The 71,472-nt window shown below is 45.8% G+C and overlaps 2 protein-coding genes and 1 pseudogene across 2 annotated transcripts; all 3 read left to right on the top strand.

The window, feature by feature from the left end:
- Positions 1-13,175: 13,175 nt before the first annotated feature.
- On the top strand, positions 13,176-19,095 carry STMN1 (stathmin 1). The gene is made up of 5 exons (XM_003415403.3): positions 13,176-13,238; positions 14,896-14,963; positions 15,431-15,603; positions 17,730-17,921; positions 18,566-19,095. Exons 2-5 carry the CDS (start codon positions 14,951-14,953, stop codon positions 18,635-18,637), a joined length of 450 nt encoding a protein of 149 aa, XP_003415451.1. The 5' UTR covers positions 13,176-13,238; positions 14,896-14,950; the 3' UTR covers positions 18,638-19,095.
- A 16,591-nt stretch (positions 19,096-35,686) lies between these two features.
- On the top strand, positions 35,687-36,826 carry LOC135230539 (actin, cytoplasmic 2-like; annotated as a pseudogene).
- Positions 36,827-50,603: 13,777 nt separating this feature from the next.
- On the top strand, positions 50,604-63,543 carry PAQR7 (progestin and adipoQ receptor family member 7). Its single transcript, XM_003415250.4, has 2 exons — positions 50,604-50,674; positions 61,253-63,543. The coding sequence occupies exon 2, from the start codon at positions 61,275-61,277 to the stop codon at positions 62,319-62,321; it is 1,047 nt and encodes a 348-aa protein (XP_003415298.2). The 5' UTR covers positions 50,604-50,674; positions 61,253-61,274; the 3' UTR covers positions 62,322-63,543.
- Positions 63,544-71,472: the final 7,929 nt, after the last annotated feature.

Here is a 71,472-nt window from a genome sequence, read left to right as displayed (position 1 = left end):
CCTATCACTGATACCATTGTACTTCAGGGTAGATCTTAAAATGTTCTTCTTGACAGTGAATGCAATGCCATTCCTCTTCAATTTGTCATTCCTGTCTTCTCATTTTGAGTAGTGCCACATCAGTAAATGAAGATCCCAGAAGCTTGACTTCATCCACATCATTAAGGTCAACTCTGCTTTGAGGAGGCAGCTCTTCTCCAGTTGTATTTTGAGTGCCTTTCAACCTGAGGCACTCATCTTCCTGCACTATATCAGACAATGTTCCACTGCTATTCATAAGGTTTTTGCTAACCAATTTTTTCAGAAGTACACTGCTAGGTCTTTCTTCCTAGCCTGTCTTAGTCTGGAAGCTCCACTAAAACCTGTCCACCAAGGGTGCCCCTGCTGGTATTTGAAATATCGATGGCAAAGCTTCCAGTATCACAGCAACACGCAAGCCACCATAGTACATTAAACTGACAGACATGTGGTGGTATAACAACCTTAGATGAGGGAAACAAGGAAACAAGGGTTACCAACCATCTGGCTTTGCCTGGGACTGAGGAGTTTTCCAAGACATGAGACTCAAAATGAGAAGAAACAGATGCAAACATCATTATCATGGAAATATGAAATGTACAAAGTATGAATCTAGGAAAATTGAAAGTTGTCAAAAATGAAATGGAACACATAGAAATCAAAATCCTTGGCATTAGTGAGTTGAAATAGACTGGTATAGCCATTTTGAATCAACAAATCATATGGTCTACTATGCCAGTAATGACAAATTGAAGAGTCTGAAATTTGATCGAACATGCAATCAGGATACACTGATAATTACTGGTGATTGGAATGCAAAAGTTGGAAACAAAGAAGAAGGATTGGTAGTTGGAAAATATGACCTTGGTGATAGAAACGATGTCAGAGATCACATGATATAGTTTTGTAAGACCAACCACTTCTTCATTGGAAATACCTTTTTTCAACATAAACGGCGACTTACACACAGACCTCGCCGGACGGAGTATATGGGAATCAAATTGACTACATCTGTGGGAAGAGATGGTAGAAAAGCTCAATATCATCAGTCAGAACAATGCCAGGGGCTGTCTGTGGAACAGACCCTCAGATGCTCATATGCAAGTTCAAGTCGAAGCTGAAGAAAATTAGAACAACTCCATGAGAGCCAAAATTCAACCTTGAGTATATCCCACCTGAATTTAGAGACCATCTCAAGAGTAGATTTGATGTACTGAACGCTATGACCGAAGACCAGATGAGTTGTGGAATGACATGAAGGACATCATACATGAAGAAGGCAAAAACTGAAACCAAACCCACTGCTGTTGAGTCAATTCTGACTCATAGCGACCCTGTAGGTTTCCGAGGAGTCCTTGGCAAATTTGAACTGCTGACCTCTTGGTTAGTAGCTGTAGCACTTAACCACTACGCCAGCAGGGTTTCCTGGAGAAAGCAAGAGGTCATTAAAAAGACAAGAAAGAAAGAAAAAAAGACCAAAATGGATGTCAGGAGAGACTGAAATTTGCTCTTCAATGTAGAGTAGCGAAAACAAAAAGAAGAAATAATAAAGTAAAAAAGTTGAACAGAAGATTTCAAACTGTGGCACAAGAAAACAAAGTAAAGTATTATAATGACATGTGCAATGACCTGGAGTTAGAAAACCAAAAGGGAAGAACATGCTTGGCATTTCTCAAGCTGAAAGAACTGAAGAAAAAATTCAAGCCTCAAGTTGCACTATTGAAGGATTCTATGGGAAAAATATTAAATGACGAAGGAAGCATCAAACGAAGATGAAAGGAATACAGAGTCACTGTACCAAAAAGAATTGATCGACGTTCAGTCATTGCAGGAGGTAGCGTATGATCAAGAACCGATGGTACTGAAAGAAGAGGTCCAAGCTGCACTGAAGGCGTTGTCAAAAAAACAAGCTGAAGGGATTGATGGAATACCAACTGAGATATTTCAAAAAGTGGATGCAGTGCTGGAAGTGCTTACTCGTCTATACCAAGAAATTTGGAAGACAGCTACCTGGCCAACTGAGTGAAAGAGATTCATATTTGTACCCATTCCAAAGAAAGGAAATCCAAAAGCATGCAGGAAGTATGGAACAGTATCTTTAATATCACACACAAGTAAAATTTTGCTGAATATCATTTAAAAGCGGTTACTACAGTACATTGATAGGGAACTGCCAGAAATTCAAGCTGGATTCAGAAGACGTCATGGAACTACGGCTATCCTTGCTGATGTCAGATGGATCCTGCCTGAAAGCAGAGAATACCAGAAAGATGTTTACCTGTGTTTTATTGACTACGCAAAGGCATTCAACTCTGTGGATCATAACAAATTATGGATAACATTGTGAAGAATAGGAATTCCAGAACACTTAATTATGTTCCTGAGGAACCTGTACATAGCTCAAGAGGCAGTCATTCGAACAGAACAAAGGGATACTGCATGGTTTAAAGTCAGGAAAGATGTACATCAGGGTTGTATCCTTTTATCATACTTATTCAACCTGTATGCTGAGCAAATAATCCAAGAAGCTGGACTATATGAAGAAGAACGGGACATTGGGATTAGATGAAGACTCATTAACTACCTGCAATATGCAGGTGACACAACCTTGCTTGCTGAACGTGAAGAGGATTTGAAGCACTTACAGATGAAGATCAAAGACCACAGCCTTCAGTATGGATTGCACCTCTAACTAAAGAAAACAAAAGTCCTCACTACTGGACCAATAAGCATCATCATGATAAACAGAGAAAATATTGAACTTTGTCAAGGATCATTTTGCTTGGGTCCACAATCAATGTCCATGGAAGCAGCAGTCAAAAAATCAGATGACACATTGCATTGGGCAATTCTACTGCAAGAGATCTCTTCAAAGTGTTAAAAAACAAAAATACCACTTTAAGGACTTAGGTGTGCCTGATCCATGCCATGGTGTTTTCAGTGGCCTCATATGGATGCAAAAGCTGGACAATGAGTAAGAAATAACCAAGAAGAATTGACACCTTTGAATTATGGTGTTGGTGAACAATATTGAATGTACCATGGACTGCCAAAAGAATGAACAAATCTATCTTGGAAGAAGTACAGCCAGAATGCTCATTAGAAGCAACTTTGTTTTACATACTTTGCACATGTTATCAGGGGGGACCAGTCCCTGAACAAGGACATAATGCTTGATAGAGCAGAGGGTCAGGGAAAAAGAGAAAGACCCTCAACGAGATGGATCGACACAGTGGCTGGAGCAATGGGCACAAACATAGCAATGATTGTGAGGATAGCACAGGACCGGGCGGTATTTCATTCTGTTGTACATAGGGTCGCTATGAGTAGCAATTGACCCAACAGCACCTGACAGCAGCAACAAGAAGGCCGTTGTAAGGATTAAATGAGTTAATGCATGTGGAGTGTTTATATCAGGGTTTGCCATGTGATAAGCATTCCATAAGTATGTTGGCTATTCTTATTTAAAGAATTCCATTCTACTAGAAAATGCTAAATTTCTATGATTGGAGGCTTCGGGTAAGGGAGAGGAGTTGAATCTGACTGAGGGTTTAAACATGGAGGGTGAGAGAATGGCAAAGTAATTACTTTGAATTACTTGAACAGGGAAACTCAGACATTGGTGAGATGTTAGTTTAGTGTGGATCATACGGGGTTTGAGGGCCTTATGGAGCATCCATGATGAGATGTCCTTTAGGGAGCTGGAAATGTGGACAGGGTTCAAGAGAGGGATGAAGTCCCAAAAGGCAGATGGAGAGTCATCCCAATAAAAGAAATTGTTAGAAGAAGGCACAGACCTGATGAGAGAGACGAGAGTTAGAGCATGTAGTAAGAAGACGGGCCAGGGCAGCAACATCTTGGCCTCATTCCATTTACACATTTGTAATGTGTGCACTTTGCCATATTTCATTGATTCAAAGATGCCATTGATTTTAAGGTGTACCATTATGTACAAGTACAGAAGAAATACTATCAATAATTATGGTATATTATTGACTGTGGAAACTCTGGTGGCTTAGTGGTTACAAGCTACAGCTGCTAACCAAAAGGTCGGCAGTTCAAATCCACCAGGTGCTCCTTGGAAATCCTATGGGGCGGTTCTACTCTGTCCTATAGGGTTGCTATGGTTTTTTGGTTATTGACAGGGAGGCATAATTAATTTCAAAGATACAAAAACTGTGAAAAAAATATGTCTTAGAATTCATGAAAAAGTATACGCCAGGCACTGTGTCAGGCATCATAGGAAGGAAAATGGAATACAGAGATGAAAAAGACCCTGCCTTCGAGAAGTTTCCAATCTCAAGCCAGCACAACTTGTACAAGACAAGGTCATGGAAGCTCCATAGACACGTACAAACTCCCTGAGGGACGAAATTGCTGGGCTGAGGGCTGTGGGTACCATGGTCTCAGGGAACATCAAGTTCAATTGGCATAACAGTTTATAAAGAAATTGTTCTACATTCTACTTTGATGAGCAGCATCTGAAGTCTTAAAAGCCTGTGTGCGGCCATCTAAGATACTCCACTGATCTCACCCCTTCGGGAACAAGGGAGAATGAAGAAAAATGAAGACACAAGGCAAAGGTTAGTCCAAAGGACTAATGGGCCACAACTAGCACAGCTTCCACCAGACTGAGTCCAGTACAATGAGATGGTGCCCGGCTACCACCAATGACTGTTCTGACAGGGATCACAACAGAGGGTTCTAGACAGAGCTGGAGAAAAATGTAGAACAAAACTCTAACTCACACACACACAAAAAAACAAAACAGACTTACTAGTCTGTCAGAGACTGGAGAAACCCGAGAGTCTGGCCCCAGGACACCCTTTTAGCTCAGTAATGAAGTCACTCCTGAGGTTCACCCTTCAGCCAAAGATTAGACAGGCCTATAAAACTAAGCAAGACTGAAGGGGTACAACAACCTAGGGGCAAGGACTAGAACGCAGAAGGGGACAGGAAAGCTGGTAATAGGGAACCAAGGTTGAGAAGGGAGAGTGTTAACATGTCATGGGGTTGTTAACCAATGTCATAAAACAATATGTGTACTAACTGTTTAATGAGAAACTAGTTTGTTCTGTAAACCTTCATCTAAAGTACAATAAAAAAGAAAACAAAGAAGCTTCCCATCTCATAGAGAGATAATACTTACAGATACTTTTACCACAGGACTGATTGAAACAATGCTATGATGCAGGCACCAGAAATGTTCTGAGATCAGCTGGTGTCTGTCAAGTATTTATAGTGGTTATTAATATAGACAGAAATGACAGCCACATCTTACATAGGCTTTCTGGTCCTCCCCCTCTTTTTCCCTGATACCTGATATTTCTAGGAACAAAGCCTTTCAATACCTTTTTTGAATGAATTGAGATAATAAATTAAAACACCACATGGTGAATATAAAATTGGTACAACGTCTATGGAAGGCAATTTGGCAGTATCAAAATTACAAATGCATTTGCTCTTTGAACCTGCAATACCAGTTCTAGGAATATATCTTATAGATACATTCACATATGTGGGAAACACCATATGTACAAGGTTATTCATTACGGCATTGTTTGAAATAGCAAATGATTTGGAATAACCTATGAGCCGTGGATAAGGGACTGGTTAAATAGATTGTGGAACATTCGCACAATGTACTCTACACAGCTGGAAACCAGATCAGTGTATGAAAGGGAAAGTCCCTGACATGTATTGTTAAGTGAAAAAATGCTAAGCACAGAACAGGTACAGTAAGTTGCTAACCAAGAGGTTGGAGGTTCAAACTCATCCAGCGGTTGTGCAGGAGAAAAACCTGGCAATCTGTTTCCATAAAGATTACAGCCTAGAAAACTCTATGGGGCAGTTCTACTCTGTCACATGGGGTAGCTATGAGTTGAATCAACTTGTATTTTAAAAAAAGGTGTGAGGCGAACCAATAAAATAGGAAATAACAAATGTTGGAGAGGCTGCAGGGAGATTGGAACACTTAAGCACGGCTGGTGGGAATGCAAAATGATAAACCATTTTGGAAAACGATATGGCACTTCCTTAGAAAGCTAGAAATAGAAATACCATATGACCCAACAATCCTACTCCTAAGAATATATCCTAGAGAAATAGGAGCCTTCACATGAATAGATATATGCACACCCATGTTCACTGCAGCTTTGTTCACAATAGCAAAAAGATGGAAACAACCTAGATGCCCATCAACAGATAAATGGATAAACAAACTGTGGTACATACACACAATGGAGTATTACATAACCATAAAGAACAACGATGTATCTGTGAAGCATCTCACAACACGGATGAATCTGGAGGGCATTATGCTGAGTGAAACAAGTCAATCACAAAAGGACAAATATTGTATGAGACCCCTACTGTAAAAACTCATGAAAAGGTTTACACACAAAAAGAAACAGCCTTTGATGGTTACGCAGGAGGGGAGTGGTGGGGATGGAAAAACACTAAATAGACAATAGATAAGTGATAACTTTGGTGAAGAGTAAGACAGTTCACAATACTGGGGAAGCCAGCAAAAGTTGTACAAGACAAGGTCATGGAAGCTCCATAGACATGTACAAACTCCCTGAGGGACGGAATTGCTGGGCCGAGGGCTGTGAGGACCATGGTCTCGGGGAACATCTAGCTCAATTGGCATAACGGTTTATAAAGAAATTGTTCTACATTCTACTTTGGCGAGTATTGTCTGGGGTATTAAAAGCCTGTGAGCGGCCATCTAGGATACTCCACTGGTCTCACCCCTTCGGGAGCAAGAAATAATGAAAAAAACTAAAGATACAATGGAAAGATTAGTCCAAAGGACTAATGGACCACATCTACCATGGCCTACACCAGAATGAGTGCAGTACAACTAGATGGTGCCCAGCTACCACCACTGACTGCTCTGACAGGGATCACAGTAGATGGTTTGTTCCAGACAGAGGTGGAGAAAAATGTAGAACAAAATTCTAACTCTAAAAGAAAGACCAGACTTACTGGGCTGACAGAGACTGGGGAAACCCTGAGTGCATGGCCTCCTGACACATTTTCAGCTCTATAATGAAGTCACTCCTGAGGCTCACCCTTCACCCAAAGATTGGACAGGCTCATAAAACAAAACAAGACTAAAGGGACACACCAGCCCAGGGGCAAGGACTAGAAGGCAGGAGGGAACAGGAAAGCTGGTAATAGGGAACCCAAGGTTGAGAAGGGAGAGTGTTGACATGTCATGGGATTGTTAACCACTGTCATAGAACAATACGTGTACTAACTGGTTAATGAGAAACTAGTTTGTTCTGTAAACCTTCATCTAAACTACAATAAAAAAAAATTTTTTTAAAGTGGGGATAAGAATACATATTTATGCATTTGCTTATGTACTCCTGAAGAAACTCTAGAAGGATACACTGGAACCTGGTAACGATGATTACGGTGGGGGTAGGTGGATAGACAACTTGGCAGACGGAGATAGAGAAGGGAGGAGGACTGAGTCAGTAATAATTGACACAAGGCCAGTCCCCAAAATGCAAAGATAATTCACATTCCCACTTTATCACTTCTCCATCTCTGACACCAGCCACTCGTGTGGCATTCTCTCTCTCAATCCCTAACCACCCAGAGTTAGGTCTTTACAAAACAACTGCCTGCATAGCCCTCTCTGTCCACCAGCCACCCAAGGCTGGTTCCTTACAAATTAGGACTCTGTCCATCTAATCAACTGCCAGATAGGCAAACACCAGGCCCACTGAATTTCACTGCCCCCAGTGGGCTTGCTAACTCACTAGAATGAAACAAAATTCATGGAAAGGGTTATACTCACTATAACGTTTTTAATATAACCACAAAAGGACATACCTGAAGAGATGCAGGCAAGATGTGGAAGTTTTCACCACTGAGCTTCTTGTCCCCAGAGATGTGCCAGTCCTCATACGTGTATCAGCAATACAAAAGCTCAAAAGGAAACTCCGAGGCCGGGGGTCCTTTTTAATAGTTATTGGAGTCTATGCTTGACGGTTTATGCATTCCGTTTCATTCTTGACGACTTCCAATTTTCCTAGATTCGTGCTTCGTATAGTCCACATTTTGATTATTAATGGATGTTTGCAGCTGTTTCTTCTCATTTTGAGTTGTGCCACATCAGCAAATGAAGGTCCTGAAAGCTTGACTCCATCCACATCATTAAGGTCAACTCTAGTTTGAGGAGGCACCTCTTCCCCAGTCATCTTTTGAGCGTCTTCCAACCTGAGGGGCTCATCTTCCAGCACTATATCAAGCAATGTTCTGCTGCTAAATACCAGAAAGATGTTTACCGTGTTTTATTGACTGTGCAAAGGCATTTGACTGTGTGGATCATAACAAGTTATGGATAACATTGCAAAGAATGGGAATTCCAGAACACCTAATTGTGCTCATGAGGAACCTGTACATAGCTCAAGAGGCAGTCATTCGAACAGAACAAGGGGATACCGCGTGGTTTAAAGTCAGGAAAGGTGTGTGTCAGGGTTGTATTCTTTCACCATAGCTATTCAATCTGTATGCTGAGCAAATAATCTGAGAAACTGGACTATATGAAGAAGAATGGGGCATCCTGATTGAAAGAAGACTCATTAACAACCTGCGTATGCTGAGGACACCTTGCTTGCTGAAAGTGAAGAGGACTTGAAGCACTTACTGATGAAGATCAAAGACCACAGCCTTCAGTATGGATTACACCTCAACATAAAGAAAACAAAAATCCTCACAACTGGACCAATAAGCAACATCATGATAAACGGAGAAAAGATTGAAGTTGTCAAGGATTTCATTTTACTTGGATCTACGGTCAACACCCATGGAAGCAGCAGTCAAGAAATCGAAAGACGCATTGCATTGAGTAAATCTGCTGCAAAAGACCTCTTTAAAGTGTTGATAAGGAACGATGTCGCCTGGAAGACTAAGGCCTGACCCAAGCCATGGTGTTTTCAATCGCCTTCTATGCACATGAAAGCTGGATAATGAATAAAGAAGACCGAAGAAGAATTGACGCCTTTGAATTGCAATATCGGAGAAGAATATTGAATGTGGACTGCCAAAAGAATGAAAAAATCTGTCTTGGAAGAAGTACAACCAGAACACTTCTTAGAAGCAAAGATGGCGAGACTACATCTCACATACTTTGGACATGTTGTCAGGAGGGATCAGTCCCTGGAAAAGGACATCATGCTTGATAAAGTAGAGGGTCAGCAAAAAAAGAGGACAACCCTCAATGAGATGGACTGGCACAGTGGCTGCAATGATGGGCTTAAGCAGAACATGTATTGTGAGGATGGTGCAGGACCCGGGAGTATTTCGTTCTGTTGTACACAGGGTTGATATGAGTCGGAATTTTTTTCTATGGCACTTAACAACAACAATGCATGACTGAGCCCTTAATGCATAGTCAATAATTGACCAAATCACTGATATGCATAACTGATTCCATCATGCCCCTCCTTTTCATGAAGTCAATTCACCGCATGTGGTCCTTGGGCTCCCACCTTATTCGCCCACATTAAAGTTTTGCTTGACCGTTTTAGAAAAACAAAGACATCTTGAATTGCTGGGGAGTTCCAAAGGCTATTTTCAGAAACCAGAGACCGAAGGCCAAATCAAGTTCTTTGTTCCACAAGGACTCTATTTTTAAACCATGTGAATGTGCTAACTATTCAAAATACTAAATTAATTGAATTATTAAAAATGCCTCACAGGAAGAGTTAACCCAGTGAGTATGATTCCCACCAAGGAGTGAAAATATCCATTCATTCAGTAACCTGTAACAACAGAATAACTAATATAGCAATAATAGTTCATAAGTGTTAAACACTTAGGATGGGCCAGGCATTTTGCTAAGCTCTTTTATGTACATTATCTCATTTACCCTCATCACCCCCATATGGTGCAGGTGTCTAATATCACAGAAGTAGATGAAAGAGGTTTTTCTTGCTTTTTTTTTAAAGTCAGCTGGGAACATCCAGGCCCCACTATGCTGCGCCAGGCCCAATGCAGACACACCCCTACCTGTAGTAGCTAATAGTCTAGTGAGGGAGACAGATGTGCAAAATACCAGATTCACAGACAGGTTTTGAAGAGGGAAGGGAGTGCTAGATCACAGGTGCCTGAGGATTAGGACACAAAGATAACAGACAAGCTGGTGACAAGGAGAAAACCTCTCCCACGACACCCTTTTGCCAAGGACAGGCTCTGTAAGCAGTTGTGGAACTCGGCGGCGCCTATGTGGGAGACAACCCCTGCAGCCTCAGAACCAACAATGAACAAAGGCTGCCTGATGCTTTCTGGGAACACAGCAGATCTGACAACAGCCTGGCCCATTTGATCAGTGTAGACATTCCTCTGGACTTTGAAGCCTAAAGTGCTCCCCTTTAGCTGTCTACACAGATCAAATAAACTGGATGACTGCCATATCTAGACTTCACTTTGTGCTAACCCATGATCACAGCCAGCTCCACAGCAATCCTACCAAACCATCTGAACAGAGGCAAAAATAATTCTCACAGGCAAAGATAGACAGTTCCAAAATGTGAACATTAACTCCTTGCAGGAGGTAGTGATTTTGAAATTAGTTTTAGGAAGCTTCAGAGAAGGGAGTTTCTGCCCTCTTCGAAGTGAAGTGGCGAAACAACTATGTTACCTCCTTACAGTTTAAAACCCTTTGTATTCCAGGGCCGAGATATGAACACCCATAGGAGTTGGCAAGAAATAGCTAATCTAGCTCTCGAAAAAGTAGCCCCACATTGAAGAACGTCCCTGGAGTGCAAATGGTTAAGCGCTCAGCTGCTGCTAACTAAAAGGTGGGAGGTTCAAGTCTACCCAGAGGTGCCTCAGAAGAAGGGCCTGGTGATCTCCTTGTGAAAAGTCAGCCACCGGAAACTCTATGAGGAACAGTTCTACCCTGACACACATGGGGTCGCCAAGAGTCAGAATCAACTTGATGGCAACTGGTTCTTTTTTTTTTTTGGTACCCTGAAGAGAACAGGGATTATTGTACCTCACAAGCAGCTTTTCATTCCTAGGGTCATTCTAGGGGAAATCTTACTCCAGCTCCTTTAGTCCTCAAGGGGCTACATAAACAGCAGTGAGAATGTCCTTGTTATAGACCGGTAGCATCAGGCATCGAACAACAAATCTAAAAGCCAAGTGGCTTCATTAAAAAAGATTAAAAATCTACATGAGTTCTAACATCTACGTTCCTGGCTGTGGTTTCCATGGAAATAGACATGGGCTCTAAGGGGAAAGAGGTGGGGGAAGAAGCAGTGTAAGTGCTTTAAAATAATCAGTGTTTTGAAAGATTTATTTTTTTCTTGTCACAACATTAGTAGTCAGAAATGTGAGATTCTTGTGTGGCAATTTCTTGTATTTTATGTATATATATATGCATCGCATGGGTGGGATCTTCTGCGAACCTCCAGATCAAGTACACTGACTTCAAGATAAAAGACAGGCTCAGGGATAATAGGCCCTTTGACCTTGGGTTCCCTGCTCATTTGTGTGCCTGGCAATCTGTCAGTTTTCAGCCAGGTCTTAATCCCACCCTTCTCCAGCTTTTCTAAGGAATTCTGAGATACGGATCAGAACAGTGACAGATAGAAACACCTGGCCATTTTGTGGCTAAGTTTGGTCTGAGAGGGAGAGGCTTTTCAAGGCTCAGAGTAGGAATTATTCCTGGTCCTGCTCACAAGCTATGGGAAAACCACTTAGATTGGCTCAGGGAGGCCGACCCCATACAAGAGCAGATTGTTGAGAAAAATGCCGCAACAAGCATATTTTAGGCAACAGTGCGTTGTTGATTGTTTTGTGTGGTGTGTCTGCTGTGTGATCCAGTTTTAATTGTCCCAGGCACCTGTTAATTGTATTTTTATCTCTGGTGCATAGCTAGTATGACCTGGACATTGGGAGTCTTTTTTTTAAAATTAGGACTGTTGTTTCTGGAGAGTTGGTCATATTTGCTTCCGGATTTTAGGAGGCAGTGTCCATTGATTAATGCAATGAAGGTGTCCTTTCCCCTAGTCGGGACCATAAAACAGGTGTCCAGGTGTAATAACCACCTTTTTTTTTAGAGGACACAGCCTTGGTCTGGGAACCATGATCTTTTTATTTTTCCTTTGACCTTTTTGTGGGAGGGAGAGAGGCCAGTCATTTTAAGTTGTCCAGGGTCAAACCAATTTCTTTTGTGTTTCCGATCTACCTAGGCCATGGGAAATTGTGACCTTGTGGTTCGTTTTGTTCTGATTCTTAAAAAGAGCCCAGCCCGCTCTGAGGAGCACGTGCTGTAAGAACAAAAGCAACACTTAACTGCAGTCCCTGTAGTCTAGAACTGCTACTGCTATTCTTTTCCTATCGTCAGGCAAAAGCTTGGCAGAACAGATGGAGTCTGCATTTAAGCCGAGTGCCTTTGTTAGATCAGAGATCAAATTCCGGAGCCTCACGCTTTTTTCCCCCACGGGTCCCTGGCCACTAGTTCGGGGACTCTGGGATGGTTTTGAGAAAGTGCGCAGTGGAGAGGGCCACGCCCGCGACATGTTAGGGCTGAATGGGATAGGGATTATGATGATGTCACAATACAGGTGACACGGAGGTGTATGGGGTAAGGCGCTAGAGGCAGGGGGCCATAAAGGGTTGTGGAGTGGCATTGTCCTGTCACAAGGGCTCGGGCGTCTTACGCGGCGGCGAGGGGTGGGGGACCAGAGGGAAGACTGCTGTCAAAGTGCAGCCCTTGGGCGTTGCAGGGCACGTGGCTCGACAGAAGCGGAGTCGAGGCTGCCACCGTCCGAGAGGTAGGGAGGGCCCCCGCCCCCGCCCCCGCCCCCGCCCCCGCCCCCGCCCCCGCCCCGCCCTTTTCCTAGTGATGGGAGAGCCAGTTCGGACTCGGTCCGGGACCACGGCAACGCCCGCTTCCCGAGCGAGACCAACCGCCCCCGGCCTTCGTTCACACCTGGGGAGACACCCCGCAAGCAGCCCCCACCCCTCGCATTGTCCTCCAGCCCCCGAGCCTGAACTACACTTCCCGAGGTGCTCCGGGGTCCCGAGGGGCGGGGCCCCACTTGGGTTGTGGCGGGGCGGGGCCGGCACGTGCCGCCCCTCTCAGCCAATGCGGAGCCCTGCGGGGAGGTCACGTGCCGCTGTTTGGCGCTTTTGTGCGCGCCGGGGTCTGTTGGTGCTCAGAGTGTGGCCAGGCGGCTCGGACCGAGCAGGTGGGTTCAGGCTCTCAGGAGGAGAAAAGGGTGAGGGCAGCAAGAGGGACGGAGCTAGCCGGAGGGGCTGGGCCTTGGCGGCGGCCCCCTGCTGGAGGCCGGCGGGCGGGGCCGGGAGCCCAAGAGGGGCTGGCGGGCGGGGGTCGCTGGCTTTGTGTGTAGTTCGGGCGGAGCGCCGGCTTTGTCCTGGCTCCCTGGGGGGCGCGGCTGTCCTGGGGAAGGGGCGCGGCCAGCCGGCCGAGCTGTGGGCGGCATCCTCGGGGTGCTATCGAGGAGACAATAGGGGGCGTGGGCCCTCGTCGTGTCCCTGTCTTTGCGAGCGCGGCCCCGCCGGGGTCCCCTTTGTCTGAAGGGGCGGGGCGGCCCCTGGGATCAGTGGCCATAGGGCGGGGTTGCGGGCAGCCAGAGCTGGACCCCTTCCCTGTGGTCGCAGTCGCCCTCACGCCGTGACTTAGAGGCCGCACCCGGGGGACTGACGCCCCAAAAGAACGCCCCTGGCCGTGCTGCGGGGTGCGCGGACTGCTTGGGCGTCGACAGTTTGGGGGTGGGGGCGATGGAAGGAGGTATCGAGCCTGCTCCCGGGGATGGGGCGTCCGGGGGTTCGCGCCACCCGCTGAGCTGCAGCGGGGGCGCCCTCGAGGTAATTTTGGCGGGAGTGGGGGGGGCATCAAGGCGGGGGCGAGCCCGGGAAGGGCGGAGTTGCCCGGATAGGACCGTTAGCCCCTCCCATCCCTCCCCTTCCCACGCGCGCGCGCTCCGGGGTGTTGAGAGTTCCGGGAGATTCGAAAAGGCGCGGGGAGGAAGGGGGCGGGGCCAGGCTGCTGAGCTCAGGGCGCGGTCTCATTGGCTGAGGGTGGCTTGCTGCTTCTCCTCGCCTGGACCAGGGCCACGCCCATCCTGGGGCAGGTGCCGCGTCCACTGCTGTGCCCCGGCTTGAAGGTTTAGCTGTCTCTGATTTTAATCTCTAAGGAGTTGGGAATCTATATTCTTACCATTTTGTTACTAGCCTGGGGTCTATAAGAATCATGACCTTAAAAAAATTAACAAGGGATGTAAGGTTTTTTATGACATAAGGTAGCAAACGTAACCTAAAACTCGAAGGTTTATAAAGCTAATTACTGCCCGCTGTTGGGCAAGGAGTTTCAACCCTAGAAACAATAGGAGTTGAACATTACTGATTAGTATTAGCGTGGGCGTTTTGTTTCCCACCGTGGCAGACACAGACAAAGCAGGGGTGGGTATTTCATTTGCACAATGAGTTGTAGACAGTGTTAAGATGGCTCCGGTCTCAGTGCTGTGAGTTGAATCTGGAATATATTCTCACTATTTGGAAAAAATATTTTAGAATTTATTGAAAAAAAATCCAAGCTTGTAGCTTAACCTCGTCTAATTTTAAAGATCCCAGAGTTGTTTTTTGAATGCGTAAGCTCAGTTAACTTGCTTTTCTTCAATGTTATATTCAGCTCGAATTTCCAGATATGCTTCAGTATTTTACAGATACTGATAATTTTCTTTCGTGGTTAATGAGTCTTACTTAATTCCATAGTAGTGATTTTTCTAATACTGATTTGTGTGGATGTGATTTGAGGTCCCTTTATATCGATGGGATATAGAAATACACAGAAATTGATTGCATGCTTTTGAAAATCGTTTTCAGGGTTTTCCTTATCAGTGGATTGCATAGAATACACTGCCAGTCTCTTCTGTTCACCATGGCTTCTTCTGGTAGGTAACCTGTTTGGAAAAGCTGAAATTGTGATGGGCTTAGAGTTTTAGGAGATGGCTCAGGTTTTAAAGCCTTTCGTTCGACACTTGTGTTTTCATTTTATAAAGAAAACCTATTTTGTGAATAGGAGAATAAAGAAAAAAACCAAGACAGATATCACTTGAATGTACTGAGAGCACGTAATTTTTTTCATTGTCAAGACTGTTTGGCTTGGTCCAAAGCAAAACCGGAGTTTTGCATGAGAATTTCTTTTGTCTATGAAAGTGATTGTCAAATATGGATGTTGCAGAGCGATGTTTATTAATCTAAAAATGCTGAGCTTTGTTTTTTGGGGAGGTGGTCTTTTTTCTTACCTGCAAACTCAGCTTCCTCATCAGCCCTAATGCTTTTCGTTAATTTGATTTGGTTTTTAGAAAATTATAAAACAATAGAATAGGAGAAGCCCATTTTTCTGAATGCGTTGCAGATATCCAGGTGAAAGAACTGGAGAAGCGGGCCTCAGGCCAGGCCTTCGAGCTGATACTCAGCCCTCGTTCAAAAGAGGCTGTCCCAGAATTCCCCCTTTCCCCTCCGAAGAAGAAGGACCTTTCCCTGGAGGAAATTCAGAAGAAATTAGAAGCTGCTGAAGAAAGACGCAAGGTAAACATCAGAATTCAGAGAAAACAGGATATTTACTAATGTAATATAACAAGTCAGTTTTATTTCCATACAGGAGGAAAATAGAATTGCAGCTACACCGATTATAATTGAAAATTACACGTGCCCATGCTGGGAGAATTACCAGCTGTCTTTTATTGAGCTTCTGTTATATGCCAGCTCCTTTACTTTTACTTTTCTCCTTTAATACAGTGGCCCTACAAGGTAGATGTTGTCTAAGGTATGGAGATTAGAAAACAGTCTCAGGAATGAATGTTAAGTCGTTTTCCCGAAGCCACCCAACTAGTAAGTGTTGGAGCCAGAATTTAAGCCCAGGTCTGTCTTAAACTAAAGCTCACGCTTCTTGTGATTTCTGTGTAAAAAATAGAGCATTTTTTGGCAGGATGATTTTGTTGGAGGTTTTTTTTTCCCCCTCCTTTTGTTCCCTTGTCCCTTGGTGTTTTTTTGTTTAGTTTAATTTTTTTGAAAGCTATACAATAAAAACATTTTAAATTGCTAGTAATGTGGTTGTGTTGCTTAACTAGCATTGTGGCAGCTTTTTTCTTATCTAAGCGATTCTGTTATAAGCAGACATCTTTAAGAAGAACTAAGAAAAATCAAATATTAATGTGCTGGTTGTAGAAGAATTGGGAAACACAGAAAGTTATAAATAGGACATTAAAAGTATTCATAAACCTACTTCCCAGAAATAACCACTGTTAGTATTTTGGTGTATTTCCTTCTGGTCAACATTATTCTACTGATTAAGGACTTTACATAAATTACCGTTTAGATCCCCTTCCTAACAACCCTGATTGGAGGCTGGGTTTAATTTTAAAGATGAGGAAACTAAGGCAGAAAAAGGTAAAGTAGCGACCTGCCTGAGATCACACAACCAGTGAGATCTGAAGTCTAGTATGCGTAAGTGGGCTCTCACGTGCACACACACAGATGTGTACACATATATAACTAGTTACTGTCAGACTCATGGCAACCACATGTGTATCAGAGCTGTGCTCCCTAGGGATTTCATCGGCTGATTTTCCAGAAGGAGGTCACCGGGCTTTCCTTCTGAAGTGCCCCTAGGTGGACTCCAACCTCTAACCTTTCGGTTAGCCAAGCGTCTTAAGTGTTTGCACCACCCAGGCACTCCACACACATATAGAGGCCCCTTTTTAAGCTGCTATATAGCAAGTGCCTTTCAGTGCCACGTGTTACCTGCACGTGCACTGACTCACGTCAATACTGTAAACCATTTCCCCAGTAAGAGCAGTGTTTGCACTGTGCCTTGTCTCCTGCCTGCTCTCCTATGGAGTTGGTGTTCATAGAGTAAGAGGAAGAGATGGAACCAAAGGCTGGACAGAAGTTTTTTTAGGAATCATCCCTGGCCCTGTTGTCATTAGCCTGTGCTTTACATAGTAACTGGTTAAATATAGTGAAACTCTTATCATTACTGGGATTTTATGGAAGAGAATTAACAGCCAGTGGCAGTTGTAGCAGATGCTCTGTTGTTATCCTGGAAGTACTGCTTCCAAACGCGTCTGCATCTGTTTGGTAACAAGCTATTCTGAGTCTCTGTTGAAGGAGGCACACCGTGGTAACAACTCCAGCAGGATGGAAGTTGGTACATCGTCCGTAGATAAAAACTAACAAGCCTTTCCTTGAAATAAATCTCACTGGCTTAAATAGTAATCTAGAGACTTAGTCTTAAATTTTTATCATTCACATACATTTTTTTAACCAATTATGGTTAATTTTTTTTATAATACCCTGGTTTTCTTTGGGTAGCCTGAAATTCTTTACGTGAAAGCTCCATTCTTAAGTGCCTATCACTCAAATCATCTTGATCCCATTAAGGTGTAAATCTTACCATGATTTTCTTCAGGAATAATTGGGTAAGAGATCCCTGAACAAATACGGGCAGTTTTCTGAAGTAAATACAAACACTAGAAAAGAATATGATTTTCACAGTGTTTTATGGTAGGAATAATTCAGGTCCTGACTTAAGAATTATTTAAACGGACTTTATTTTCTGCCTCTTTTCAGTCCCCCAGTAAGTTTCTGTTGTAATTTTAACTAACGCTAAGTACGTTTCAGAGAGCCTAGCCTGTTACAAACTCTTTTCCCAGTCTCATGAAGCTGAGGTCTTGAAGCAGCTTGCTGAGAAACGAGAGCACGAGAAAGAAGTGCTTCAGAAAGCAATAGAAGAGAACAACAACTTCAGTAAAATGGCGGAAGAGAAACTGACCCACAAAATGGAAGCCAACAAAGAGAACCGAGAGGCACAGATGGCTGCCAAACTGGAGCGTTTGCGAGAAAAGGTTGGCTTCTCATCTTTGCTTTGTAGAGAGGTTAAGAGCTTAAAGTTTGAGGCACCAATGAAGTGGCTTGAACCAATTCCCTTGGTAAAAGGTGTTTGTGTATTTTTGTTACTAGTTGTGCTTAACATGTAAAATGAGAGGTACCTTATTATTTATTTTTCATTGTGCTTTAAGTGAAAGTTTATAAATCAAGTCTCTGGTACAAAATTTATATACACCTTGCTGTGTACGCCTAGTTGCTCTCCCGCAATGAGACAGTGCACTCCTTTCTCCACCTTGTATTCCCTGTGTCCATTCAGCCAGCTTCTGTCCCCCTCTGCCTTCTCATCTCCCCACCAGACGGGAGCTGCCCACGTAGTCTCATGTGTCTACTTGAGCCAAGAAGCTCACTCAAGAGGTACCTTATTTTAAAATGGAATATTCAATAATTTCTAGTGTAATTGTGTGTTCTTTGAAGAGCAGTAGTGGGAAGTTGAGTCATTAGGTTCCACAAGTGACCCAGGAGGTTTGAAGGTGATGTCTTAGAACTCTAATTACCTGATTCCCGACAGGCTCTAATGTCCGTGTACTGAGACTGTGTTGGGCCATTACGTGGCAGGCTTTTTTCTTTGACTGATTGTATTTACGTATTCTTCCATTTACAGGACAAGCACATTGAAGAAGTGCGGAAGAACAAAGAATCCAAAGATCCTGCTGATGAGGCCGAAGCTGACTAATTTGTTCTGAGAACTGACTTTCTCCCCTTCCCCTTCCTAAATATCCAAAGACTGTACTGGCCAGTGTCATTTTTTTTTTTTTCCCTCCTGACAAATATTCTAGAAGCTGATGTAGGACTGTATAGGTAGATCCAGGCTGTATGATGTTGTTTTAGGGGCTCAAGGGGAGAAATGAAAAGTGTTTTACTCTTTTTCTAAAGTGTTGAAGTCTTTCTAATGTAGCTATTTTTCTTGTTGCATCTTTTCTACTTCAGTACACTTGGTGTGCTGGGTTAATGGCTAGTACCGTATTGGCTCCGTGGAAACATGTTTGTGAAAAGAGTATGTAGTGGCTTCTTTCAAAACCGTTAGATACTGAATATCTGTTCACTTTTAAATCCCAGTTCTGTCCCAATTTTACCAGATGCTACTGTACTTGAATGGTTAATAAAACTGCACAGTGCTGTTGGTGGCAGTGATTTCTTTTTGTTCAGGTAATTGTCAAGCTGTAGAGACCCTCTCGTCTATATTTGTTCCAGATAGAACCTCTGGGCTGGTGGGAATACCCAGCGTCACATTATTACTGCGAATTCTCTGCCCTCAGAGTTTCTTGCTGCAGAGTTGTTCACATTGTCTTCTTCCACAATCATCACTTTGTTTTGATGCCTTGGCCCAGATCAGCTGTTAGTATATTCTTTCAGATGTTTATTTGCAAACAAGCATTTTTTTGTTCCTGTGTCCCTGTTAAAAAGCAGATTAAAGGCACAAATGGTATTTCTAGATAACAGTTTAGATGAACTCTTAAAATCCTAGTTACAGATATTAGATGGTTTATTTGCCTTATGTTACATACTGAGAACAGGATTGTGCCCTAATACTTGCCTACCATAGAAGCTATGACTCAGGAATCAAAATATTACTAATAAAGCTTTCTGTGTTGGTGTAGCAACTCCTATACAGTGATTTAAAAGAATCTTATGTGCCACAGTAGCGTTTGACTCGGGTGATTAAAGTTGGCAGTTACTTCATTTTGTACCCAGATGCTATGATACTCACCTCCTCCGGAGTGTTGCCTCTCAGTTCAAGGAAAACCTTTGGCAGGTTTCCTCTGCTCTTTGGGAAATGGCCTTAGTTACATAAGAGCATTTGCTTGTCAGACATCTGTATAAAAGCTCGTCGAAGCTGTGCACTAGGTGCTTGCAGGGTGACTGCCGATAACGCAGTGGGTCTGCACGATGCTGGCGCATGCTCTGCAGCCCTGGCTTTTCCTGGGTTTCTGTTTTATGGAACTTATTTATGAGGATAGTAATAGCCTACCTCGTTGTTAGGATTAAACGAGTTTGGGGTGTGTGTGTAGAGAGAAGAAGCGAGCACTTAGAGCTGTGCCTACTGTGTACTTAGCACTAAATATAAATAGTGATTACTCTTTTCAGCAGAGGCTGGTGAGTGATCTGTTTATGTTCTTGAATCGGAAATGGTTATGCAGCTTTTGTGTGACTTGAATTGACTTCTGAATTTACTTAGACCAAGATGACCAACTGTAGGAGTTCTGAAAACGCTGAATTAAAAAAGTTAGGGCCATGTAGGTCAAATAGAAACAAGATGAAATGTAGTTGAGTGTAAACAATAGGTGTAGACACTACACAGATGGGAGGAGGTGAGGCTCGTGTGCAGGGACCCAGCATTATTCACCCTTGGACCCTCAGTCTATGGCACATCGAAAAACCAAAACCAAACCCGTGGCTGCGGAGTCAATAGGACAGAGCAGGACTGCTCCCTAGGGTTTCCAAGGAGCACCTGGTGGATTTGAACTGACTTTTTTGGTTAGCAGCCATAGCTTTTAATTGCTACGCCACCAGGGTTTCCCTCTGGTACGTAGTAGATGTTAGAGAAATATTTGCATGGTGAGATGGTACCTACTGGTAATCTTTAACAACACCAGTTCTGAGTAAAAACCAATCCTGTTGCCATCAGGTCAATTCCAGGTCAGGGACACTGAGGTCAGTTCTGGGTAGATGGGAATAGAAAGCCTTAAGATAGAAATTTGTGGTAATGATATTAGGTAGCCTACAGGTGGCAGTAAACTTTTACATAGGACACGTAGGGAAGGGAACAAAGAACCCTGGTGTAATGGTTAAGCAGCTAACCGAAAGGTTGGTGGTTTGAACCTGCTGAGTGGCTCCTTGGAAGAAAGGCTTGGTGATCTTCCAAAAGGTTACAGCCTTGAAAGCCTTATGGAGTGCAGTTCTGTTCTGCACATAGGGGGTTGCTGTGAGTCAGAATTGACATCAACTGGTTTGATTTGGGAGGGGGGGGGCGTGTCTTGGTTGTCTGGTGCTGCTGTAACAGAAATACTACAAACGGATGGCTTTAACAAAGAGAAGTTTATTTTTTCACAGTAAGTAGGCTAAAAGTCCAAATTCAGGGTGTCAGCTTCAGGGGAAGGCTTTCTCTCTTTCGGCCTTCTCATCCATCATCCCTGGGTCTACACAGAAAACACAGAAACCCCAGGTCCAAAGGATGCACTGTGCTCCTGGCGCTGCTTTCTTGGTGCTATGAGGTCCCCGTGTTTCTCTGCTAGCTTCTTTCTTATATAACTCAAGAGATCGCGTGAAGACACAATCCAATCTTGTAGATTGAGTCCTGTCACTAACACAACTGCTGCCCATCCTTCCTCGTTAACATCACAGAGGCTGGATTTACAACATACAAGAAAATCACACAATACCGGGCAGGAATCATGGCCCAGTGAAATTGATACACGCACTTTTTGGGGGATATAATTCAATCCATGATGGGGAGCTAGGGAAGGGAATAGAACAGGAAAAAGCAGGAAAGGGTCAAAATGGGCGGGAGAAAGGATTCCCCAGTTGGAACCAATGCTGTGAAGGGGATGCATCTTCACCCACAAAATCAGAAGCCCTGGCTTTCTGTCTCACCTCGACCTTTGGAGAAGCACTTGGTGCTGGGGCTCAGTTTTTTCAGATAAAATGAGAAAGTTGGGCTAGGTCAGTTAAGTAACTTCCAAACTTTTTGCATACAACTTGGAGGGATGGTGGGTAGCCATGAGCTTCTGGGGAGCGTCTCATCTGCGTGCTTCCCCAGGCCTAGGTATTCTGGCCTTAGGAGTGTGCCTCTGTCCTAGCAGAGCCATCTTCCTGGTGGTGCTTCTGTCATAGGTTAGTCTTGAAAGGCCAGAGTGGTTTGACTGCAGCCTGGGGACTCACCAAGGAGCAGAACTCCATTCCCTTTGGCTTGAGTGGAAATGAGGCTTGCCCCTTCTTTCTGAGGCTTTTGTACTTGGACCTCCACAATTGGTTGACCTCATTAGAAAAAAGGTTTGCGGGTGTAAAGGAGCCCCTTAAATCAACATTTGACAGGTTTCTTGAATGTGCTCACAATGAGCTATATGCTAGGGAAGAAAAGACCATGAAATGGGGTCCCAGCATATCATGTGCTTACTCATGAAGGGGTGAGGAGTTAGAGAACCTCCGCCTGAGAATGATGTCCTCAGGCACTTAATATGCGTGGGATTGCCGCATGCATGGAGAACCGGCCATCATTACTGGCTCAAGGCAGGCTCTCAGTCAAAGTCCCCTCCCTTTGTTTCCTTTATCCTAAGCAGTAGAGACCCTTAGAAGGCTTTTGAACAGGGGGTAGTAGTGATTGGTGAATGAAGCCATTTTAAGGAAGAGGAAATGGAGGCAGTCGCATGGTTAATTACCAGGAAAAATGCTATAGAGACCACAGTGGAAGATGGAACCAACAGGGTTGAGGCAATGAGGGCCTGAACCAGAGAAGGGTGATGTGCTCTGGAGGGACGGATGTGACAGTCACTGCCCCAGAGAACTAAAATTTCCTGCTGACCATGGGAAATGGGAGAAGAAATAAACCATTCCACAGTTGACTGGGAAAGTGGGGTCAGCAATAAGAACTACTCTTTATGGAGCACTTCCAGGTCCTCAGGACTAACCATGAGGTAGGTGGGATTATCATCTCTCCTGTTAGAACAGGTTTAGGGAGGTTATGTAACTCACCCAAAGTCCTAAGCTACTAAGAGTCTAACCCTGGCAGTCTTAACTCCAGGCCCTGCACAGGGAGGGGCACTGCCCTGGCAGTTCAGCGTCTCCTCTATTATCCTAAACAATTCCCCTACATCCTAAACCTGCACACCAGCAAACAAATTGAAGCCCTGAATTCAGCCAATGCCACCTTCTTAAAAAGGCAATTAGTGACCATTTCTCCTGGCATGCTCTTGGGTAGAGGTCTCATTCCCCTACCCACTTCATAAAGGTGTTCCCTCCTACTAGGTTTATTATTTTCCCAGAGGGGAGTTTTGATTTCCAGTGATGTTTTAGCACGCCACATAAATCTGTGGTCCCAGACAACCATAACAAGCCTTATGTTAGTCCAGCTGGCGTAATCACTGTTAAATTTTGCTCCCCAATTCTGCATTCCCACAGGATGACATGACGGCCAGGTTCTTTAGAGGAGCTTACCCCTTTGGGTAAGAGGTTGGGTTAGGTACCCTGGAAGTCCCCTTCCTATATCCAAGACCAAGACCCTGTAATTCTAGGTCTTCTCTACCTGCTTAGATTGCAGACTCTTTGAGATCAATGACTATGTCTTGGACACTGAAGATTTTCTCACTAAGCTAAACTTCAGGACCCCAGAAACACTGCTGGTGAGCCAAGTCCTCAGTCCCTTGCCATCTGCCTCCTCCCTCTTCACCCAGGTCAAACAGTAGCTACCAAAGTGATCCTGTGGCTGAGGCCTCTGCTAGAGGTATTCTGCGTGTAAAAAGCACAAAGGCGGCTTTCTGACTTCAGCTTCCATTGTAGGGGTCTGTCTTAGTTATCTAGTGCAGCTATAACAGAAATACCACAAGTGGATGGCTTTAACAAAGAAAAATTCATTCTCTCAGTGTCTGGGAGGCTATTAGTCCAAATTCAGGATGGCAGCTCCAGGGGAAGGCTTTCTCTGTCAGCTCTGGGGCAAGGTTCTTGTCATCAATCTTCCTCTGGTCTAGGAACTTCTCAGCGCAGGGACCCCGGGTCCAAAGGACGCACTTCCCTCCTGGTTCTTCATTCTTGATGGTAGAATGTACCCCTGTCTCTCTGCTGTCTTTTCTATTTTATATCTCAAAAGAGATTGACTCAAAATACAACCTCGTCTTGTAGCTTGAGTCCTGCCTCATTAACATAACTGCCTCTAATCCTGCCTCATTAACATCGTAGAGGTAGAATTTACAACACATAGGAAAATCACATCAGATCACAAAATGGTGGACAATCACACAATACTGGGACTTATGGCCTAACCAAGTTGATACACGTTTTGGGGGAGACACAATTCAATCCATAACAAGGTCCATGAGACCCAAAATGTCTCAGCCCCAGTGGAGTGGCTCTGTCTGGTAGCTGGAAAGGCCTTCCTTTTTCCCAGCATGGTCAAGTGCAAGGGGTGGTAGTGGTTGGTCAACAAAGCCATTTTAAGGAAAAGGAAGTGGAGGCAGAGGTGGGATGAATTGACTGGCAAGAGGATCCTTTAGAGTATTCCCTTCCCCTGGGCACCAGATCTTACTGGGGGTAGATGAGAAGACCCCACCAGGCCTGATTGCTGAAACAGATAAAGGAAGAAACAAGAGGGAGATTGGCCAGCCACCCCATCACTGCCATCTCAGGAGAATGGTGACTGAAGGAAGGTCAGAGCCTCTGCAACTGCAGGCAGCTTCTGGGCCTGGGGCTTCTGATCCCTGAGGCCTCTTGCTCCCCTGACTGCCAAAGAACCCCAGGATTCACTGAGATGGGGAAAGCAGAGGCTTGGTGGGAGCTCCCCAGCTAAGCCCAGGTGCCCCTCTTACAGATCTCAGAGCTTTCTGTACTTAAAAACACACCCGTTGTGGTCGAGTCGATTCTGGCTCATGGCAATCCTGTGTGTGCAGATTAGAACTACACTCCACAGGGTTTTCTTGGCTGTAATCTTTACAGAAGCAGATCACCAGGCCTTTCTTCTGTGGTACTGCTGGGTGAGTTTGAACCATCAACATTTAGTGGTTGAGCACAAACTGTTCGTGCCACCAGGGATCTTCCCTGTACTTAACAGCAGCACCTAACATTTATTTGCATTATCTCAATGAAGCCTCAGAATAACCTTATGAGAGTATCATGCCCATTTCACAGGTGAGAAATGAGGCAACTGAGGTTTAGATTAGTGGTGGAGTCAGGATTCACACCTGAATTTTTTTTTAAATAATTTTTATTGTGCTTTAAATGAAAGTTTACAAATCAAGTCAGTCTCTCACATATAAACTTATATACACCTTACTACATACTCCTATTTACTCTCCCCCTAATGAGTCAGCCTGCTTCCTCCTTCCAGTTTCTCCTTTCGTGACCATTTTGCCAGTTTCTAACCCCCTCTACCCTCCCATCTCCCCTCCAGACAGGAGATGCCAACATAGCCTGAAGTGTCCACCTGATACAAGTAGCTCACTCCTCATCAGCATCTCTCTCCAACCCATTGTCTAGTCCAATCCATGTCTGATGAGTTGGCTTCAGGAATGGTTCCTGTCCTGGGCCAACAAAAGGTCCGGGGGCCATGACCACCGGGGTCCTTCTGGCCTCAGTAAGACCATTAAGTCATCTTCTTATGAGAATTTGGGGTCTGCATCCCACTGCTCTCCTGCTCCCTCAGGGGATCTCTGTTGCGCTCCCTGTCAGGGCAGTCATCGGTTGTGGCCAGGCACCATCTAGTTCTTCTGGTCTCAGGATGATGTAGTCTCTAGTTCATGTAGCCCTTTCTCTTGGGCTCATAATTACTTTGTGAGCTTGGTGTTCTTCATTCTCATTTGATCCAGGTGGGTTGAGACTCACTGATGCACCTGTGGCCGCTTGCTAGTGTTTAAGATCCCAGATGCCATACTTCAAAGTGGGATGCAGAATGTTTTCTTAATAGATTTTATTTTGCCAATTGACTTAGATGTCCCCTGAAGCCATAGTCCCCAAACCCCTGCCCCTGCTTTGCTGACCCTCGAAGCATTCAGTTTATTCAGGAAACTTCTTTGCTTTTGGTTTAGTCCAGTTGTGCTGACCTCCCCTATATTGAGTCACACCTGAATTTTTAACCCCCATGCTGTACTACAGCTCTTCACATTATCGCAATTGAAACTCTTTAATCATATACAGTTATTTTTTCAAGTCTGTCTGCCCAGCTAGACCATAGGGTTCCTGAGAGCAGGACCGGGTATGGCACATTCACCACTGGAGTCCAGCACCGTGCCTGGCCCATGGTTGGAGGTTATACATCTGTGCTGAATTCAATAATTATGAGTGAGTGGGTGACTTCTGTGGCCCTGTGTGCACCCCATAGGGAGTCAACTTGATTTTCTAGAAGCAAAAGGTGGTTCTCCCTTGGCTTTGCAGTTGGGTCTGAGGTGTCCACTCATTAAGGACGCCCTCCTAGACAAGAGAACACTAACTGGTGGCCTGCAGCCACAGTCAGTCTGCCAGCATTGCATTTGTTCACGCAGTGTTTTAAATTGTTGAATTAGCTGACAATTTCATGTGAAAATCGGATTCCTGGCTTATCTTGAAAAGCCACGTCTGGCAGCCGCAGGACCACAGCCTATCCAGCTCTATCAGCCCACTGCGAGCAGCTGCTGCCCCTTGCGGCGGGACGTGTGCCCTACAGCTCTCCATCCTCTGGTCCACCCACTTCTGTCCTTTACAGGACCCGCCCCCCGTCCCTGACAACAAGGACGGCCACTCCGTTAGTCAGTCACCGAACCCTTTTTTTTACATCAAAAATCCAATCAATGAGAAGTGAACCTCCCTCCCTGTGAGGTGCCCGGTCCTCCTCCCCAGAGGCCGCGGGTCCTGGCGTCTCCTTTCAGACATGTACCATGCCTCTGCAAGCACAGTCTCCAGACACCTGCTGGCTCCTCGGAAGGATCAGACACTAGCTGAGCACTTTCTCAAAATATAAGACCCAGGCCCTTCATCAGATCTCTGAAGGTAGATTTCTAAGACTGGAGCCCAGGTGTCTAGATTTTTTGAAAAGCCCAGTGTTTTCTGTTGCTCAGTCAAGCAGAGACCTCTGTACATAGGATCCAACATCCCAAATGTGATTCCCACTCTCTCATCCCCCACACTCTGGTGGAGATGGACAGGGCGCGCTGACTATCAAGGCCACTGCTTATAACTGTGCAGGCTGTACCCTGCACAAGGGCACCCAGCCCAGGGGACACGGGGAATGCAGCCACATCCTTGAACCGAGGCGCAAGCTGCGCTGCCCTGGAGGAGCAGGCTCTGTTTTCTACTTGACAGAAAGACAACTGTCCCCACTCAGTACATGGACGTCTGCACCATGATGAGGGCACGGTGAGAGGCTCCTCAGTCTGGCAGCAGGCTGGATGACTTCCTGCAGGAAGTGATGCTTGGGCCAAGTTTGCTACAGGGGTTCCAGTTAAGAAGGCACACCTTTACCCTGTATTCCTGGGTCATCCCACCTCACACCACCAAGACTCAGTATATTTATCAGGGGCGCCACCTACAGGGACACTTGAATCAACAACATACATCAAAAAGGCCCTGGGGTGGTCATGGTCCCCAAACCTTCTGTTGGCCCAGGACAGGAACCATTCCCGAAGACAACTCATCAGACGTGGAAGGGACTGGACAATGGGTAGGAGAGAGAAGCTGATGAAGAGTGAGCTATTTGTATCAGGTGGACACTTGAGACTGTGTTGGCTTTTCCTGTCTGGCGGGGGGGAGATAGAAGGGTAGAGAGGGTTAGAAACTGGCAAAATTGTCACGAAAGGAGAGACTGGAAGGGCTGACTCATTAGGGGGAGAGTAAGTGGGAGTATGGAGTAAGGTGTACATAAGCTTATATGTGACAGACTGACTTGATTTGTAAACGTTCACTTAAAGCTCAATAAAAATTATTTAAAAAAATTTAGATTTGGGGAGGGCAAACAGTCTTGATAAATACATTACTAAAGTCCCCACCCTTCAACCTACCCATGGCTCCCCCTTCCCTCTCCAAGGGTACCCAGGATTCTGAAGTTTAGATGTAGTCTCCTCTTTACATGTTTTTTCTATATATATGTATATTTTTACATGTGTATGTAACCAGCGGAAGAAAGATGTGGCAGTCTGCTTCTGTAAAGATTATAGCCTTGGAAACCCTATGGAGCAGCTCTACTCTGTCCTGTAGGGCAGCTGTGAGTAGGCATTGACTCAACAGCAATGGGTTATATGTAACCATGACAGAGAGTATTATTTTGTGTGTTTTACATTTAATTAAAATAAAGTGTATTTTACATTTAATTAAAATAAAGTGTATCATATTGCAAAAAAAAAAAAAAGGCCCTGGGGAAAAATACAGAATAAAATTTCCAATTCTCATGGACTCCAGACTTTCTGGAGCCATGGAGGCTAGATGAACCCTCAAAACTATTGCCCTGAGATAATCTTTAAACCTTAAACCAAAAATATCCCCTAAGGTCTTCTTTAAACCAAACAATGTTTAGCTTAGCTAGTAAAGAATGTTGGCCTTGAGCATTGTGCTCTTTTAGGAGTTATCTATATGGGATCCAACTGACAATAGCAACTGGAAGGATTAGATAGGAATCTTAGGGACAGTGAGTTTATGTTAACAGGGGAGGAACAATTCGGATAAGGAGGGTAAGAATGGCTGTACAACTTGAAGAATGTAATCAATGTCATGGAGTTGTACGTGTAGAAATTGTTGAATCGGTCTATGTTCTGCTGTGTATATTTTCAACAACAACAAAAAGTGAAATACATTTTAAAAATAAAGAAGTTTCCAGGACATGGACTGGGGTGGAAGGAGGGGTCTAGCCAGAAGCCAGATGGGTGTGGCAGGCAGGCGGTGGTCAGGCTGACTGGCTTAGTATCCAGAGAGACCTGTAGGAGAAGGGTAAAGATGTTTCTTCTGGAAAGTCTCCTGAGAGCATCTACAAAGCCAGAGTCCATCTCTCAGCCGCCTAAATCAGTGCTAACAACATGCAGTTCACAGGCTGCTGCGTGTCCCCAAAGCGTTACTAGTCTGCACCAAGATAAGTACAGAAACTGAAAGTAAGCATTTAGAAACGTTTGTAACTATTTGACAAGGTCTTTTGAACCTACTGAAGGAGAAAGATGTGGCAGTCTGCTTCCCTAAAGATTACCCAAAAAACCGGAAACTTGTTGCCATGGAGTCAATTCCAAATCATAGCAACTCTATAGGACAGAGTAGAACTGCCCCATAGAGTTTCCAAGGCTGTAACCTTTTCAGAAGTAGACTGACACATCTTTCTCCTGTGGAGCAGCTAGTGGATTCGAACTGCCAACCTTCTGGTTAGCAGCTGAGCATTTTAACCACTGTGCCACCAGGGCTCCTCCTCCATAAAGATTATAGCCTTGAAACACTATGGGGCAGTTCTACTTTGTCTTATAGGGTTGCTATGAGTAGGAATTGACTTGATGGCAATTTTTTTTTTTAATCTATTAAAAAAAGTTATGACTAGTAGTTTGTATCTTTTTTTATTTAATTTTTTTAGTAACTTATTTTTTTTCAAAATATGAGTCCTTGGCAAATTGAAAATTGAATAAAATTAATTAATTTGAGAAGCACTGGCCTCAATGTTGACCTGTAGGTTGCCTGAAGCCATGAAGGCTTCTGTGGAAATAGGTGCCTGATTGAAGAGCTTGGTTACGTTAAATGTTTAGCTTGATTTCCCCAAACCGTTAAGTAGAAATTTGCCCCAGATGATGGAGTGGGTAGAAGCCCCTGACTCCCTTGTTGAGAGGAATGGAGGGGTGGAGGGATGGGTACCACCTTTCATGGGAGGAAACCGAGGCATTGGGCTGCCTGGGCCTGGGCCTGGGATAGGACCAAGGGGCTCACCGTGAGCAGGGCCAGCCTGGGGGCTTGGGGCAAGATGCGAGGCTGTGGAGACGTTCTGTTCAGAGGCCCAACAGGTTTTCCTTCTGACTCAGGCAGGAGAGGCATTTATCTAGAGCCCCTGGAATGTCAGCTATAGCTGGAAGGGCCTTTGTGACTAGCGCATCTACCCTTTACGCTTAGAAGAGAAATCTGAGGCTAGAGAAAGAGGACTGGTTGAGGTGACAGCCAGTTATTGGTGGTGAGGTCCCAAATACAGGCCTTCCAATTCCCTGGCAGAAGGCAGGGCAGAGTACCAAATGGAAAGGTCACAGACTTTTGGAGTCACACAACACAAGATTCAAGTTCTGTCTATATTAGCTATAGAGGGGCCTTGGGCATCCATACCAGAATCTGTAAAATGGGTATTATCCCAACTAAGTGCTGCCTGTAAAGGGCCTAGCACAGGGGACCTGGGGGTGGGGGGTAAGCAGGATGGGTCAGTCCCCTGCTCCTCTCTGCCCAGTGTTCCTCCTACTGGCTACATGAATCTTCCCAGCCATCCTGGGAACCTGGCATCCCCGCCTCCTATGGATGAGGGGACAGGAGAAAGTCATACCCTCTCCCCCAGACTGAGAACAGGGGGCTCATAACCCACCGTGCCAGCCCATCTGAGCTTCTGCCTCCACAACTAGCCTTGGCTCTGAACTTGACTCTTCTGCCAACTCTCTGAGCATCTTAGAGAGAGCCCTTGTCCTTTCTGGGACTCAGAAGCTTATAAAATGAGGGAGTTGAACCAGAAGAGCTCAAAAGTCCATTTTGGGTAGGAGGTACTAAAGTTTAAATGCTATAAATTTCTGTGTCTTTTCTAGAAGGGCCAAATTCCCAGCATGTCAGACTAGGCTGGCCTGGATTACTAGGCCATCCATTTTTGTGTTGTCTCTTTATGTCCTTTCTAGCTCCTCGTGCCATTCTCCCTCTTTCCTTTTTTATGGCTAAGATTCTTTGAGCTCTTACTATTTTCCATGCATTTTTACATATTCCATTTTATTGAATCCTTAAAACGACCCCATGAAGTAAATACTATTTTTATCCCATTTTACAGATGGAGAAACTGAGGTTCAGAGAGATTAAGTTGCTTACTCATAGCTGGTCAGTAGCAGAGCCAGCAGGCTGCTCTCTCAACACCATTCCCAGATGGTCAGGTCCCAGTCTGGTCAGGATTCAGCGGATTTGATATGGTGGGTATCTGTGCTCACCTCCTGTCTCCTGTTTTCCCTAAATGGTTTCTGACTCCTGCCCCAGAGATGCTCCTGTTCACAAGATTGCCTGGGCAGTCCAGGAAGAGTGTTGGATGTTGATGGAAAGATGATCATTTCTTGGTTCCAGTTTCTACTTGTGTCTCAGATACCATGTTCCCTACCCCTAAAATGTAGAGGGTCAGCAAAAAAGAGGAAGACCCTCAACGAGATGGATTGACACAGTGGCTGCAGCAATGGGCTGAAGCATAAAAATGATTTTGAGGATGATGCAGGACCAGGTAGTATTCCGTTCTGTTGTGCATTGGGTTGCTATGAGTCAGAACTGACTCGATGGCACCTTAACGACAACAGCAACAAACTCTAACCTACCTCTCCCTTCTCTTTAGATGACCAAGAGCTGCAGGTTCTCTAAGAGATTACCCAAAACAGCCCATCCAACCATCCAACAAATACATACTGAGTCTACCTACATGCCAGGCACGTAGTAGGACCTAGAGATACAGCTGTAAACAAGGCAGACAAGGCTACTGATCTCATGGAGTTTATATTCTGGTAGAAGAGACAGAGGGTGAAAAAGATCATAATGGCTGCTATAAAGAAAATGAAAAGGGGTGATATAATAGACAGTGGCAGGGGTGAGGAAGCCTCTACACATGAGGTGGGCAGGGAGAGTGTGTTCATGGTAGAGAGAACAGCTAGTGCAAAGGCCCAGAGGCAGGATCCAGCTGGTGTGAGGAGGGTGGTCAGGTTCCAGCCAAGCAGGGCCTGTGGGCCTGGGTGAGGGGTTTGCATGATATTCTACCCACGATGTGAAGCCTCTTGGGGTATTAAGCAGGGAATAGTGTGATTGGATTATGTTATCAAGAATCCTTTGGCTGTAATTATGAGCCCAAGAGACAGAAAGGGCCACACAAACCAGAGACTATATCAGCCTGCGACCAGAAGAACTAGATGGTGCCCAGCTACAACCCAGGACCACCCTGAGGGGGAGCACAATAGCGAACCCCTGAGGGAGCAGGAGAGCAGTGGGATGCAGACCTCAAATTGTCGTAAAAAGACCAGACTTAATGGTCTGACTGAGACTAGAAGGACCCTGGAGGTCATGGTCCCCAGGCCTTCTGTTAGCCCAAGACAGGAATCATTCCCAAAGCCAACTCTTCAGACAGGGATTGGACTGGACTATGGGATAGAAAATGATACTGGTGAAAGGTGAGCTTCTTGGATCAAGTAGACACATGAGACTATGTGGGCAGCTCCTGTCTGGAGGGGAGATGAGAGGGCAGAGGGGGTCAGAAGCTGGCCAAATGGACATGAAAATAGAGAGTGAAGGGAAAGAGTGTTCTGTCCCATTAGGGGGAGAGCAACTAGGAGTATCTAGCAAAAAGGTGTATATAAAATTTTGTATGACAGACTGACTTGATTTGTAAACTTTCACTTAAAGCACAATAAAAATTAAAAAAAGAAAAGAATGTGTGTACTAACTGTTTAATGAGAAACTAGTTTGTTCTGTAAACCTTCACCTAAAATACAATTTAAAAAAAAAGAATCCTTTGGGCACTGTGAGGAGAATGGATGGTAAGAGAGCAGGAGTGCAGAAAGGAGTGCAGAACAGAGACATGAGGGTGGCTTGGACTGGGGTGAGGTCAACAGGGTGGAGAGACATGGTCAGATCCATCATTTATTTCACAGTAGGGCCAAGGGGATGCTGACGGTCTGGATGTGGACGGTGGGGTGAGAAATGATTCCTGGAGTTTTTGCTTGAGAGGATGCAGGTGCCATCTACTAAAATGAAGAAGCCTGGCGAAGGAACAGGTATAGGGGATGGCAAGAAGCAACCCCTTTTTGACCATCAGGCAGGCGCTCTCGTTGCCTTCCTGGTGTCCATTCTCTCCTCTTCCTTATAACGAAAGCTCGGAATTTTTTTGTTTGTTTATTTTTTTAGGGTAGTGGTATTGGCAAAGAATATTGAATATACTGTAGACTGCCAGAAGAACAAACAAATCAGTCTTAGAAGAAATACAACCAGAATGCTCCTAGAAACGAAGAAGGCAAAACTTTGGCTCACTTACTTGGTACACGTCGCCAGGAAAAATCAATTGCTAGAAAAGGACATCGTGTTTGGGAAAGCAGAGGGTCAGAAAACATGAAGGGAATCCTCTATGAGATGAACTGATACAAGAGCCTAAACAGTGGACTCAAACATACCAACAATCATGAAAATGGCACAGGACCGGGCAACGTTTCATTCTGTTATACATAAGGCAGTCATGAATCAAAGCCACTCAACATAAACTTATAACAGCCTGCCTAGCCCCTTCTTCCACCAGTTGCCGTTTTCCCATCCTCCTTTATTTTCTACCTGGGATGGAGACACAATACCCAGAGGCATAGCAGCCATCTTGTAGTCATGGTGGTAGAAGCCACATAATAAGACAGTTAGAGCAGAGAGCTAGATGGAACCTGGGTCCTTGATTCCATGAATGAGCTGGCCTGCCAGTCTTGGACTGCCTACCCTCAAGGTCCTTGTTGTGAGAGGTAAATTCATCCTTTTACTTGTTTAAGCTGCTGTTTTGTGGATTTTCATTGCTTATGGATGAATGAAGTCATAACTGATGGAGTCATGTTGAGTTTGAAATTTTGAAAGAGGACTTGAGGCCCAACGCAGGAAAGGGAGTTAACTATACGCACCAAGGTAACCAAGCAGAATTCAATCATTTATTCATTCATTCAAGATATATTTATTGAGGACCTACTGTGTGCTAGGCTTCTATTCTAGGTGCTGAGAATTCAACAGTGAATGAAATAGACAAAAAGCCTTACCCTTGAGGAGTTTATATTCTGGTGTAATCTAGAAGTCAGACCTGACTTCTGGGTTTTTGCATCTTCATTTGATCCTAGAGGTGGTAGGGTTGAAGTATGAACACCTAACAGGGGTGGAGCCCTCTTCACCCACCCATTATGTTAGCAAATCAAAATGATCTATATATTTCTCTACTGTTTTCTATGAGCCAAGCTCCCTGCTGCTCATTGTACTTGCATTCTCTTCTATTAAGGAGGTGTTATTAGGATCCTCATTTTACAGAAAGATTAAGAAAGCAGCCCCAGTCACAACTAATAAGTGAGTGAACCAGGGTTTGAACCAAGCTTTCTGACTCTAGCACCTCCACAGCACCGCCCCCCTGGGCAATCTCCTGACTCCCTTTCCTGCATCCCTCTTTGTCATTGTTTGACAAACATTTCCTTTTTTTTTTTTTTGCTTTGCACAGGAACTGTTATCTCTTGTTCATCTCTGCATTTCAGGACCTACCACAGCACCTTGCACCCTTCATTCATTCATCCACTTCAAGACACTTTCTCTGTGCTGGATGCTGGAAATCGAGGACAAGTCACAGGAAAAGGTACACAGCCCAGGAGGGAGACAGGCAATGAACATCAAATACAACATGTTTCGGTTACGGTGTGTGATCACAGGGGACCAGGTTGCTGTTAGTTGCCATTGAGTCTGCTCCAACCTAGGGTGATCTTATGTATAACAGGAAGAAATGTTGCCCAGCCCTGTGCCATCTTCATGATTGTTGGTATGTTTAAATCCATCATGGTGGCTACTGTGTCAATCCATCTCATTGAGGGTTTCCCTTGTTTTTGTTCCCTTTTCTAGCGATTGGTCTTTCCTGCTGACATGTCCAGAGTAAGCGAGCCAAAGTGTTGCCATTGTCACGTCTAAGGAGCTTTCTGGTTGTGTTTCTTCTATGACTGATTTGTTTGTTCTTCTGGAAGCCCACGGTACGGTCAATATTCTTCACCAACACCATAATTCAAACGCTTCAATTCTTCTGTCTTCCTTTTTCATGGTCCAGTTTTTGCATACATATGAGGCAATTGAAAAGACTATGGCTTAGATTAGGCATACCTTAGTCATCAAAGTGACATCTTTGCTTTTTAAAACTTTAAAGAGGTTTTTTTTTTTTTTTGTAGCAAATTTGCCCAGTGCAATACATCGTTCAATTTCTTGACTGCTGCTTCCATGGACATTGACTGTTGATCCAAGTAGAATGAAATCATTGAGAAGTTCAGCTTCTTCTTCATTTATCATGATAGGTTTATCAGTCCAGCTGTGAGGGTACCAGAGAAGCACAGAAAAGGACAAACAATTCAGACCAGGGGGAGGGGGAGCTACCTGGAAGAGGTGGCACCTGAGCTGAGTCACAAAGGAGAAAGCAGGTGTTAAATAGGTGAAAAAGCAGGAGGGGTTGTTTCGGCAGAGGGAGTAGCACGTGGAAGGCTGACAGAGGAGAGGTGTCATTTGGTGATGGCTGGGCTATGAGTAGGGGGTGGAGTAGAGAGACATGAAGCTGGGAGGCCATGGAAGACCTTATCTAGGGCAAGAAGTTTGGACTTGATTCAGTAGGCACTGGGAGCTGCCAATGGGTGGTGAGTTGGGTTGGGTCCAGGCACTCCATAAATATGTCTTGATGTAATGAACACATGAAAGAAGAATGATAACTATGAAGTTCCATGAATGTGTCCTTCAGGGAGGTGGGTGGACAGTGGACAGTGGAAGGACAAGCTAGCTAACCACCTCTCCCCTCCTCCACAACTCCCCTACTCGGGCCACCACCATCACTTGGTGGGATCTTCACAGTAGCCTCCACACTAGTCTCCCTGCTTCTGCCCTTGCCCCTCTATAGTGTGTTCTCCACAGAAAGCCAGAGTGGTCCTTAAAAATGTAAGTCAGTTTCCCCAACCCAGTGGTCTGCCCAATGCCTTTGCCAACTCAACTACAGCAAAGTGGAAGAAGAAATTGCTGTACTCATTCATCATTGACAATGACTGGTGGCATCTTTGGAGCACATGTGCAAAGCTTGCTTTATTGGGAATGATGCCCCCAGAGTATCATTGTAAACTGGGGGAGGATAGCCATGTGGGTGATGGGCTCAGAGTAAGTGCAGTGTTCTGACCCTGAAGTGCCCCACTGAACTAGGCTGACATGTAGAAAAATTCAGCACCTTACCTTCTACTACAAGATTTGTGTTGCCCAAGGAACACCCTGTTCTCCTTACCAAGGACCCTGAACTCTAAGACCAACAGAGAGAAGATGACCCAGATCAGGTCTGAGGTCTTCAACACCCACCGTGTATGCTGCTGCTCAGGCTTGCGTCCCTGCTTGCCACTGTTCATACTTACAGGGTCATTATGGGCTCTGGAGTAGTGCCCATTAGTGAGGGTGATACTCTGCCCCATGCTGGCATCTGGACTTGGCTGACCATAACTTGGGAGACTACCTTATAAAGATCCTGACAAAAAGAAGTTATAGCTTCACGACGACAGCTAAGAGGGACATGATGTGACATGAAGGAGAAGTGCTATGTCACCCTGGACCTAGAACAGGAGTCGGCCACTGCTGCACGGTCCTCTTCCTTCTCCCTGGAGAAGGGCGATGAGCTTCTGGATGGTCAGGAGGACACTGTTGGCAATGAGAGATTAAAGCGTCCAGAGCATCTTCTCCGGCCTTCTTTCCTGGGGTTGGAATCCTGTGGCGTTTCATGAAACCACTTCCTACTCAGTCTTGAAATGTGATGCTGGCATCCGAGGACCTGTGTGCCCACACAGCATTGCTGGTTCCACCATGTGCTCTGGTGTTGCTGACAATACAGAAGAAATCACACCCTTGGCACCCACGCTAATGAAAATGAAGAGGGTGGTTCCTCTGGCACCAAGAACACTGTGTTGGTGACTTCCGTGCTGGCTGCTCTCTCCACCTTCCCTCAGACTTAGATCAGTAAGCAGCAGGAAGATGTGTCGGGCCCACCTTGTCCATTGAAAATGATCCTGAATGATACAACTGCCTAGCATTTGCTGTGCGAAGTTAATTCACAAGTATAAAGCTGCAAAATATAGTCACTTATGCTGGCCCCAGAAACCCTGGTGACACGGCGTTTAAGAGCTACAGCTGCTAATCAAAAGGTTAGCAGTTCGAATCCACCAACCGCTTCTTGGAAACCATATGAGGGAGTTCTACTCTGTCCTATAGGGTCGCTAATGAGTCAGAGTCAACTCGATGGCAGTGGGTTTTTTGGTATGCTGGCCCCACAAAATGGGAGCAAGCCTTTGAGAAGAAAATTGTCTTTGAAGCCTGTACCTGATATTAAGATAAATATTGCAGTGAGTTGTAAAATTAATGAATTAATAAAATGTCAGTCAGAGCATGTGGTGCCCTGGGTGGTGCAAATGGCTACGCACTGCTAGCCAAAATGTTGGCTGTTTGTACCCATTCAACGGTGCATCGGAAGACAGGCCTGGCAGTATGCTTTTGAAAAGTCACAGCTTTGAAAACCCTATGGAACAGTCTATTCTGGACACATGGGATTGCTGTGAGTCAGAAATTACTCAATGGCAACTAACAACAAGAAGTCAGAACATGTAACCCCACTGCTCAAGCCGACCCCTGCCCAACATGGCTCCCCAGAGCCTCAACCATAAAATCCAACGTCCTCCCCATGGTCAGAAGGTCCGCAGGACGCCTGCTGTCCCTCTAGCCTCATCACCTCTACTCTCCCCACTGCCTTCCTCAACATACCAGCCAAGGCCCTCCTTCAGAGCTTCTGTACTTATTGTTCCCTCTGATAATCACAAATGTCCTCAGCAGCAGCAAGGCCCTGCTTGCTGACCCTGCTCCCAGCATCACTCCCTATTTCCTTCCCACCCATTGCCATTGAGTCAATTCCTACTCATAGCGACCCTATAGGACAGCAGACTGCCACATCTTTCTCTCGAGGAGCCTCTGGTGGGTTCAAACCACCAAATTTTTGGTTAGCAGCTGAGCACTTAACCACTGCCCTGCTGCATTTTTCTTTTTTTTTATACTGTGGGAGAAAAACCTGGCCGTCTGCTCCTGTAAAGATTACAGCCTAGAAAACCCTATGGGCAGTTCTACTTTGCCACGTGGGGTAGCGATAAGTCAGAATCGACACCTAACAGCAACAATACATATTCATATATACAGTATTTTCTTTCCCCCATTAGAAGATAAGCTTCAAAAGGGTGGAGACTGAGTCTGTCCTATTTGCAGCTGTGTCCCTGCCACCAAGAATAGGCCCCAGAGCACAGTAGATGAGGCACTCAATCAATACTTGGTGAAGGAAGGATGCCTTAACAGCTGGTGACTAAGCCTGAGTGGCCTGTAACCAGGAGTTACCCCTCCTCCAATCTCCATGGGCTCTTCGTCTCCAACTGCATGCCTCTGCGTCTCCCACCAGCTGTCAGAGGATGAGTGGAAATTTCCACTTGGAAGCAGGACAGTCACGTTACCCGGGCTGGCCTAGAGGGGCTGAGAGGAAATTTCCACAGCCAAGGCCAGGTCTGGCAGCGAGGAAGAGGAGTGGCTGGGGAGTCCGGAGAGGGGTCAAAGTTGCTCATGGATGTCTGTACCAGACTGTTTACATGTCTACAGATCTGGGGTTTATCTCATCAGCTCACACTAGGAGCCCAGCTGGCTGGGGCTTGGAACATCCTAGAACCCAGGAGCTGGAAGGATCTTTAGCCATCATCAAGTTTAATTTCCTTTTACAAATGGAGACACCCAGAGAAGGGAAACAATTTGTCCAAGGTCACACAGCAAGTCAGTGACATAGACTCAAACTCACTGTACTTGCCTGGATCTCTGCCTCTCTTCTTCCTTTGTTCCCTCCCTTCTTCACTCTTTCCGCTCTCTTCCCCTGTCCTCCAACTAGCATTTCCCAGTTCCTACTTTGGGTCACCTTAGTATCCCAGGCCCTGGATTCCTCAGGCTACCTTGCTGCCACCTCCTGCAATCCAACCTCTGGAGCTGCCTGCCTCTCCTCCCCACACCTTTCTCCCTGCCAGCTTTGATATTCATTACAATCACCAGGGTAGCATTTAAAAGTCTTGATGTCCCCGGTTGCTCCCCATTCCAACTAAATCAAAACGTCTGCGGGTGGGGTCTAGGCATCAGTATTTTTTAAATATCATTAGGTGATTACACTGGCAGCAAAGATTAGGGACCACCGTCTTAGCTTCTGGAAGCCCTGATTAATGGCACCTCCACCTCCTGTCTCTTGGCCCCTGGGCTGCATATTGCCTGGTGATTTTTTTTTCCCCAGATCTACTTTCTAGAATCTATGGGCCTAGACCCCAGAAGGACAGACTTCAGTTGAGCAGTCCTGTCTCCCTTCTACTCCTGATCCTCCAGTCTGCCTAGATTGCCTGGTCTGACCTGTCTTATCATGATCAGAAACTTAGTAAATATTTGCTATTGATGATGACAATGACCTTGAAGCTGATGAACAGCCTGGCCAAGAGGACCCTTAACATGGAAGAAAGAGAAGGGCTTTGGGGCCGGTCGGACTTGGATTCTCATAGCAGCCAGCTCTGCTTGCTGTGTGGGCTTCAGTTTACTCATCTGTGAAACAGGGATGGGGGGAGTGGGGGGAAATAGGAGGCGGAGGGGGGTGGGGAGTGAAATGCCTACTTGGCAGTTTAAGGATCAGAGACACTACATATGTAAAGAGCCAGGCAGCCCGCAAACTAGCAGCTCTGGGAGCACGCTGCTTTGCCCGGATGTCAGGAGACGTTTCCACGGGTAGGAAGTGGATCCCTAGGAAAGAAGGTGGTGGTGAGCTTTCTGAAAAGGACTCCCCCCAAGAGAGCTTCCTTCCAGGGTAGGGCAACCACAGCAAAGAGGCTGAAGGTGAAAGGGGGCTGCAGAAACCAAGGGGGTGGAGGGTAATAAGGGACAGCTGGAGAGTGTCCCCGTTGTCTGGGAATGCAGAGGGTGGCCATGGTGGGAAGTTCTTCTCGGAGCTCACAAAAGTGCCCCATGGGGACAGAATCAGCTTGCCCAGAGGTGCCAAAGCCCAATTACTATACTACCACACCGATTAAAGAAGACCATCCCTGCACTTACCTCTTCCACCCTCTGTGGCTGTAGCCCCAGGGGAGCCAATATGGAAGATCAAGGCTTGGGAGTAGAGGCTTTACACTGAATAGAAGAAGATGGGAAGCCACTCGGTAAGGAGGCTGTGCTTGTACACCTGAGAGGGGGAGGCTACAGGAGCATTTCCAATAGGGGCAGGAAGAATGCCCGGAGGACTTGAAGGGGCTCTGGCACAAAAGAGGAGTTCCTGGTGGTACAAACGGATTGGGCACTCGGCCAGTAACTAAAAGGTTGGAGATTCGAGTCCACTCAGAGACACTTCAGAAGAAAGGCCTGGAGAGCTTCTTCCAAAAAAACCCTATGGATACCACAATGAAAAGAAATATATAAATAAGTAAAAATCAATGTAAAAAGAAAGGAAACCCTATGGAGCTCTCTGACATACACGAGGCTGCCATGAGTCGGAGTCAACTCGCGGGCAACAGGCACGGCATGGTGACAAGGAAGAATCAAGGTCGCCTGGTCGGACTCGTTCCCCTGGTGTTTTTATCGTGAGGCCACGGGCATTGCTGAGATTGCTGACAAACGCCTGTGCAGCCTCGGTAAGGACCTTTCTTTCTCTGGGCCTCAGGCTTCCTAGCTGTGAAATGCTCCTGCTTTCAAAGGGCCCTGCCAGACTTCGCCAATCTGTAAAAAGAACCGGACCTGTCAGTTCCAGGCAGGAAAATTGAAAGGATCCTGACCCCAGAATCTGAAACAAACCTTAGGCCTCAGGTAGTGAGGCGCAAGGCAATCTGAAAAATGATCTCCTCCGTACCGTGACGAAATTGAAAAAATTAAATGTGTTGTTTAAAGAAAAATTGCAAGTTTACTTTTTAACAGCAGTATTAAGGCGTAATTTACACACCATAAAATTCACCTGTTTTAAGTGTGTAATTCAATGACTTTTAGTAAATTTACAATGCACTACCACAATCCAATTATGGAACATTTGATCACCCCAGAGAAAGCCCTTGTGCCCCTTAGCATGTACTAACTACTCCTACTCCCAGCCCTAGGCAACCACTACTCCACTTTCTATGCTCTATGTTTCGCCTTTGCTGGACATTTTACATAAATGGATTCATACGATATGTGACCATTTGTGTCTGGCTTCCTTCACTTAGCATAATGACCATTCATGTTGTAACATGTACCAGTACTTCATTCCTCTTTATTGCCAAATAAAATTCCATTGTATGGATATACCACATTCTATTTATCCAGTCATTAGCTGATGCAGATCTGGGTTGTTCCCACTTTTTGGGTAGCATGAATAGTGCTGCAATGAACATTTGCATTCAAGTCTTTGTATGGATGTATGTTTTCAGTTCTCTTGGGTAGATTCCCAGAGTGAAACTGCTGGATTGTATGGTAATTCTGTGTTTAACTTTTTGAGGAATTGCCAAGTCATTTTCCAAAGTGGCTGAACCATTTTTACATCCCCATCAGCAATGTGCCCACGTGTCTATCAGTTTGTCGTACTATGATGGCTTTCGTGTTGTTGTGATGTTGGAAGATATGCCACTGGTATTTTGAATGCCAGCAGGGTTACCCATGGTGGACAGGTTTCAGCAGAGCTTCCAGGCGAAGACAGATTAAGAAGAAGGACCTGACAGTCTACTTCTGAAAAAATTAGCCAGAGAAAACATTATGAATAGCAGCAAAACATTGTCTGATATAGTGCTGGAAGATGAGCCCCTCAGGTTGGAAGGCACCCAAAAGATGTCTGGGGAAGAGCTGCCTCCTCAAAGTAGAGTCAACCTTAATGACACGGATGGAGTCAAGCTTTTGGGACCTTCATCTGCTGATATGGCACAACTCAAAATGAGAAGAAAGAGCTGCAAACATCTGTTAATAATAGGAACATGATACGTACAACGTATAAATCTAAGAGAATTGGAAATCATCAAAAATGAAATGGAATGCGTAAACACTGGTATCCTAGGCATTAGTGAGCTGAAATGGTCTAGTGTTGGCCATTTTGAATCAGACAATCATATGGTCTACTGTGCCTGGAATGACAAATCGAAGAGAAATGGTGTCATATTCATTGTCAAAAAAACGTTTCAAGATCAATCCTGAAGTACAATGCTGTTAGTTATAGATAATATTCATATGCTGTCTTTGTCATCTAGTGTCCTGCTCTTAAAAAAGAAATACCACAAGTGGATGGTTAACAAAGATAAATTTATTTTCTCACAGTCTAGTCAGGTAGAAGTCCAAATTTAGGGTGTCAGCTCCAGGGGAAGTCTTTCTCTCTCTGTCGGCTCTGGAGGAAAGTCCTTGTCATCAGTCTTCCTCTGGACTAGGAGCTTCTCCGCACAGGAACCACAGGTCCAAGGGACACACTCTGCTCCCGGCACTGCTTTTTTGGTGGTAAGAGATCCCCAACTCTCTGGTTGCTTCTCTTTCCTTTTATCTTTTATAAGATAAAATGTGATGCAGGGGACACCTCAGGGAAACTCCCTTTACATTGGATCAAGGATGTGACCTGAGCAAGGGTGTTATAGTCCCACCCTAATCCTCTTTAATATAAAATTACAATCACAAAATGGAGGACAACCACAGAATACTGGAAATCATGGCCTAACCAACTTGACACATATTTTGGGGGGACACAATTCAATCCATGACATGCACCTAAAAGGAAGACCAGCTAAAATGACTATTATTCAAATTCACACACCAGCTGCTATGTCAAAGATGAAGAAATTGAGGATTTTTACCAACTTCTGCAGTCTGAAATTGATCAAACATGGAATCAAGATGCATTGATAATTATTGGTGATTGGAATGTGAAAGGTGGAAACAAAGAAGAAGGAACACTAGTTGGAAAATATGGCCTTGATGATAGAAGCAAAGTGGGAGATCGCACGATAGAATTTGCAAGACCAACGACTTCTTCATGCAAATACCTCTTTTTCAGCAACAGTAACGGGCAACTACACATGTGGACCTCACCAGATGGAATACACACAGGAATCAGATTGACTACATCTGTGGAAAGAGACAATGGAAAAGCTCAGTGCCATCAGTCAGAACAAAGCCAGGGGCTAACTGTGGAACAAACCATCAATTGCTCATATACAAGTTCAAGTTGAAGCTGAAGAAAATTAGAACAAGCCCACGAGAGCCAAAGTACAACCTTGAGTATATCCCACCTGAATTTAAAGACTGTCTCAAGAATAAATTTGACCCATTGAACACTAATGACTGAAGACCATACAAGTTGTGGAATGACATCAAGGACATAATACATGAAGAAAGTAAGAGGTTGTTAAAAAGATAGGAAAGAAAGAAAAAGCCAAAATGGGTGTCCAAAGAGACTCTGAAATTTGCCCCTTGAACATAGAGCAGCTAAAGTGAAAGGAAGAAATGATGAAGTAAAAGAGCTGAACAGTAGATTTCGGAGGGCAGCTCGAGAAGACAAAGTATTATAATGATATGCGCAAAGACCTGGAGTTAGAAAACCAAAAGGGAAGAACACGCTTGGTATTTCTCAAGCTGAAAGAACTGAAAAAAAATTCAAGCTTCGAGTTGCAGTATTGAAAGATTCTACAGGGAAAATATTAAACAATGCAGGAAGCATCAAAAGAAGATGGAAAGAATACACAGTCACTTTACCAAAAAGAACTGGTCAATATTCAACCACTTCAGGAGGTAGCATATGATCGAGAATTGATGAACTGAAGGAAGAAGTCCAAGCTGAAGGCATTGGGGAAAAACAAGGCTCCAGGAATTGACAGAATACCAATTGAGATGTTTCAACAAACAGATGCAATGCTGGAAGCACTCACTCATCTATGCCAAGAAATTTGGAAAGCCGTTACTGGCCAACTGACTGGAAGAGATCCATGTTTGTGCCTGTTCCAAAGAAAGGTGATCCAACGAAATGCGGAAATTATCAAACAATATCATTAATATCGCACACAAGTAAGAGAGTGGTGCAGGACCAGAGAATGTTTCACTCTGTCATACATAGTGTCACTATAAGTCAGAACTGACCTGATGGCACCTAACAACAACAGCAGCCAGCAATGTATGAGGGTTCCGATTCCTTCACAACCTGGACAACACTTGTTATTACCTATCTTTTTTTTTTATAGTAACCTAGAGGGTGTAAGGAAACCGTGGTGGCATAGTGGTTAAGTGCTACGGCTGCTAACCAAAGGGTCTGCAGTTCAAATCTGCCAGGTGCTCCTTGGAAACTCTATGGGGCAGTTCTACTCTGTCCTATAGGGTTGCTATGAGTTGGAATCGACTCGATGGCACTGGTTTGGTTTGGTTTTTTGGTAGTGGGTGTAAAGTGTTTTTAATTTACATTCCTAGAACGAATGTTAATAATGTTAAGCATCTCGTCATGTGGTTATTGGCCATTCATATGACTTCTGTGTTGAAATGTTGAAATGTCTATTCAAATCCTTTGTCCAGGTTTAAATGGGTTATTTATCTTTTTATTGAGTACTAAGAGTCCTTTATATGTTCTAGATACAAACCTTTTTTTTCTTTTATAATTTTTATTCTGCTTTAAGTAAAAGTTTACAAATCAAGTCAGTCTCTCACACAAAAACCCATATACCCCTTGCTACACACTCCCAATTACTCTCCCCCTAATAGACAGCCCACTCTCTCCCTCCTCTCTCTCTTTTTGTGTCCATTTCACCAGCTTCTAACCCCCTCCACCCTCTCATCTCCCCTCCAGGCAGGAGATGCCAACATAGTCTCAAGTGTCCACCTAATCCAAGAAGCTCACTCCTCACCAACATCCCTCTCCAACCCATTGTCCAGTCCAATCCATGTCTGAAGAGTTGGCTTTGGGAATGGTTCCTGTCCTGGGCCAACAGAAGGTCTGGGGGCCATGACCCCTGGGTTCCCTCCAGTCTCAGTCAGACCATTAAGTCTGGTCTTATGAGAATTTGGGGTCTGCATCCCACTGCTCTCCTGCCTAGATACAAACCTTTTATCAGATACATGATTTGCAAATATTTTGTCCTAATCTGTGGTTTATCTTTTTTTTTTTTTTTCTTCAGTAAATTTACTGTTGTAAAAACGGCATGGGGATGTGTCCGACCTCCTCTAACTTCACAAGGAGGAAGGATAATCAAGATCAACAGCTCAAGGCTGATTCCTATGAGTCAGAGGTCAGACGTACTCTTCTGTCTGCCATCTTTACCAATTCTAACACCATCTGTCCCTCCCACGGCAGTCTCTACTTCTCTGCTGGGTTCGATAGCTCATTACAATGGCCACACAGACCTCACAGACAATACAACCAATTATGGGGTTTATTAGGTAAGTAACAGTTACAATTTAGGCTCAGGAACACTCAAGGTTACAATTCTTCTATCAGGACAGCCTCTTCCCAGCCGTGCTCTCAGGCGCACCTCTCCCTGGCCCTCAGCTTTGTCCAAAGGCACTAGCCTTCTCTTTCTGTGGGCCGGAAAGCCTACCACCTTGTGTCCTGCTGCTGGGTCTCTGCTGCCACTTCTTGCTGTCTCCAATGTTACAGCTTGCTCTCTCAGTCTCCTGGTTCCAGGAGCTTCTCAGGGCAGGGATCCCAGGTCTCTGCTCCTGGCTGTTCTTCCTTGGTGGTGGTAGGATCATCTCCTTCCCACCCCTCGGGTGGCTCATTTGAAGCCCAGTGGGATGGCAAAACTGACCAATTCCTTTGGTGGGCTACAATTACCCTATCTGCACAGCGCCACTCAATCACCTGGGTGGGAGTTACAAGACCATAGCAAAAAAGGCTACACAAAAGCGATCCATCACATCGCAACCATAAATATAAAGGTTTATTACTGAACTCTCTGTTTTGTTTCACTGGTCCATATGTCTATTCTTATACTAATACTACTGTGTACTGTTTTTACGCTAATAATATGCTCCACAGTAAATTTTGAATTAGGAAGTCTAAGTCCTCCAATTTTGCTCTTTTTTTTCAATGTTATTTCACCGTTCTGGGTCCTTTGCATTTTCACATAAACTTTAGGATTAGCTTGTCAATTTCTGCAAAAAGGCTTGCTGAGATTTTGATAGGGATTGTGTTGAATATATAGACCAACTTAGAGAGAATGGCAATATTGAGTTTTCCAGCCCATGGACATGGAATATCTCTCCATTTATTTAGATTTTTTTAAGTTTCTTTCAGAAATATTTTGTAGTTTTCAGTATACGAGTCTTGTACTACTTTTGTTAAATTTATTAACTATCTAATTCTTTTTGATATGATTATGTGTAATGCTATTTTTATACTGAAAGAAAAAGAAAAGAAAAACCTGACCATGCAGTATTTGGGAAATGATTGAGCAAATAATGGCCTGCCTGATTGATGGGAGGCTCTGCAGCAGCTATTAAAAATGATTGCTTTTTGTTTCCCCCACAGAGATCACTCTGATCGTGTAGGACCATGGAGAATGTTTAGGGCAGGGACCACATCTAGCTCATCCCAGTTCTAAGGAGCCCTGGTGGTGCAGTAGTTAAACATTTGGCTCTTAACCAAAAGGCTGGTGGTTTGAGTCCACCAGCTGCTTCATGGGAGAAAGATGTGGCAGTCTGCTTCCGTAAAGATTACAGCCTTGGAAGCCCTATGAGGCAGTTCTACTCTGCCCTATAAGGTCATTATGATTTGACAGCAACAGGCTTTTTTTTTTTTTTTAATCCCAGGACTGAGCAGAGAGCCTGACACAGGCTAGATGCTCAATGTGTATCTAATGTTGTTGTGTGCTGTCAAGTCGATTTTGACCCATAGCGACCCAATGTGACAGAATAGAACTGCCCCATAGGGCTTCCTAGGCTGTAATCTTTATGGAGGCAGATCACCAGGTCTTTTCTCCTGTGAAGCCACTGGTGGGCTCAAACGGCTGAACTTTCAGTTAGCAGCCAAGTGCTTAACCATTGTGCCACCAGGGCTCCTTCAATATTATCTGCTTTAAAGAAAATTGTATAGTGTTCATGTCTGTGATGTTAGGCTCAATTTCCTTAACTGGTGGAAAATTAAGGCCTAATATACTGAAAAAAAGAGGATATTAAACCTCAGAAATTGTAGTCTTAAAATAAGAGGATTAATCAAACCACAATAATAATAATAATAAACCCAAACCTGTTGCTGACAAGCCGATTCTGACTCACAGCAACCCTATGTGTACGGAGTAGAACTGCACTGTGTGGGGTTTGCAATGACTGATTTTTTGGAAGCACACTGCCAGGCTCTGAGGTACCACTGGGTGGCTTCAAACTGCCAATCTTTCAGTACCAAACAGCTTTGTCTTTTGCCCCCACTGCCTGTTCAGAAAAGGAGTCCTGGTGGCACAGTGGTCAAGCGCTTGGCTGCTAACTGTTCGAACCCACCAGCCACTCTGCAAGGGAAAGATATGGCAGTTTGTTTCCATAAAGATTAAAACCCAAAACCCATTGCTGTCGAGTCATTTCTGACTCACAGAAACCCTATAGGCAGACTAGAATTGCCCCATACTGTTGCCAAGGCTGTAAAAGTTACAACTTGGAAACCCTATGGGCCAGTTCTACTCTGTCCTACAGGGTCACCATGAGTTGGAATTGACTCGACGGTAACAGGGTGCCTGTTCAGACACTTTCTGTGGGCTGGTTCTTCTGTTCCCTTGGTTGAACCTGGGAACAGTTTCCATGACTTGACTAGGCACGCTCAGATTTAAAAAAAAGTCATAAAAAATTTTTCATTTCATTTCAGAAGTGTAATAGTCACAACTGGAAACTTTATTCCAAGTCAAAGATTTCCTCTCCCTCAGCCTAGGCCTTCTCCAGGTGGGAAGGTTCCTTTCTCCTTCCTTCCTTTCCTTTCTGTTGAGCACCTACTATGTGTCAGGAACTGTTCCAGGCCCTGGGGATATAGCAGCCACTGGATACCACTGCTGACCTGTTAGGGACTGAATTGTGTCCCCTCAAAATATGTGTTGGAATCCTAACCCCTATATCCGTGGATGGAAACCCTCGTGGTGTAGTGCTGCTAAACAGAAGATCAGCAGTTCGAATCTATCAGACACTCTTTGGAAACCGTATGGGGCAGTTCTAGTCTGTCTTATACGGTCACTATGAGTTGGAATCAACTCTGTGGCAATGGGTTTGGTTTTTTGGTTTTATACCCATGGATATAATCCTATTTGGAAATAGGGTCTTCTTTGTTATGCTAATTAGATCATACTCAAGTAATGTGGTGCTGTGCCATAGATCACTTTTGTGTGGGCTTTCTAGCCACGGTCTTGTAACTTCCACCCAAGAGTCTGGGTGGGACTGTGTGATAAGACAGTTGTGGCCCACCAAAAGGACTGGTCAGTTTTGCCATCCCACTGGGCTTCAAATGAGCCATCCCAGAGGCAGGAAAGAGAAGAGCCCGCCACCACCAAGGAAGTAGAGACCAGCAAGAGAGACCTGCAGGAGAGAGCACAGTGGACTTCCTGGCCCACAGAGTGAGAAAGCTGAATGGCCTTGAGCAGAGGCTGAGAGCCAGGGCCAGGCGTGCCTGTGAGCATGGCTGGAAAGAGGCTATCCTGATGGAAGAATTGTATCCTTCGGTGTTCCTGAGCCTGAACTGTTAACTGTTATTGCCTAATAAACCCCATAATTGTGAGTACTGTGTATGAGTTCCGTGTGGCCATTGTAATGAATTATCGAACCTAGCAGAAGCAGAGAGTGCCGTGGGAGGGACGGTTGGTGTCAGAGTTGGTAAGGACGCTGGAGCGAGAAAGCGTGTCTGACCTTCACCCCATAGCGATCAGGCTTGGGCTGTTGACCTTGATTTTCCTCCCCCCTTGTGAAGTTAGAGGAAGTCAGATATCACCCTCATGTTGTTTTTTAAAGGTGGGATCTAAACCTAATCACTTTTGAGTTATAAAAAGAGCAGATCAGACACAGATGCAAGTAGAAACTGGAGAAGACAGATGCCATATGAAGATAGCCAAAGAACCAAGGAATACCCGGGGCTATGGACAGAGAAGGAATCCACAGGACTGAGACCCTAATTTGGACTTTTAGCCTTCAGAACTGTGAGGGAATTAATTTCTGTTCTTTAAAGCCACTGTTTCAGCAACACAAGGAAACTAAGGCATGACCTCTGGGAGCTTACATTCTGGCCAGAGGAGTCAGACAGCATGCCATGGGTGACAGGTACACTAAGGAAAATGAGGGTCTAGTTTTTAAAGGTGGTTAGAGGAAGCCTCTGATAGGGTGACGTTTAAATAGAGATCTGAAGGCAGTGAGGTGGCCATTTGCTCACCTTTTTGGGGACAGACAGGTTAAGCTTCACGGGCATGCGGCTGGGGCAGCCACATGGGGCCCTGCACTTAGAAGGGCCCCTGCTTGCCTTAATGCTTTGCTGTCTCTTTCTTGAAATTCTTAATCCTTGAACAAAGGTCCTCATTTTGCACTGGCCCCCACAAATTAAGTAACCAGCCCCACGTGGGGCACAGTTAGTTCTGGAAGGAACGTGAAGTGCAAAGGTCCTGAGGTGTGAAGGTATGGGCATCTCTGAGTCTGGAGTAGAAAAGGAGGGTATGGTTGGCTTCTTCACCATTTCTGCCCTTTGTGTTTTGCCCTCCTCCCCCAGCTGCCCACTGTGCTGATGCAGGAGGGAGCAAGGAGGGGTTACAAAGTCAGGAAATGTCTTATTTAACTTATACTTGTCCTGAGCTAGTCTCGATGCTCGATGCTCTTTGGGGCTGGCAGGGGTTTAAAGTCAACTCTTTCTCCTGCTGAGGTTGTTTTCCTGGAAGTTTTGGTTTGATATTCCTCTAAAACAGAGCTTGAAACAAAGACTGAAGTGCAGGAAGTTTGTTCCAGGAAGCAGAAGGGAGGGAGTGGGAGAGTGAGACAGGGAGGAGAAGCACTGGAATGTTTTCCAGGTCGCTATTTCAGGGCATGGAGCCTCAATTCCACTGCCCGAAAGTCCAGACCCGCACATCCAGAAGGCCTCCAGAGCTGTCTTCTGTTAGGCAGGAGGCTGGGCTTTATCCCCCACCTCCCATACTCCACTGGGCAAGGATTGCCCCAGGGTGCTAACTGCCTGCACTTCTAGCCTGCATCTAAGCTTGCAGGCTGAGCTGGCTCCCTCAGTTTCAGGGACTGCCCTGAGGCAGGAAAGTGAAGTCAGGCCTGGTGGGTACCTTGGGTGGGGCTGGGGTCAGCACTGGAACCGTCCATGGGTGCAGTCTGAGGGGGGCACTCATGTGGGGGTCTCTTGTCTGCAGGTCCCTTGCAGAGGGCAGATGCATCTCCTTTAGCCAATCCCAGGGCACCTGTCTGAGCCTCAGTTCTCCAGTCTGTAAAATGAGTCAACAAGAGTACCTGCCTAATTTGCGGGAACTGGTGCCAGGAGAGGAGATGGAGGCCCCAGGCAGAGAAATGAAGGTGGGATAGGTCTGGCATATATAGACCCGAAGTAGCCTGTGTGAGGGGTGGGGTGTGTGGGTTTAAGTGGGTGCAGAGCTGGGCCGCTGGCTCTAACTGGGAAACTTGTCTGCCCTCCTGCTACTTGCCCCCAGCCCCTTACCCCAACTTGTGTCAATCAGGCCCAGAAACTGGAGCTTGTGGTTCAAGTTGGCTCCCCTCAAGCCTCAGCAGCCACTGCCTAGGTGGGCCTCGGGCAGCCAGTTCTGCTCTCTGTGCTCCGTTTCCCCATCTGGACAGCGACCACAGGAACTCCCAAGGCTCTGTCGTCGCTGTTGTGGGTGACCCCTCTCTCCTTCGCGTGCAACACGTGGACGTAAGGGGGGAGGGCGGCTGTTTGTGTAACCGTAAGGCGGGGGCGGTGACGCGCCCAGGATCGCCCTGGCCCCGGCCAGGCAGCGGCAGCGGGAGCACCCTGGGGCGCCACTCCGGCCCTCCTGCCCTCCCCCGGCAAGGGGCGGGGTTGCTGCCCGGCCGCCCCTTTTTCTGCCGGCCCGTCTGCGGTCACGGACGGAAGCGGCGGACGGCAACTTCTCCAGCTCTGCTCTGGCCGCAGGTACGGGGCTGAGGAGGACAGGGAGCGGCCCTACCGGGTGCAGAGGGAGTGCTCCCCGGGGGCGCGGCGGGGCTGGCGGGGCTGGCGGGGCTAGGGGTTCTATGTGCCGTGGGAGGCTCAGGCTGTGTGTGTATGGGGCCGCACGTGGAGGGGAGTGAGAGGGCGGGCAGGGAGCATCGCTGGAGGGGGAGCATTTCTGGCTAAGAGTGGGGTGATTATCGAGGGAATCAGCTAGAGGGTAGCAGGAAAGAGGAGCATAACTGGTGGGGGGAGCATCTCAGGGGAGAGAAGAAGAGTGGGAGGAGGAGGAGGACGGGAGGAAATCAGAGCTGGAGGGGGAGCATGTGGGAAGGGAGTGGGCGCAGGAGAGAGGTGGAGAAGGGTGAAAAGCTGGACAGATCGCCCAGGAGGGGAGCGAGGGGAGCGTAGCTAGGAGGGAGTGGGAGGATGGGGCTGAGGCAAAGGGAGAGACAGCCTGTCTGGGGAGGGTGTGAGGACAGGGAGGGAGCCAGCCCCAGGAGGAGCATTGCAGGGGGAGAGTAAAGGATGCAGAAGAGGAGAGTGGAGAGGGAACAAGTCTGTGAGGGAGTAGGGTGGAGGAGGAAAGCTGGAGGGAGGAGCTCAAGGCCTGTGCTGGAGGAGGAATCTAGGTGAGACCCTGGGGTCAAGGAGTGCTGTGGGTTCTAGGAACTGGGTGATGTCAGGGGATTTAGTTGGAGTAAGGGAACAGCCGGAACAGCACTGCTGGGGACCAGGAGGGGCTCTCACTTCAAAAGCCCAAGCAGCCTAGCCCCTTGGGAAGAGGAAGCCTCCCCTGGTGTCAGGAGAGTATGGAGGTTTCCCCACACCCAGTGAGGGAAGGGGAAGAGGGGATTGCACAAAGCCCACAGCACTTGCCTCAAGCCTGTGGGCTTTGAGGACCCCCAGAGGTTCTCCTGGAGCGTCTGGAGGCCTGGGAGAAGTGAGGAGGCCAGGTCAGGCCAAGGCTGGTGGCTTAAGGAGTCTGATGGATTCTCAGAGCCTGGCTACTCCTGGGCGGATGGCCCAGGATCCCAGTGGGGACCCAGCCTCCCGTCATGGGGCCACCTTCCTTCTCTTGGGGAGAAGCTTCCCCTCTTCAGCCTCAGTTCCCCTGCTCAGAGGGGCCCTTGATAATTAGTTGGTGAAATTTCAGTCCCTTTTCTGTCCCCTGTCCTGGGTGACCGTAGACACTGGGCCTGATTTCCTCCTCCATGCTCTTCCACACCTCAGAGCAGTTGTGAGTCTGAGCTTGGTGAAGAATTCCTTTAAGAGGTACTTGTTTCATGCTGATCACATTTTTTTTTTCAGGACAAAATGGAGGCCCCAAGTGCAGTAACAAAAAACAATACTCGTTTCTGTTCGGTTTTGGAATACATGGAGGGACTTTTTCTTTAAACACATTGGGCTGAGTTGGGGAATTGGTTTGCGTTGAGGGAGGTGACCCAGTTGCTGAGAGATTGGGAGGCCAGCCAGGAATAATTTGTGACCACCCGGCAGGGTGCCTGGAGTTGACCACTGTCGATGGTGGATGGTGGAAGGGCAAGAGCACTGAGTTTGGAGTCTGACAGACCTGCTCTGCTTTTAAGCCTCAGAGGCTGTGACATTGGCTTAGCCCCCAAGTTAGGAGATTCAGAGAGTTGTGAGGGGGAGGTGAAATGTGAAAGTTCTTTGTAAACAGCAAGCCACTGTAAATGATTAATATCAGTGCCTAATCTTATTCATAAGGAGCCCTGGTGGCGCAGTGGTTAAGTGCTCAGCTGCTAACGGAAATGTTGGCGGTTTGAACCCACTAGCTGCTCTGTGGGACAAAGATGTGGCAGTCTGCTTCTGTAAGGATTACAGCCTTGGGACCCCTATGGGGCAGTTGCACCCTGTCCTACAGGTCACTATGAGTCAGAATCCACTCGACATCTACGGGTCAATATTTTCATGGTTTTCTCTTTCTGGTTCTCCCACATTGTGTCTTCCTCCTCAGGCCCCTTGAGAGGGTTTACCTTTAACAGCCCCAGTATTAACACTGGTCCAGCCTTATTATCTTCATCTAATGAAGTTAGACTTTGCCTTCCATGGCAAGATAAAATCATCTTTAAGAGACTGTGCTGAACAGTCAGGGCCCGGAAAAGCAACAGTGAATATTTTTGCATACCAGGAAGGAGGCGAAAGAGAAAGCAGAATTATAACCAAATAATACTTACGATACTTAGGTATTATTTAGTTAGGCTTTCAACTCCAAGAAGGCAGGGTATTAGTACCCTTTGGTGTTACTCTTAGGTATTAATGCCCTTAGGTATTAATGCCCTTAGGTATTAATTAGCTAAGCTATTAGTCCCTTGAAGTGTTTTAAACTGCTTTGTTCACTGTTGAAGCTCTACTGCCTGGCACATAAAAACCAGTTGCTGTTAAGCTGATTCTGACTCACGGTGTCCCGTGTGTGTCAGAGCAGAACTGTGCTCCACAGGGTTTTCAGCGGCTTATTTTTCAGAAGTAGATCACCAGGCCTTTCTTCCAAGGAACCTCTGGAAGGACTTGAACCTCCAACCTTTTGGTTAGCAGCTGAGCACGTTAACCATTTGCACCACCTGAGGGCTAGCACATAGTAGGCCTAAAGTAAATATTGTTGGAATGTTAAGGCTTGAAGGGCCCTTTGAGGTCACTGATGAGTTCACTTTATCACTTGACATTTGGGGAAGCAGGGTTGATGGGAAGGGACTTGTCCAAGGCCACACAGGCATTGAGTGGCTGAGCCAGAACTAGAACCCAACAAAAATAGTAGAGCCAATACTGTGCCAGGCACCTTGTGCCCAGGACTTTATTTTTCTTTCACAAGAGCCCAAGAGATAGCTATTATCATTGAGGAAACAGGTTCAGAGAGATGAGGGGACTTATGTAAAGTCACACAGCTAGAAATCTCACCCTCACATAGAAATGGGGATTCTGGCTTTTCTCGAGCCAGTCTGATGGGCGCCCCCCCGCCCCGGGGCAGCAGCTCTGGCCAGTCTCCAAGGTCACCACCTGGCCAGCTTCCCTCCTGGGCTGGATCTTCCTAGGCCCGTGGGCATTCGTGCAGGTGAGCCCCATCAGGCATTCACCACGTGCCGCAGCCCCTGTAGCATTGTGCCAGCATATAGTAAGCACTGAGTAAAGTCTGTGGGGTGGATATAATCCAGGACTTTCCCACTCCAAAGCCCCTGAGTTTTCTACCCCATCTCATAGTCTGGTCCTCTGTTTTGCCCCATGGGGTATCTTGTGAAGCTCTGACAGCATGTGCCAAGTGGAGACCAGGAGGAACTAGGGGTGTCAGGCCTTGATTGAGAGGGGGCTGAGAAGGGCTGGCCTGGAGTTTAGGAAAAGGGGAATGTGAGTTGGGAGGGCTGAAGAGGTGGGTGGGGAGGGGAGGTAGGAGCTTGTCCTTAGCCCTGTAGATCTGAATTCTGAGGTTCAGCTAACCCAGAGCCTCCCAATCCTCCTACAAGACATGTCAGGCCTGTCCAGCTGCCTTCTGGATTACTTGCTCACATTGTTCACCCACCTTTACCATCCCATTCTGGGAGGGGGCTGCTGGGGTTGCTGGAGCAGAAGCCCCTCCCCTTGAGGATTTTATTTCCCAGCCACCTACTCGGATCTGTAGACAAGTGCCAATTTTCATGGCCCTGTGAATCCATCAGAGTCCCTGGGTAGTGAAAACGGTTAACAGGGTTTGGCTACTAACCAAAATGTTGGAGGTTTGAGTTCACCCAGAGGTGCCTCGGAAGAAAGATCTAGTGATCTAGTTCCAAAAAACCAATCATTGAAAACCCTATGGAGCACAGTTCTACTTTGGTACACATGGGGTCATCATGAGTCGGAATTGACTCGATGGCAACTGTTTACTGGTGAATCCAAAGGGGTTATCTTGAATGATCTTTGCTGAGAACAATTTAATTATTAAATAAGGTCAGTGTCCTTAGAAGTTGAAACTCCAGCCAAATTTCTCTGGTCCCCAAATGTGCCCAGGGATAAGTTAGACTTTTAAAGAGACACAGTTAACTTTCTGAGGCCCTGAAATCCAGTGGAACCAGCTGCTGAGGGCTAAAAGAGGACTGAGTTTTTTAAGGAAATCCAAAAAAATCTCTCAGGCTGGGGATATTTCAAATACTACTACCACTATTAATACTAATAATAAAAATAATAGCTACCATTTATTGAATATCTGAAAAGTGCTAAAGCTTTATATGTTCCGATAAATTTAATCTTCAGAGCAATTTATGAGGTAGATAATATTATTATTCCCATTTCACAGTTGAGGAACCTAAGGATCAGAGAAGGTGAGTCACTTGCCTAAGGTACCACAGCTAGTACATGGTGGAGTCAGGATTCAAACCTGGTTTGTCTGAATCTGAAGTCCATCTCCTTTGCGAGCCTTTAGAATGTCTGCTCTCTCCTTTATTCCTAACTTCCTTCCATTTCTGTTTTCACTGAGTAGGGGACAGAAGCAAGCCCAGTTTGCCTGACGTTTGTCAGTCAGGCCCTGGATACCTGTCCCAGCCCAGTTTTGCCCTTGCCTTGTGGGCAGCCCTCACTTTCCCCATACGTCCCATGCAGAGGTTAATGATGAGCTTCCTTCCACAGCTGATGCCTGTATAGGAGGACACAGAGTTCAGCCTGGATTTGATCAATGTGGGAGTGGTGATGGGGGAGGGGAAGGATGTGGGGAGACTGTCTTTAGCCCCACCCTCTGGTGACATCACACAAGACACCTCTAGTCCCTGGTAGCCCCGCCCCTAGTGACCCTCACCTGTGGAGGTGCTACCCAGCACTTGGCATCTGGCCAATTTGCCCAGAGAAACCTCAAGGTAACCAGGTCAATTTGGGAGGCTTGGAGAGGGCCCATGAAGGTGTGTTAGGCTGGGATAGGATGCCTGGACAGGCAGGGCCTGGCAGCCTCGTGGGCAGACTGCTCAGATGATGCCCTGGTGGTACCCTCTGGATACCTCCCCTCATCCTGCAGCTGCTGCTTCATGCTTGCCCTGCCCCCTGCTTTCTCCTGGATTCATGGAGTCAGAAGATGGGAACTAATTCTGAAAACAGACCCATTTAGATGGAATGTGGCCTCTGGCCTAGGTCTAAAGGAAATATGGCAGCAGGACCTCTGCCAACCTGGTATGTTGTCTCTGGGTTCTATTCTTAGGGCCTAAATGTCTTGAGTGGGGCAGGGGAGGGTTGTGAGTAAAAGCTATCACTCACCTGAGGAGGCGTCTATGAACCAAAGCTTCATTGATGTGGAGCGAGTGGTAACGAAGGGAGACTGAGGTCCCTATATGCGAGTAAACTGCTGGAAGCCTAGGGAAATAATTTATGAGAAGGGACCTGCTTCTAGACCAGGATTTTCCAGAGGAGTTCTGTGGGATGTAGATAGGTGTAACAGGGCAGGGCAGCAGCAGAGTGGCTGAGAATGTCTGTGCTCTGCAGTCAGAGGCCTGGATTCAAATTCCGGTTCCACCACTCTGTCTGTGTGTGACTGTGGGTAAGGGACTTAACCCCTCTGAACTTCAATATTCTCAACAACAAAATGGGCATAGTAATACCTACCTCACAGGCTAGTCATGAGAATTAAATGCACCAAAGCTGTAAAGAGTTGAGCATAGAGTAGATGCTGCTTACATTTCACCTGGCTTTATAAAAGAAATATTACTGGGAAAGGAATCCTTGGGCACATAAGCTTGGCAACTGCGGGTTAAAGCTAAGCAGGCTTCTTTACTACAGGACTTTCTGGAACCTTTAACGTACTCTTAGACATTGGGAAGTTCCAAGAATGGACTGAACAGATCACAAGGACCAGGGAAGTAGGTATCCCCAGAGTACCACTGCATTCATTATGTCCTGGCCTCTGCCCCCCATGGTAGGTTGGGCAACTCTGGGAAAGGCCTTCCTGTCTGTGGCCTCTGGTTTCCTCAACATAAAACAAAGGAGCTGCATGAGATGATCTGAAAGGCCTTTTCTTCTGGCCCCCTAAGGTTCTGAAAAAAGTTGTGTGCAAGGGTGGAGAGCAGATTGTTGAGGTTGAAACCCAGTCTATTAGAAACCCAATGCTGGCTACCCAGCGAGCAAGGTGAGCCAGGGGGTTCTTTTGCTCTGGATGTAGCAGCTCCACTAATTAATTCATCAGCAAGGTCTGCTTCCTAGACCTGCCTGTGCCAGGCTCTGTGGGGGATAGGAAGTAGACAAGTTCTGTACTCCCCTGTTGTAGCAGCCATTCTGCATAGTAATTACTTATTTAACACCTGACTGCACAAGGCCAGGGGAGTCCCTGGGTGTCGCAAATGGTTAAGCTCTCGACCACTTAGCTGAAATGTTGGCATTTGAACTCACCAAAAGGTGCCTCAGAAGACAAGCCAGGCAATCTGCTTCTGAAAGGTCACAACCTTGAAAACATTAGGGAACAGCTCTACTCTGCACACAAGGGGTCACTATGAGTTGGAATCGATGGTAACTAACAACAACAACACAAGGCCAAGGACCAGGGCTGACTCCAGAAGTGTTATGCAGCAGGAGCCTAGGGATGCAAATCAGGCTGAAGGGAGGCTGGGGGGCTGTCTTGACACCACTTCTGCATAGCAAGTACCCTGCACATACTTGGACTGTGTGTGAATTATTTGGGTGGCTTTGGGAGGTGATATGGTGCTGGTGGTGGTAGGGAACCTGAATGCTTTATTCTTGCCTGAATTTCCTTGCCTTCTATGATGCCTGGTGCAACAGTAGTTAAAATAAATAACTGATTAACAGTAGATAGAAAGCCTGGGCACTCAGTCCAAGAGGCTTGTTGGAGGGAATTTATTGGGGGGGGGAAGGGGAGTTGTGTGGCAGGTGCTAGTTTTTCAATAGATATTTGAATTAATGAATGACAGAATGAATGATGATAAGCCTGAATTAAGCAACCTGTACCAGGCAAAACAGTACATCATGATTAATAGCACTTGCCACCTCGTCTTTGATTTGATGCACTGAAAACTAATGACTGAAGACCAGATGAGTTGTAGAATGACATCGAGGACATCATACATGAAGAAAGCAAGAGGTCATTAAAAATACAGGAAAGAAATAAAAGACCAGAGTGGATGTGAGAAGAAACTCTGAAACTTGCTCTTGAACATAGAGTAGCTAAAGCAAAAGGAAAAAATGATGGAAGTAAAAGAGCTGAACAGAAGATTTCAAATTGTGGCTCAAGAAGACAAAGTAAAGTATGATGATGAAATGTGCAAAGACCTGGAGTTGGAAAACCAAAAGGGAAGAACACAGCGTTTCCAAGCTGAAAGCACTGAAGGAAAGATTCAAGCCTTGAGTTGCAATATTAAAGGATTCTACACGGAAAATATTGAACAATACAGGAAGCATCAAAAGAAGATGGAAGGAATACACAAAGTCATTGTACCAAAAAGAGTTGGTAGATGTTCAGCCATTTCATGAGGTACCATATGATCAAGAACTGAGGTAGCACATGATCGAGAAATCCACACTGCACTGAAGGCATCGGTGAAAAACAAGGCTCCAGAAATCAATGGAATACCAATTGAGATGTTTCAACAAACGGATACAGCACTGGAAATGCTCACTTGTCTGTGCCAAGAAATTTGGAAGACAGCCACCTGGCCAACCAACTGAAAGAGATCCATATTTGTGCCTATTCCAAAGAAAGGTGATCCAACAGACTGTGGAAGTTATCGAACAATATCATTAATATCACATACAAGTAAAATTTTTGCTAAAGATTATTCAAAAGCAGCTGCAGCAGTACATTGACAGGAAACTGCCAGAAATTCAAGCTGGATTCAGAAGCGGACGTTGAATGAGGGATAATGTTGCCATTGTCAAATGGATCTTGGCTGAAAGCAGAATACCAGAAAGATGTTTACCTGTGTTTTATTGGCTATGCGAAGGCATTTGACTGTGTGGATCATAAAAAATTATGGATAATATTGGAAAGAATGGGGATTCCAGAACACTTAGTCATGCTCATGAGGAACCTGTATGTGGACCAAGAGACAGTTGTTTTGTGGTTTGAAATCAGGAAAGGTGTGCATCAGGGTTGTATCCATTCACCATATTTATTCAACCTATATGCTGAGCTGAGCAAATAATCTGAGAAGCTGAAGTTGGACTATCTGAAGAAGAATGAGGTATCAGGATTGAAGAAAGCCTCTTTAAGCACCTGCTGGATTTGTAAACTTTCACTTAAAGCACAATAAAAATAAAAAAAAAAGAGAGTCACAAAAAAAAATTGTGTTAACAAGCAACGGATGTCACTTTAAGAACTAATGTGTACCCTACCTGAGCCATGGTGTTTTAAATCGCCTCATATATATATATTTTTTTCATATGCATGTGAAAGCTGGACAATGAATAAGAAAGGCAAAAGAAGAATTGGTGCCTTCGAATTATAGTATTGGGGAAGAATATTGAATATACCATGGACTGCCAGAGGAAGTAACAAAATCTATCTGGGAAGAAGTACAGCCAGAATGTTCCTTAGAAGCAAGGATGGAGAGACTTCGTCTCATGTACTTTGGACATGTTAACAGGAGGGACCAGTCCCTGGGGAAGGTCATGATGCTTGGTAGAGTGGAAGATCAGCAAAAGAGAGGAAGACCCTCAATGAGATGGATTGACACAGTGGCTGCAACAATGGGCTCAAACATACCAAAGATTTTGAGGATGGCGCGAGACCGGGTGGTGTTTCGTTCTGTTGTACATAGGGTCACTGTGAGTCAGAAATGACTCGACGGGACCTAACAACAACAATAACAACCTCATCTTACAAAAGGCAGTTTAGGTAGCAGTTAAGAGCGTAGACTGAGTTGGGATTGTGCCTCTGCCACTTTCTAGCCAGGTAGCTGGGCAAGGTACCTAACTTTTCTGTGCCTCTATTTCCTCATCTGGAAAATAGAAATAACCCAGATCTACCTCATAGGGTGTTTCAAGGCTTAAATGAGTCAATTAGACATGAAGGTGTAACACAGTACCTGGCACATAGCGAGTTCTATTTAAGTATTTGCTGTTATTTGTTTTCCTGTCTGTAATCTTCACCAGACCATGAGGTCCCTGAGGGCAAGGATCAAATCTCTTTTTACTTGACTCTTCTTGCACCCAAGCACAGGGCCTGAGGCAGAGAAGGGGTTCAGTAAGTGTTGGATAAACTAGTGAATGCTACACTGTGTAACTCATTATAAGTCGCTATTAGTGGGAATGGACTGGATGGTACACAACAACACAACATTATACATGCCTTAAGAAATTAGGGGAAAGGAGAAGGCAGTCCGGGACGTCGTTTGGAGGTGGCAGCTTGTACTGGCCTTCAAACACTTCCGTGGAGGGAAGGGAAGTTAGCACAGGGTGTGGCATTTGGGTTCGGTTGGAAATGAGGGTGGGAGCAGATCATGGGGGGCCTGGATTTATTTGGAATCAACAACCACACGGGAGTGTGGGAGGACTGGGTTGTGGAGTACTTCTGAACAGGGGCATGACTGAGGGAAAGTACAACTAGATCAATTGTTAGCCGGGGACTTTAAGGAAGAAGTGGCTTTCTGAGTTGGGTCTTGGAGAGTATGAGCGGGTGTTATGTCATTTTTTTCTTTTTTAATTCAACAAACATTGAGTACCAGCTACCTGCAAAGCACCAGGGGCCTACAAAATAAGGAGACAAACTGCTTATCTTTGCTGAGTTTAAAATAACAACTCCATGAGAGGTGTTATAATGGTCAAAGGGTGGTTATGCCTCAAGTAGAATTGTCATCATAGGGGATTCAGGAGGCTAGGGAAAGCATAACAGAATAAATGGGTTTTGGGAGATGAAGAGGCATTTGCCAGGCAGGCAAGATGAGGAAAATGTCTCAGGCAGAGGCAACAGGTTGCGCAAAGCTATAGGCACGTGAGACAGCAGGCCCAGGAGTTTGATTAGCCTGTGGCTGAATTTGAAGTGCACTTTTATGGTTGAATAATAATAAGGCTGGAAAGGGTAGCAGGGATGAGATTGTGCAGAAGGGTCAGTGAGAGGCCCTGGCCATTCTGAAAGGGCTAAAGTTGGAGGCAGCAGGTCTGTTACGAGATCATTGTCTCCACCCAAGTGAGTGCTGATGGTGGTATGAACACAGGGCTAGGAGAGCCTGTCACCCTCTCATGTGTTCAACATGCCAGATCTGTGCTTTAGGAAAGAAAACAGCTGGGGCTTTTGTGTGGAGCCTTGAATGGGAGTAACTAAGGCAGGGAGTCTAATGAAGAGACTGCTACTGTAGAGTGGGTGGGGGAGGGGGAAGGGAGGTCAGGAGGTAGTCATTAATTAATGCATTCCTCAAACATTATTGAGCACCTACTCTGTGTCAGGCAGTGTTCTAGGCACTTGGGATACATCAAGGAACAAAACAGACTGAGATCCCTGTTCTCATGGAGCTCCCCTCTCCTCTTAGACCCAGTGGAGGCATAAGGGGGTGGGGGGAGGGAGTAGGACCTGGCATCAAAGCCCCCCCAGCTGCTGCTTGTGCGCTGATGACATCAGGCCACTGACTATGCTCTGGCCTCTCTCCTCAGCTCCCTGTCCGGGCCCACAGCCATGGCCACAGCAATGGCCCAGAAGCTCAGTCATCTCCTGCCTAGCTTGAGACACATCTGCCAGGAGTCTCAGCCATCTATGCAGCCAGGGCCTGTCTTCACGGTGGACCGGGCCGAGGTGCCACCCCTCTTCTGGAAGCCATACATCTATGTGGGCTACCGGCCACTGCACCAGACCTGGCGCTTCTACTTCCGCACACTGTTCCTGCAGCACAATGAGGTGGTGAACGTGTGGACCCACCTGCTGGCGGCCCTGGTGCTCCTGCTGCGGCTGGCCATCTTTGTGGGTACCGTGGACTTCTGGGGGGACCCACATGCCCTGCCCCTCTTCATCATCGCCTTTGCCTCCTTCACCTACCTCTCCCTCAGTGCCTTGGCTCACCTCCTGCAGGCCAAGTCTGAGTTCTGGCATTACAGCTTCTTCTTCCTGGACTACGTGGGTGTGGCCGTGTACCAGTTTGGCAGTGCCTTGGCTCACTTCTACTACGCCATTGAGCCCGCCTGGCATGCCCAGGTGCAGGGCATTTTCCTGCCTATGGCTGCCTTTCTTGCCTGGCTTTCCTGCACTGGTTCCTGCTACAACAAATACAGCCAGAAGCCAGGCCTGCTGGGTCGCACTTGCCAGGAGGTGCCCTCGGCGCTGGCTTATGCGCTAGACATCAGCCCTGTGGTGCACCGCATCTTGGTGTCCCCTGATCCTAGCTTGGACGACCCTGCTCTTCTCTACCACAAGTGCCAGGTGATCTTTTTCCTGCTGGCTGCTGCTTTCTTCTCGGCCTGTATGCCTGAACGCTGGTTCCCTGGCAGCTGCCACATCTTTGGGCAGGGCCACCAACTCTTCCATGTTTTCTTGGTCATGTGTACGCTGGCTCAGCTGGAGGCCGTGGCACTGGACTATGAGGCCCGGCGGCCCATCTATGAGCCCCTGCACACCCGCTGGCCCCACAACTTCTTTGCCCTCTTCCTGCTTACTGTGGGCAGCAGTGTCCTCACCGCGCTCTTCCTAAGCCAGCTGGTGCGACGCAAACTTGAGAAGAAGGCCAAGTGAAGGTGGTGGCAGCTGCTGGGGAGGGAGGTGTAGGGGCTCAAGGGTCCAGGCTTGGCTCCAGGTGGGAACAAGGCCTGGTAAAGCCTTTTGTGTCTGGCCCGCGGTAACTCTCTGTGTACACCTCAGCTGCCAAGGGCAGCACTGGCTAGTCCTTGGATTTGGGGGTCGGCTGGGAGCTGCTGGGGTCCTCTCCTGGGTGTGCCCCAGCTCTCTGCCCTGGGAGAGGGAAAGAGATAAAGGTGTGGGGTACCCTGGCTAGTCCCTCCTTTGCTTCTCATTAGGGGTGGAGCTAGGGGCCAGCTTGGGCCAGGACCCTGGTTTGGAGTCCTCCCAGATTATTGGGGAGAAGGTGGAATTTAGGCTAGAATCGATTTGATCTGAGAGATAGGGGAGGCCTCAGCACCCCACTCTACCCAGATTTCATTGGTAGATGGGGAAAGTGTAGGCTTAAAATGTGTACAGGATGTTACTATCCCTTGAACCCTAGGCTAGGGTGTTGGAGCTCCAGAGAGCCCCCAGAGGTAGAAGATTGTGCCAGACCTACATGGAGCCTATCCAGTGCTGCTACACCCCTTCAGTCACCATCTCAGATGGTGAGCCCCAACTCTCCTAGCTCCGGCCTCCATGTCCACAAACCCTGCTCCCAGCTTCTCGCCTGGCTCCTTCATTCACGATTCAGTGATCCATTCAGCGACAGGCCACAGGCTGGGGATCAGTGCCAGATGATCGAGGCTTTAATCAGTGTTGCCCTGACCTCAGGGTCCTGGGCCGGAAAGGGTGAGTAGGAGTTTGCAGGTGGAGAAGAGGAAAGGCATTCCAGGCAGAGGAAAAAATCTGTGCAAGGCCCAGAGGTGGGGAAGGAGTTCTGTGGGGCTGAGGCTATGGATGAGCTGGACTCTAATGTGTCCTGGATGCAATAAAGTGACTGTGATAGCAACTGCCTCTCTCTGCTTTTTCTCTCCTGTCCCAGGGAGGGTGCCCTGGGTCCCCTGTGGGCTCCGGTAAGTGTTGGAGGAGGTTTTCCAGAGGAAAATGGGGCCCCTGGGGGTGGGGGCAGGGTGGGAAGGCAGTTCCTGTTTATCCTTGCCTAGGGGTTTTTTCTTTTTTTAGGGGTGGGCAGTAGTTAAGAGTTGGCTGCTAACCAAGAGATCATCAGTTTGAATCCAACAGACACTCCTTGGAAATCCTGTGGGGAAGTTCTACCCAGTCCTATAGGATCGCTACTCAACAGCAATGGTTTTTTTTTTTTTTTTTGGGGTTTTGGGTAGGGTGAGGGCCTTGCACACTTTTACTGAGGGACAGGGGAGGGGGACAGTTTTACAAAATAAGCTTTAAAGGAGCCTAAAAGAATGTGTTTAAAACATACACAATCCCACTTTATAATGTGACAAAAATTTTGTTTTTTGGACTTTTCTTCAAAGGTCAATATTTATAAAAATGCTAATTTTTATAATATTGCTTTTTTCCCCCGCAGTACACAACCAGTACATGTACGGTGGTGGTACAGGGAAGGAAAATTAGCAAGCACAAATAAGAACAAAACGAAACAAATGATTAAGAGATACCGCTCCGCTGCCAAATATCCTGGGGAGCCTTGTGATTGACAGATTTAAGGTGTATCCATTTAGGGTAGCGTTGCGGACCCCAGCTTTTGGGATGGTGGTGAGGATTCAGTGATGAGACAAGATTTCAGGCCCTGGGTAGTTCATTTACAGTTAAGTACAATTCAGCAAAAATAAAAAAATGCAAATTCCTTGTACAATGTCAAGAACCTTTCACACAGCATGGTTTCCGGAATATAACTCTTGAAAGAGATGATCAGAAATAACACGAACATCTTCATAAAAGGGAAAGGCACTACCTGTACACTGCACAGCAGCAGTTTTGATGGCTGAGGCGGGGTTTAAGGGAAGGGGCGGGGCTTGAGCCGGGGCGGGGCTGACGATGGGGGAGGGGCCTGCGTGCGAGGCGCCCAGGCGTAGCTCCGCCCCCAGCGTTGGCGCGAGATCCGAACGCCGGCGGGCGCCGTTCTGGCGATTCCCTGAGGTGGTCCAATCCGCAGCTCCGTGCCGTGTTGACTTAGCCTCAGCGGCCATGAGGCGGAGAGGCCCCGAGGAGGAGGCCTGTGGCGTGTGGCTAGACGCGGCGGCACTGAAGAGACGGAAAGCACAGGTGGGAGGTAGGGGGATTGAGGGAGGGCGTTAGGGGCCTGGAGTGGTAAGAAGGGAGTTTTGGGAGAAACTGAGGTGCTGGAAGGGAGCCCTGGTGGCGCAGTGGGTAAGCGCTCAGCTGCTAATCAGAAGGTCGGCAGTTGAACTCACCAGCTGTTCGGCGGGAGAAAGATGGGGCAGCCTACTTCCTTAAGGATTACAGCCCTGGAAACCCTATGGGGCAGTTCTGCTCTGTCCCGTAGGGCCTCTAGGAGTTGGAATCGACTGGACGGCAATGGGTTTTGGTTTGGAGGTGGTGGAGATAAAGTTGGATAGAGAAAGGAGCAGCCTTGGGAGTTTAGAGGCGAGAGGGAATGGGGTCTGAAGAAGGTTTGGAGAGGATGAGAAAAAATGGGGGGCAGAAGGCAGCAGTAAACTGTGGAGGGATGTGGAGAGACCGGAACAGCAGGTTTTCGAGTTCTGGGAAGAAGGTGGAAAGAAAATTTGTTGTGAGAATTTTGATTAAGCTAAGCCCACTCCTCGAGAGGTCACAGTGCCTGCAAGACGGTAGGTGGTTGAAGAGGCTGAAGTATTGGAAGATGGGTGAGGATCCATATGCAAATTTGGAAAATTCTGACTCTGGGAGAGTCCCTTGCCAAGTTTCAGGCCACCACCTGCCTAGAACTAGTAACTCTGGTGAGGGGGGAGGGGGAGGATAAGAGAGACGGGAAGGGTACCAGATACTGTATTAAGTAGTTAATAGTCATTATATGTATTATTGTCCTTATGGGATGAGGAAACAGGTTAAGTGACTAAACCCAGGCTTGCCGAAGTAGAAGGGATGGTGTGCTGAAATATGTTATCTTGTTTTCATACAACAATGCTACATAGTAGATACCATAAGGATATCCATTTTACACATGAAAAATTGAGGCTCAAAGAGGCTAGGCCACACAGACACTAAGGACAGAATTCTTGTCCTCAAGGAGCTTATAGTCTTATGGGTGAAGAAAAGAGATATGCAGATGGTGACAATACTTAACATTAATGAGTGCTTAGTACATGCCAGGCACTTTGCTGGTACTTTACATGCCTTATCAATTATAGGTACTCAACAGAAATTCAATGACGTAGATAGTGTCATTATCCCTGTTTTATAGATGAACAAATTGAGGCTTAGGTTAAGAAATTTACCCACTTAAGCAGGGGCTGAAGCCCAGTTCTGACTGCTGTAAAGTCCAGAGCTCTTCACTACAAGGCAGAATAAGTAAGATATGGCCAGGTGAGTGGTCTCAAGGGAATTGTGATTAGTGGAGGCCAGAAAGATTACCAAGACCTGAGGTTATCAAGGAGGGTTTAATTAAGCAGGTACCAAAGGATTTAAGATTTGAAGAGCCTAGAAGAGAATGGTCTAAAGACCAGGTAGTTAACCAAAGTGTCTAAACCAGGCGTGAGAATCTTTCCTATAGGCAGCTGTAACTGCCGAACAAAATCAATCACAGACTATTAAAATAAAAAGCATCTTACAGCTAATGTCATTTTTTGAAATACAAAAAATGATCACCTTCTTTTAAAAATGTTTTTTAAACTTAAAAAAGAAACTGAAGTAATACATTCATGTGCAATATAGTTTTAAAATGTATAGGATATGTAATGAAACATCTCTCATATTCCTAAGGATCCTTCCTCTTTTTTGGAGGCCACAGTTTTCTTGTGTTTCCTTTCAGAGATACACAAGCAAATGCATATCTTTTATTTCTTACAAAAAGGTAGCATATTATACATAGTCTCCACTTTGCTTTTTTCACATACTGCATCTTATGGATCATTTTATATGCATTCATAAAGAGCGTTTCATTCTTTTTAAAAGGCTACTTTGTATTCCATTATATGGAATAGAATCCATTACAGTGTAATAGTATTACTATATATTTATATTCACTAGGCCCTGTTGGTGGAAGGGGAAACCCTGGTGGCATAACGGTTAAGAGCTATGGCTGCTAATCAAAAGGTTGGCAGTCTGAAACCACCAGGCGCTCCTTGGAAACCATATGGTACAGTTCTACTCTGTCCTGTAGGGTTGCTATGAGTCGGAATCGACTCGATGGCAATAGGTTTGGTTTTTGGGTATTGGTGAAAGGAAACCCTAGAGGCGCAGCGGCTGAGTGCTACACCTGCTGACCAAAATGTTGGCAGTTCAGATCCACCAGGCGCTCCTTGGAAACTCTATGGGGCAGTTCTACTCTGTCCTATAGGGTCACTATGAGTTGGAATTGACCCGACGGCAGTGGGTTTGGTTTTGGTTGGTAATTGTATTATAGCAGTTAAAACGGTAATCTTTTTTTCCCAAATATACTGGGAAGGGCTAATTTATAGGTAGGGAAATATACCGAAACCCTGTGGCAAAGTGGTTAAGTGCTACGGCTGCTAACCAAAGGGTAGGCAGTTTGAATCCACCAGGAGCTCCTTGGAAACTCTATGGGGGAGTTCTATTCTGTCCTATAGGGCCGCTATGAGTTGGAATTTACTCGACAGCACCGGGTTTTGGTTTAGGGAAATATACATATTTATCAAAAATGGTCAGAATGTGCAGTGGGTGTTTATTGTTTATTACTCGTGAATTAGGAATGTACCTACTCTGCACCGACATGGTTAGGTTTCAAAGATCACGTTATGTGAAAATTGGCATTTTGTGAAAATGGAAGATTACCACATCTGATCACAAAATAGAGGATGACTACATCATTATTGTTGTTGCTAGGTGCCATCGAGTCGGTTCCAACTCATAGTGACCCTGTGCCCAACAGAATGACACACTGCTGGGTCCTGAGCCAGCCTTACAGTCGTTGTTATGCTTGAGCTCACTGTTGCAGCCACTGTGTCAATCCACCTCGTTGAGGGTCTTCCTCTTTTCTGCTGACCCTGTACTCTGCCAAGCATGATGTCTTTCTCCAGTGACTCATCCCTCCTGACAACGTGTCCAAAGTATGTAAGACGCAGTCTCGCCATCCTTGCTTCGAAGGAGCATTCTGGTTGTACTTCTTCTAAGACAGATTTGTTCGTTCTTTTGGCAGTCCATGGTATATTCAATATTCTTCGCCAACACCACAATTCAAAGGCGTCAACTCTTCTTCGGTCTTCCTTATTCATTGTCCAGCTTTCACATGCATATGATGCAATTGAAAATACCATGGCTTGGGTCAGGTGCACCTTAGTCTTCAAGGTGACATCTTTGCTCTTCAACACTTTAAAGAGGTCCTTTGCAGCAGATTTACCCAATGCAATGTGTCTTTTGATTTCTTGACTGCTGCTTCCGTGGCTGTTGATTGTGGATCCAAGTAAAATGAAATCCTTGACAACTTCAATCTTTTCTCCGTTTATCATGATGTTGCTCATTGGTCCAGTTGTGAGGATTTTTGTTTTCCTTATGTTGAGGTGCAATCCATACTGAAGGCTGTGGTTTTTGATCTTCATTAGTAAGTGCTTCAAGTCCTATTCACTTTCAGGAAGCAAGGTTGTGTCATCTGCATAATGCAGGTTGTTAATGAGTCTTCCTGCAATCCTGATGCCCCATTCTTCTTCATATAGTCCAGCTTCTCAGATTATTTGCTTAGCATACAGATTGAATAGGTACGGTGAAAGAATACAACCCTGACGCACACCTTTCCTGACTTTAAACCAATCAGTATCCCCTTGCTCTGTCCGAACAACTGCCCCCACATGTCTGTCAGTTTGTCATACTGTGGGGGCTTGCATGTTGCTGTGATGCTGGAAGCTATGCCACCAGTATTCAGATACCAGCAGGGTCTCTCATGGAGGACAGGTTTCAGCTGAGCTTCCAGACTAAGACAGACTAGGAAGAAGGACCCGGCAGTCTACTTCTGAAAGCATTAGGCAGTGAAAACCTTATGAACAGCAGCGGATATCTCATTATATAACTGCCAAATTACATCATTACATAACCGCGACATAACATTAACCATCAGAGCCAGCGTTACTCTTGCCTTGCACCTTGGCATTTGTTGCTTCCAGAAATATGTCATTAATGCACAAAATAGTTGGATAGTGAAGGATGTGATTTCTTCAATCTGCAAGGCATAACTCAGGCTAGTTCAGTGGATGGAGCCACTACCTGCTGCGACTTCCTGAAAAATGTTGCTGAAAACAAGCTTGTGGTTAGCAAGACAAGGGGTGGGGAGGGGTGTTGATTGGGGTTTTCAATATGGCTGAGCAGCCTGTTTCAGTGTCATGAAGAATGAAGAGCCAGGAGGAGGGGAGCTCATCCTTTGGACCTGGGGTCCCTGCGCTACAAGCTCCTAGACCAGGGGAAGATTGATGAGAAGGATCTTCCCCTGGAGCTGACAGAGAGAGAAAGCCTTCCCCTGGAGCTGGCACCCTGAATTTGGACTTCTAGCCTCCTAAACTGTGAGGGAATAAATTTCTCTTTGTTAAAGTCATTCACATGTGGTATTTCTGTTACAGCAGCACTAGATCACTAAGACACTGACAAAGATCAAAGACTATAGCCATCAGTATGGATTATACCTCAACATAAAGAAGAGAAAAATCCTCACAACTGGACCAATAAGTAATATCATGATAAACAGAGGAAATCTTAAAATTGTCAAGGATTTCATTTTACTTGGATCCACAGTCAACGTCAATGGAAGCAGCAGACAAGAAATCAAATGATGCATTACACTGGGCAAATCTGCTGCAAAAGACCTCTTTAAAGTGTTAAAAAGTAAAGATTTCACTTTGAGGACTAAGGTGAGCCTGACCCAAGCCGTGGTATTTTCAGTTGCCTCATGTGCATGTGAAAGTTGGGCAGTGAAAAAGGAAGGCTGAAGAAGAATTGATGCCTTTGAATAAGGGTGTTTGTGAAGAATGTTGGATATACCATGGACTGCCAAAAGAACGAACAAATCTGTCGCGGAAGAAGTACAGCGAGAATGTTCCTTAGAAGCAAGCATGACTTTGTCTCATGTACTTTGGACGTGTTATCAGGAGGGACCACTCCCTGGGGAAGGACATCATGGTTGGTAAAGTAGAGGGTCAGCCAAAAAAAGGAAGACCCTCAACAAGATGGATTGGCACAGTGGCTGCAGCAATGCGCTCAACATAACAATTGTGAGAATGGTGTAGGATCTGGCAGTGTTTCTCATTCTGTTGTACATAGGGTCGCTATGAGTTGGAACCGACCCGATGGCACCTAACAACAACTGAGTGGTGCAAACCGTTAAGCACTACACTACTAGCCTAAAGGTTGGCGGTTCAAAACCACCCAAAGGTGCCTCAGATGACAGGTCTGGTGATCTGCTTCCAAAAGGTTATGGCCTTGAACACCCTATAGATGAGTTTTATTCTGCAGACATAAGGTTGCTATGAGTCGAAATCCACTCCACAGGCAACTAACAATGACAAATACCGCATGACCACATTCGCTGCCACCATTTACCCTTCTTATTACTGTATTGCCGAAGATACTTTAGGAGCTTTGGTTCCCTGACTACTGCTTGTTGCTCTGACTATTAAGACTTCCAGCCCAAAGTACTAAAGATTCCCTTTCATAGGATGCAGAAACCAGCCTCTTTCTCAAGTGATTATCAAATAAGCACATGATCATTTGAGTATTAATGTCAGGGATGGATAGGTAGTAGTTAGTGGCCAGTGTTTTAAAAACATGTCCCTTCCTATTTAATTCCTAAATAGAATTGTCTGTTATTTTTGAAAGAGTGGTGTGGGGGAGGGGTTGTAGTCCGATCAGTGGAAAATAGGGGCCTATGTGTGAAGCACCTTTGCTTTTCTTCTGGTCTGACTACCAACAGAAGCAAGACAGGTTGGCTTTATTACCTAGGCCTTAATATGGAGATTAATACTGGATTTGTTTTAATTTAAGCTTCTTATTACAAAAGTCCCCCACGTGTCTGTCAGTTTGTCATACTGTGGGGGCTTGTGTGCTGCTGTGATGCTGGAAGCTATGCCACTGGTATTCAGAAGCCAGCAGGGTCACCCATGGAGGACAGGTTTCAGCTGAGCATCCAGACTAAGACAGACTAGGAAGAAGGACCCAGCAGACTACTTCTGAAAGCATTAGCCAGTGAAAACCTTATGAATAGCAGCGGAACATTGTCTGATATAGTGCTGGAAGATGAGCCTCCCAGGTTGGAAGGCACTTCAAAGATGACTGGGGAAGAGCTGCCTCCTCAAGTAGAGTTGACTTTAATGATGTGGATGGAGTAAAGCTTTCGGGACCTTTGTTTGTTAATATGGCATGACTCAAAATGAGAAGAAACAGCTGCAAACATCCATTAATAATCGGAACCTGGAATGTACGACGTAAGAATCTAGGAAAACTGGAAATCGTCAAAAATGCAATGGAACACATAAACATTGATATCCTAGGCATTAGCGAACTGAAATGGACTGGTATTGGCCATTCTGAATTGGACAATCATGTAGACTACTATGCTGGGAATGACAGCTTGAAGAGGAATGGTATTGCATTCATCGTCAAAAAGAACATTTCAAGATCTATCCTGAAGGACAACACTGTCAGTGATGGGATAATATCCATACGCCTACAAGGAAGACCAGTGAATATGACTATTATTCAAATTTACGCACCAACCACTAAGGCCAAAGATGAAGAAATAGAAGATTTTTATCAGCTGCTACAGTCTGAAATTGATCGAACATGCAATCAAGATGCATTGATAATTACTGGTGATTGGAATGCAGAAGTTGGAAACAAAGAAGAAGGATGAGTAGTTGGAGAATATGGCCTTGGTGATAGAAACAATGCTGGAGATCGAATGATAGAATTTTGCAAAACCAACAACTTCTTCATTGCAAATACCTTCTTTCACCAACATAAACAGCGACTATACACATGGACCTCGCCAGGTGGCACACACAGAAATCAAATTGACTACATCTGTGGAAAGAGATGATGGAAAAGCTCAATATAATCAGTCAGAACAAGGCCAGGGGCTGACTGT

Source organism: Loxodonta africana, chromosome 3, assembly GCF_030014295.1.
Source record: "Loxodonta africana isolate mLoxAfr1 chromosome 3, mLoxAfr1.hap2, whole genome shotgun sequence".
NCBI lineage: Eukaryota > Metazoa > Chordata > Mammalia > Proboscidea > Elephantidae > Loxodonta > Loxodonta africana.
The sequence above is the reverse complement of the archived record's forward strand: the minus strand, read 5'-3'. Positions and strand labels throughout refer to the sequence as shown.

Coding starts and splice junctions, on each gene's coding strand:
- STMN1 (XM_003415403.3), top strand. Junction 15,604..17,729: donor CTGCTGAAGAAAGACGCAAG/GTAAACATCAGA, acceptor CTCTTTTCCCAG/TCTCATGAAGCTGAGGTCTT. Junction 17,922..18,565: donor TGGAGCGTTTGCGAGAAAAG/GTTGGCTTCTCA, acceptor TTCCATTTACAG/GACAAGCACATTGAAGAAGT.
- PAQR7 (XM_003415250.4), top strand. CDS start 61,275: ATGGCCACAGCAATGGCCCAGAAGCTCAGTCATCTCCTGCCTAGCTTG.